The following is a 72089-nucleotide window of genomic DNA, read 5'->3' as shown; positions in this document are numbered from 1 at the left end:
AGTAAGGGTACAGTACTGTTAAACCATAAAAATGCAAATTACTGCTTTAGCTTTGCTATTTGTTTTTGTGAAAAGGAAAGGTCCCTTGCCTTTGATTTGGAGAGATAGATTTTGAAGCCTGACACCTTACTGTACCATTCTACCTCTACTACCAGAGCTGAGACAGAGACATCTGGTTGTGTTAATAAGACCATGACATCATCAGCTTATATTGCTGACTGATAATTAGGGTTTCCAGATTGCAGTTAAAATAGATTATACTTGTTACAATTCCATTGAGTGGAATATCTGCTTTCCTGTAGAAACTGGGAAACACCACATTTTACCTTACTTTTACTGCTTTGGCACCATCTGGTGTCAAAATGAATAAATTCAACCTCTACCTCTGAGAACTTTTCGTCTATGGATGCTTCCACTATGACCCACTCTGGCCATGGTAAGCCACCTAATATGACCTAGTGCTTATCCGCACGGTCTCAAGACTCCCTAGGATGTACTCTAACTCTTCTTTTTGGAGCATGGCTCACCGTTTACTCCATGCTGTTGTGTAGAGGGGGGCAGATTCACAGCTGAACTCGTAGTAGTGTCTCAATACTGGGCAAGCAGAACCACCATGATGTCATCCTCATTCACTGAGAGTGAGACTGAGCTTTGCATTCTAAAAGCTCAGGTATTAGGACTGAGTCAACAAAGATCACTATGTATACAGATGCCTCCAGAACCAATGTCCTCTCATAAAACATTGCCCAAAAATGTTGCTTTTGTTAGGATTACATCATGATGGTCTGAAAATCAATCCCATACAAGCAGTATCCTCTCATGCAAACAGATCAGGTGCATGAACATCTTCAGTGCCCTAGTGCAGGCCTATATGGAGTCCTATACTGGCTTTGGTGAAACTGTGCTACTTTTAATGCATACATGAACTCTGAAAATGTACGTATTAGTGTATGAGCTGTACACGGTATGGTTCAGAAAAATGATTAGGAAACCACTGCTCTATGTTTTCTTGTAGATGCTGAAGACAGCTAATTTTCAGCAACAACAGGTGCTTACATCCACTCTGAGACTACACACTAATAGGATCGCCAGTGCAATTTATCTTATTTAAGAAATTTCCTTTTATACTTGTTACGTGAAAGTCCTCAAACTACCCCATTATGCCTCTTTGCGTAATTATGTACCCATTGTGGTAAATATTTACTGCAAATTCATAGGATCGACAGAGCACAAATTGCTCTGGTTTGATGTGCTTTTTTTTTTACATTTTATGTAGCACAAAATGCGTTCAGAAAAATTGACACATGGACACATTTACACTAAAATATAGAGCTAAATGATAGATTTGAATTTCTCATAAGTAAGTGTAATTTCAAATACTTTTGCTGAAATTTACTGTAGTTACACAAAACCAAATTACCCGGATTTCACACACCCCTAATCGCTTGTACAAATCACTGTGAGTGCATTTATTGGAAATTAATTGAGATGTGATTATTCTTTTACCTAGGTTGGAAAATGAATTAAAACAGTACACACTGCACAGAATACAAGGTAAAGCGCCTTGTGCAATTGTCACGTTTTTCCCACAGGAAGACAGCCCTCGCACTTGTCTTAAATAAACAAAGGCCCAGTCACGTGCTTGACTAATATTGATAACTAAGGGTTCTTGTGCTGGCTTTCAAATGAACACAAAATCCAATAGACACAGCCGACAAATGCAAAACAAACTTCATTCTCAGTTTGAACTCCTCAAGCAAAAAAAACAAGAAACCTACAGATCAAGAAGTTTCTGTAATACCTCAGTTACTTTTTCATGAAGTAGCACATTTTGCCATAAAAACACCATACAGCTAACAGTATGAATACTAACTCCTTAGCAAACGTTTCCCCTACTTAGAGCAGGAATAAGTCCAGATCAGACCTTAATATTACATTTATTAATCCAGTTCTTACTTGATGTCTTGGGGCAAAGATCGGGACCATGTGACACGGGTTTGCATGACCAAGCAGCCATGATATTTATTTCATGTTCTAAGTAGAAAATCTTCATCCAGTAGTCCTTTGCCTGAAGGGAAGAGCAGAGAAACAACTGTGTTAAATGCCCACTGTTAACTTTTAATTTGCTACAATCAAATCTTAAAGAGGCTCAACTATATCTTCATCCATGCATTATGTCTCCATCCATGCATGTCTTTGTCATAGGGCGAGACTGGACTGCTGGGAAGAGGGATTTGAGTATTGGGAAATTACGTAAGGAGTTGAGAGAAATATTTAAAAGTACCTTGAAAGATCAAATTAGAGAAAAGGGTCAACAAATATAGTTAAGAGGCGTAAAGAGGAGAGGAATAATTGACATAAGATAGAAACAAGGAAGGAAGGAAGGAACTGGAAGCAATTTTCTTTATAAGCACTGGAGAAAACACTGTCCCTGAGATTTGGTAGTAGCAAAAAAAGAGTTAATACTGATAAATGATTGCTATAGTTTCTCAAAACATTGGAAAACACTGGAAAAACAATTGAAGCAACAAAAATTAGACCTTGAAAACAGGAAAGCCTATTTCTAGTTACCTTTACCCATTTCGATACCCTTTATGTCCTCTCTCTTTATAATGTGTCCTGCTAATGGTTCAATTGTGAGTGCAAACAGCAAAGCTACAGAGGGCAAACATGTCTTGTTCCTTTCCCTATTGCGAATTGACTGGATATGTATCCATTGCCTTTGACCCTTGCTGTGGGATTTTTCTAATAACTGGATACCCAGCTTCTGAATAGTAAACTGATTCCCACCGGTTCTAGATTAATATCTGAGAATGGCCATTGGACTTGGTTAAAGGCCTTTTGAACACTGAGTAATAACAGCATGGCTTTCCGTTTTGTGCTATTCAAATTATTATTGATAAACATCAGGGTTTTGTGTTTTCTCTGCAATTTCCTACTTGGACAAAATTGGATTGACCTGGTTCAATAAGACCTGGGATGGCTTTCTCAGGTCTGTTGGCTAATATCCCTTTTTAATATTAACTTTTAGGAGCAAATAGTTCTGTATGAGCCGCATAGTTGTGTGTTTTTTGTCAAACTGGCCTTTGGGATTACGGAAATCATTGTATTAGGAAGTCGGGTTAAAAAGGGAGCAAAATTCATCGCAAAAGTTTTAAAACAAGGGCATAAAAACCATCTGAACAAAGGGCCTACTTGGTCTTTAGATTTTCAGTAGCTTGCAGTATCCCATTTGTTTTTCTGGGCTTGTCTAAGCGTTTCACCTTGTCTGGTGTAAGTTTAGTTATGAGGGAGCCCAGAAGATAAAGTGCTATTTCCTTGAATGAAAATTCTTCAGGGGAGTATAATTTCTCATAAAATTGCTGAAAGGATTCAGATTTCTCCTAATCTGTGTTTTAACTTGACCCTCCTTTTTTTGGATGCTTTGTATTCAACATTTCCATATCCACGGTTTTAACCTAAGTTCTGGTCTCTATGAGCTTGCGCAAAATTTTCTAAGATCTCATTTGACTGTGTTTACTAGGCCTTTTTACAGAGCTTCTAAGTGGTTCTTTTTCCTCTCTTTTCCCTATTTAATCATGTAGTAGGCCAAATTAACTTAACTCCGCTAATGTTTTTAGGGCATTCTGTCTTCCTCATCATTTTCCTCCAGGAAATTCACGATTGATGTGTTCACTGCCTATGTAACCTTTGTGTTATGTACTATTGTGCCTCTTGGAGGGGGGGAGGGCAGGATTATTGGAGCATGCTCAGACAGTAAGACAGGTCAAATATCAGTTGCCTTTACCCTGATTGTCATGGAGCTATGATGAGAAAGTGATGTAAGCGCACATAGGTCTTGGGCACAACAGAGTAATACTTATTGTCTGAGGAGCAGGGGAGTAGTGCTCACTCCACCAGTTTACTCTGCGCATGTCAGTTTTGGCCGGCTTTCTTGTGACGGCCTGCCTGACATGTAAACTGTATAACCTCTCCACCCAGTTGTCTTAAACAGGTGGGTGGAGAGCAGGCACAGGCCCCCTGTGCCTGCTAGAGTGTCGAGGCAGTCAGCCCCAGACAATCCTGGCACTGCTCCTCATGCTGCTCATCTGCAGCATGAAAGCAGCATCATGATTTGGAGAAGGGTGTTGGCTGAGGCTCCAGAAAGATTCATGCTGACTACGATCAAGAGAAATAAGGTACGTTTGTTTTTCATTTTATTTTTACCTTTTTCACCCACTGATAGGCACTGTCAGAAACTCACATTGCCTTCAGCCTTAATTCCAGAGCTGTCAGTCATGGCCCGTTATAAAATCTCTTAACGAGCCAGGATTGAGAGCTTTGGAATTTGAGCCTAAAGGCATTGTTGATTTATTACAGTGTCTGCCGCTGGGTTTGGCACTTGGCTCGATGACCCTGCACTGTTGAGAGTCACCACCCACCACTGGTTGCTTGTACATTGTGTTTCTCCCATTGGAATATGATACAGAAAGTGTGACTCCATTTTTAATCTATGTTCTTTTGTAACACAAATTGAAGAATTGGGCTAAAACTCCTTGGTTTTTGCAGCTTCATTGGAGAAAGATCCTGAAAGATGAATGCTGAGTTTCCCCTTATATAAAGTCTTTCTCCAGTCATAATCTCATTCTTTCAGTGGAAAAAAAGTGCACTATTGTGAGTATATCTGTAGGCTATGTGCCCAAATAGTTTGACCTGAAGGTTCTATGTGTTACATCCAGGAGGATGACCTCAGAGTCTAGCCTATCCATATAGAACTGAAGAGGGTCCAGATATTCTGGATGCATATCTCCTCTTCCCTACATAATATACCTGTAATCCAAACATTATTTCTACCAAATCTACTTTCTTGATCTTCCAAGTGTAACTGAAAAGTGATGTTTTCATACCAGAAGGATATCACTTTTTTGCAGGAATTCATGTTATTTCTCTTTGCTAAGGTACACAAAATAGTAATGGGTGGAATGCTTGAATTATTCTTACCTACTGTTAATTACTCTGGCACCATTACAGTCCATTGTTCTTTTGCCCACCATGCCAACTTTTCTAAGATTCAACTTTTCAGAGGTGCCTTAAACAGGACAAAGCTGAAATTAAATCTGATCCTGTGGAACTCCTGTTTGGATAGCTTTACCACAGACCCACCTGAAGCTCTGGAGCACAGTAGAAAAAAGTTTTTCAGATTGTATTCTGCTGTCCACACAACCAGATGAATACCATTATAAGGCCCAGGGACCCCTGTGAGGGCACTTGGAGACTCTCAGGGTGTCAGGCTGAGGCCAACACCAATGCCCTGTCCAGATCCAGTTGCCACTGGTCTGCTGGGATTTTCTAGAAAAAGGTCTCTTACAGCTTGTCTTTTTCTCTGTAGTCACATCAGAGCTGTGCCAACTGACCATTGGAGTCCCCTTCTTTGTTCTGGGGACAATGGGGGAGCAGGTGTAGCATTTCAGAACTCCTCCCAGGTCACAGACAGCAGATCCAGTCCTTTTTTCAATCTTCCCCAGGCCCTGAAAGTGTTCTAAGTATGGTGCTTGGGATTGCAACATTTATGTCTGATGCCAGCTGGTGGGTGGGGGTGGCTGCTGGGCACTCCCTACACAATTGGATAAAAGTTCCTTGGGGAAACCTAACCCCCTTTTTATGCAGTTCCTGATTGCCATACAATAAACAATCTTACAGTGACCATCACCCTCAAAGTCCAAGATGGAGAAACCCTTTTCCCTTTTGTGCAGTGCCTGTATGACCACTAAGATGTGGGGCCAGGGTAATGAGCAATTCCCTCCTTTATGGTCACTCACAACTGATTCTGGGGTAGATTTCCTCCAAATGGGTTTGGTGTCAGACTGATTATGTGGACACAAGCTGGGCGTTCAAAGTGTCACCTAATATTTGCTTACAACATGCTAGGCCACTTTGAAGTTAATTATGTCCCTGGTCTACCCCAACTGGACTTCCTTCCAGGGAATGAAAAAAACTCCCCACTCCCAGGCCATTGTCTCATTCAGGAGAACATATCTCCCACCTCTTTCACACACATAGTTCTGGTGAAGTAGAAGCTTGGCAGTTGCTGGAGAGCTAATGCAAACTACCCTCCAGTAGTTTCAAGCAGGAAAAGGTAACTTTATAAAAGTTACATTTCTAACATATTTAATCATAAATTTGATTTCAACATTAGATTGGATTTTTACTAAATATAAAAATATGTTTTTGGCTGGAGCCTGCAGCAGGTCAAAAGTTATAGGTTAAAGTGTGCAATCTATACTTTGACTTTTCCTATGTGCCAGCCACAGTCAAACCACTGACAATGTAATTTTGGGCCAAGTTACTGGGGGAAACAGGTAACTTCTAAATCACACGTTTCACTCTTAAATATTATGCACCCTACCTTGTGGACAGCAAGGTACACTTAAGGGTGGCTTATTTAATATTCAAATTAGGTTTTCCTACTTGTCAAGAGGATACATTTGATATGTTTGTGCAGCAGGGCTCACAGGGCTCCTGTCAGGCTATGCATTGTAGATTCACAGCACTGTAGTGGATGCCACAATAGGTGCTGCAGTCCACAACTGGAATTGAACTTTCTTTGCCAGGGATATATTTCTGCATTGTATACCATAGTATACAAGTTAAATGAAAGTTAAATGAGACAATCAGGTTTTAAGCCAAATTCAATATTTTTTAGAGGTCATTACACACATATTGACTAATTAGGAAGCAGTGTCCCAGTGTTAGAGTTCAAAATTACTAGCAGGTGAGTTCCAAAAAAAATTCAAACTTGGGGTGACCACCAAAAAGCCATTAATTTTGAATAACTGACTGAAAGGCATTGTGAGAAACAGACTACCTTCATCCTCAACTACTTCCAATTGTAATAAACACAGAAGCAGACTCACTTCAAAGTATCACCATATAAGAGCTATATGCTCCACAAAAAGAAATACAAGAACACAACTCCCTAACACTTTCAGGGAATGTAAGATTAAATAAAACATGTGAAATATTAACAGGAACTAAATCGCTCACAAGGATGACCTTAACGTTTGGTCAGAAATGGATTTGTCTTTTTACTTATAAAGTTAAAGACACATATAGAGGGTCCATTAGCGACCTGTGACAATGCCTGCTTTTAAATACTACTGGGTTTGCGACCTGGAGGGACCCAGCCCCCTTAAAGCCCTGGAGCAAGATGCATCCCAAAGGATAGTGTGATGGGTTGGTCAAACAATAGGTTATTCATTGGCACCCCTAGCCCATATAATTGGAGAGACAGGATCCTACTGGCATCACCAGGTCCACAGCCCACCACCCAAATGGGCCATGGAGACTCATGCTAAAGGGCAGGACTGAAAAGGGCCAAGCAAATAAAATGCAGTTTTTCTTACCACCCAAGCTGCATAGGTTTAAACAAAGATATGAGTGGGCTCATGAAGGTTAAAAATTGTCATTAGCTGCTTGCTTTGCAGGTTTGCACATACCCCTTATGGCCAGAAAAGTGATAGTCACTTTACCCTTATAAGCAGTCTTGTGAGATACATGGCAAGGGTCTGCCTTCAAACTCTTTCCTACAAGGTTTTTGTTGACCAGGTTTGCTCAGCCTCTTTTCTAGATCCAAAAATGACCATAGGTTGAGTGCTACATTAATCAGTCAAAACAGAACAGTCCTTGACCACATTGGTGTGTCCATGCTTCATTGTTTTCCCCATAATTGTCAGAACAGAGTGATATTCGCCTATCAATCAGTCTATGACTTAAAGTTGCAGTACCTCTGGGCAGTGAGACAATTTCTCTCATTAGGTGTTGTATGCAGTAAGGAGTATCTGTATCTAAATATACACAATGATTAGAAAAGGCAGAATTTAGAGCTGTGATGCTTCGGCTCAGACTCTCTTAGAGGTCCAGAAAGGCCAGGACCACTTTCAGCTTTACAGGTTCCTGAGACATTATTCTACCTTAACAACAAATCAACAAAATCAGAAAAGCTAAAACCTAGGGGTTGTATCACATAAAGTAAGCAGTGGAAGTAAAGTAAAGTAAGCACTGGGATCGCTAAAATAAATCCCAGTCTCAGCCACAGCTTTCGGCCGACTGGTGTCTTAAATAGCTGAAGTACTGGGGGACCACCATTTTAAATCCTTGGGCAGTGGCAAATAATTGCTTGTCAGAGGTACTTTCAAGGCATGTGCTGCTTTAGGCTGGAAATGTACCCAAATCTGTTGACCGCTCTAAAGGAAACAACAGTATATAACAGAATAACACACACAAAGTAACATAACAATTCAATTAAGCTTAATAGAGCACATCACTACAAAACAGTCAAAACATAACATTACAACCACAGCATAACACAGCAAATTAATGACAGCACAAAAACACAATACCTTAAAAAATAGAACATATCATCACTACAACTAAATTCTGCACAGCAAGTATACACAAACCTCCTTGTCAGATATTGCCACCTTCATAATGCAATGTTAAAAGTTGTTTGAAGCAAGGACTGCCTTAACTTACCACAAAGGAAATGAAAAAAGCACCAGTCAAAGATATTTTGTGATCTAGCTCAGAGGTCTGTGGGCTAGATGTACTAAACAATAGTCACAAAATACTAGTTGCAACTTGCAAACATTGTTTTTGTGACTGATGTTGTATTTTGTGAACCAACCTATTCGCTAACAGGTCTGTTTGCACAATATTGAATCATAGCAGGTCGCAAATTTCGACTTGTATTCCACTGCCATCACAGGGATGGTAGCCTTCTGCGGTCAGCAGAACATTATGAGGGTCATTATAAGTTTGGCGGGTGGAAAAGGCCGTCCGCCAAACTCCCGCTGTCAGGTTACTGCCAGTGCGGTCCCCTTCCAGTAGGCCCCATTATGAGTTTCACGCTGGGTCAGCTGGCGGAAACAGAGTTTCCGTCCCTGCACTGCCCATGCCAAGTGCATAGGCAGTGCAGGCGCCCCTTTGGGGCCCCCTGCACCCTGTGTCTGCCAGCCTTTACATGGCAGGGCTACCGCCATATTATCCGCCCACCATGTTATCGCCAGTGGAGAAGGGACTTGTAATCCCAAGGCAGTGCTGCAGGCAGTGCTGCCCTGGAGGATTAGGACCACCAGCACTGCCAGCCAAACTAGTGGAGAAGTGGCGTTGTTGATGGTCTGACCATGACGCAACCACCACTGTTGTAATGTGGCTGTCGGACCGCCACATTGGCGGCAGTCCAACTACCACCGCGGCCCTGGAGGCCTTAACACTGCCAGGGTCATCATGAAGCCCTATGTCTATGACTGATTTTCAATAAAGCAATCATTTTTTAAAATCCCGTGCATTCCTTTAAACAGGAGTCATGCACAAAAAGAAATGAAAAATTCAACAAAAATTTTTTAAGAGTAGGTGGTGGTGTATACGACCACTTCCTACTCATATATTTTTTTTTTTTCAACATTCACTAAAGAGAAAGGGTCCCTTGGAGATTCCTACCATGTTGCAAATGGTTTAACTTTACCTTTCAGTAGTTGATAAAAGATTAATATTTGTGACCATAGTTCAATTACAAAATATTAATCCCATTACAATGGCTATTTGGTAGGGACTCCCCAAACATGCCCTTTCTGAATACAATTTTGGTATTCGCAAACCCAAATTGCGATTCTGTAACGTGTTGCCAAATCATAATTTGTGTTTGGTACATACCAAAAGACGATTTTATGGTTGCAAACTGTCGGATTTTGTGAAAAAGCCTAAATTCATCTATCCCTTGATTTTAATTACAGACCTAGTTCAAATGACCCTCTTTGCCACTCTCAGTGGTGGGAATCACTGCTTCATATATAGAAAAAAATCCTTTCAGTCCCTTCGTCAACAGCAGCCTTTCATACTTTCACGATAAAATCAAACATCACAACATTCATGCCCTGAAGATTTAGCAGAGAGGAGGGTGGTGTGAGGTGGAACGCAGTGTGTACTCAGGAGAACTAATGGCTGGATTATCATGGAAAAATGTCGCTCACCCCCCCCCCCCCCCCCCTCCTCCCCCCCCCACTACACCACTCCCCGATATTCCGTGCCCCGCCATGAGGATGTTCCATGAAAGCTGTGCTATTCATAAAAGAAACACAAATCTCTCCAGACTGGCAATGAACGAATTATTTGTTTTTGTATCTTGTCTAACTTGAAAAAGTATTTAATTTTGCCAAAGCAAGATATTTTTAGACTTTACAGTCTTTCCAGCGTTTTCCATCCACCACTCTTTGATCTTAATTTCCGCGGCTTTGCTCATCCTCCTATTTTTGACTTTGTGTATGTTACCCAGGTGTATTTTTAAACCACCATATTTCATTTATTGGAGGCAAACCTTCATTCCTCTTCATGTGGGAGCCGCTCTGTGCAGGAGTTCTGCCCACTGATAAATAAACTACAGCTAAATAATGTTTGCTTTCTTCAAACAGAACCTCAGTGGATTTCAAACTGCAAAACCTTCCTTGTGTTATCTTTTCTAACCGCAAAATGTAGGGAAATTCGTATAAAGATTACTTGAAATGAGAGAGTCTGGGCTGAATGTGTGGCACTTTTGAGGGTCGTTTCTGAGCTGAGTTGCTAAGCTACCCAAAGTCTAACATGCTGCTGTTTCGAATTCCACGTTTTCCCCTTGTCTTTCAGCGTGCCTGACTTTAATTACTAAATTATGTTGGTGACTATTACAATTAAAACGCATCCAGTACATCGCATAACCCCCAAAGCGAATTTATATCAATGCATTTACCTCTAAAAAGAAGTAAGTTAATGAGATACGTTTTAACTCATTACAACTGCAATACATTAAGGGTTGTAATTGTATGAAGGGTGTAAGGGATGGGTAGGGGTTAGCAGCAGTACGTTTTGTTTTATGGGTCTGTTGTGGGTAGTGTAAACGGATAGTAGTGAGTTTGTAGGATGTTTCGTTGTTATTTTTAGGCATGCAGAGTACTAGGGTAGTAAAAATAATTTAAGGATTGTTGCTGGGTACTATTTAAGGGTAGTAAAGGGTTTTTAGGAATCTGTGATGGTTAGTTCATAGGAGTAGTAAGGAGGTTTCAGGATTCATGGATGGGTTGTGTTCAGAGGAAGTAAGGAGTTATATGGTTTAGAAATTTGTGGTGCTTTGTAGTAGGATGGAGATTTTAAGATTCAGGTATGGGTTGTGTTGTAGGTGTAGTAAGGATTAAACACCTGCCTCTCCTCCACTACACTACTTTGTTCATGGGCAGGTGGAAGGGGCAGGCACAATAGACTGAGTATGAGAAAGTTATTAGTGGGATTGTGGGAAATTCTCGTAATTTACTTTTGAGTAATTCAGATAATGTTTTACTCCAAATAACGCTTAATTACATCAAATGTAAAGCAGTCATCTTACCCTTGGTCGAATTTAAATGTCACTCTTGCCTAGTTTTTGGTGACCATGTGATTGTATGGTACAGATTTTATTGATGACCTTTCGGGGAGCTGGAATTCTCTCGAATTTATAAAATATCTCAATTGTAACGAATTGAACTGAAAATTCGTAAGTAAAATCTGTAATCAATGCTGTCTTAGTGTGTCACTTTACCACAGAACACCACAGGCAATAGCCTGTTGGATGCCACTAGCAGTCTCCCTGAGGGGTTGAAATGGAGTATACCATTTGGTGAGCTACTCAGAGCTTGGCATATTTGAAGCTCTGAAGAAGCATTCCAGAAATAACAGGTTTGCAGGGGAGATTTAGAGAGAATGGATCCTGAATAAGGCAGTGGAAAGGGAGATGTTGAGAATGAGGGAAGCTCTATTCTTTGATCAGAACAGAGAGATAAACAAAAGTAAAGAACTTTAGTTCAGATGTGTTACCATATATACTATGAATGAGAGAGATGTTAGAAGAGCCATGTTGCACACTAGGTTGTGCATAGGTCTGATGTAGTCATAGGCAATGACATACCTCGATAGCTGAGAATAACATACAGGAGGAGTGAATCCTTCAGTGACAAGCTAGCTAAAAGTACCACTGAGCGATCATGTGAAGGGAAAGATGGGGGCTGTGCACCTTAAGGAATTGTAAAGAGTATAAACGTAGTATGAATCCCAAGGAATATGAAGTGCAGTACAGTAACAAAAAGTTGAATATAAGAAAATTAATCATGTGCAATTCTAACTACATGTATGTTCTGTTCTGTGATTCAGGAAGAAATATGTGGGCAGCAACATCTAACCAGCTAGGAAGTACATGTGGGCTATATGGATAACAACAAACACTACCCTGTATCAGGTCATTACAATGAGAGTCGTGGAAACAATTTAGGATGTTTTTCTTTCTTTGGCACATACAGGTTGGAACAGAGAGTTAACTCTGAGAAGACTTGAAGCAATATATGAGATTGGTCTCAAAACTAAATAACCAGAAGGATTAAATGTGAAGGAGGAAATCAAAATACATCTGTATAACTGTCACAACCTCCACAATATTATGTGTACATAGCACCAAGTCATACTACGCTCTCAAAGATTGGAAAGCAAGAGTTTGGGCCAAGAGAAACAGTGTAAAAGAAGAGCATTGATGTGTTATGAATCTGTCAAAAACATTGATGTGTTATAACTCAGAAGCACCATAGGTGTTGCAAGAAAAGCACTTCACTCTCACGCAAAGAAAAGCCCAAAGAAAGCCTAATTACGCAGGAAAACCAGAACTTTCCTTAAGGTGCCATTTTGGAACCATGCCTATAAAGGCTATGTCTAGTTGACCACGACTTGCCTGGCATCTGTTCCTGTCCTGCAGCAGCTGCAAGCAAGAGCTCTAACACAAACCTATGAGTAGCCAGAGAATCTACGTTCCGGTTCTTCTTCTGCACCTTCCCCCTCCCCCCCAAACAGTCTGGATCAGTATGTTCGCCACAAAATTTCACCGACCTGAAAAAAACAAAGAAAGAGACAACAAAATCAGATGAATACGATTTTGGGTACTTATCGCACAATTATCAGGAGTGTTTGCAAAGACTTGGAAAATATTTAGGAGGCTTTTAGTAACTTTACAAATGTAAGAGAAAGGGGCATTCTTGCTACAAGTTCAGAGACCCAAGCCAGGAAAGACACTGTGTTAACTCAGATTAAGTAGACAGCACTTGGGCTGGAGTAAGCTGAAGGTTGTCCAAAATGAAACTGCCAAAGATATTGCTGCTTGCAAGTGGGCAAGCTACTTAATTATTGCTTGAGTATAAGGTGAATGTTTAGCTTTATTTCCAAGTATTAATAGTATGTTTAGAGCATTGTAGAACAAACAAGGGTTTAATGTTTCTTGCTTCTTAGTTCAACGAATGGCACGTAAAATCGAAGGAGAAAGCATTGCATTTCTACCAACAATCCTCTGTGAAGTAGACCCTTGTGAATAATCACTCCAGGTTCCGTGATTCTCCAGAGAGACACCAGTATCGCAGTTGTCTTCTCTCTTTCTTATCCCATTCCCCCCATCCTCTTGACACCGATCTGTGAGTAAGTGTACAAACATTCACCTGCTCAATAAAGCGATGAGGGGGATTGGTCACATGTCATTGTAAATCACTCCCACTGGGCCAAGAACTACAAGGTTAGTGGTATCATTTCCTGTGTAATCTAACAAATATGTATAGTGTAGCTACTTTTTCAGGGGGAAAGTTTTTCTTTAACTTCTAGGTGACAAAGACTACAGTTTTGCCAACAAGGAATGTAGAATTCTATGTATAATGAGTATTGATGTCCACAGGGCCAAGATTAAATAAGCATTTGGCAATGATTACATGAAGGATAGCTGTAACTTGCACCCTCTCCATGCAAAGCTAATTACTCTGCATATTACATGAATGATGACATCTTCTATGGCATTATTGATATTATCACTGCAACATTTGCAAAAACATTACTGATGAGAAAACTGTGCATGGCGGGGGCACGTGTTATAGTTACTTTAGAGCACAAGTTATAGTTACTTGAAATAATTCTAACTACAACAACTGAAGTTCTATGGTTTTGTGCATGTAAAATCTGAACCTAACTATAACATCCCTTTAACCTTTGTTTTTTTAGTGAAATTGTAAGTTTTTTTTAAATTCTAGTTACTAACTTTAACATCCCTGTAACCTTTGTTTTTTTCAGTTAATTTCTAGGGTTTTTTCTTGGGCGTAGGGCCTGGCCTGGCTTGTTCTGCTTTCACCCAAGCCTGCTGCTTCTGCCCCTCCCTTGCCATCCATTGTCCAAGTCCAGGCCCCTGTTCCCTCATTACAGCCCAGTGTGGTTGTTGTTCTGACACTGCCATTCCTGCCTGCCGTGAACAGCTAGCTTGCTGCCTCATCCACCTCCTTCCTACCCTCTGTTGTCCAGCTCCATGCACCAGCATGCCCTCCTGCCCTGCATCGTCTGATGTGCTGCCACTGACCCCTCCCTCCTTCCCTTCATGATCCGTTATGCTGCAACTGTATCTCTTGTCTGTCCGGTAAGGCCGGCTTGCTGCCCTTGCCTATTTCCTCTCTGTTTTCCATGCACATAGTCCTGTCCCCTCCTTTTGCTTTCCGTGGTCTGTTGTGCTGCACCCGCTTTCCCCGTGTGGTATACTGTGCTGCTGTAACCCCTGATGCATGTTCTGTAAGGTACGTTTGGTGCCCCTGTCCCCCCGCTGCCCTCTGTTATCCGAGTCCATGTCCCTACTCATTCCTCTTGCTCTCCATGATCCAATGTACCATACTTACCAAGAGTTTGAACTTGGTAAGAGGAAGATTTTGAAAAAACGAACCTGGGGAATTGGTTTTCCCCACTGACTTACAGTGAAAAAGAGGCGATTTTAGGCAGGAGGCAGATAAAATAAAGCCCTTTTGGGCTTAAAAACATCAAGAGTCTCCTGCCTAAATGAGTCTGTTGGCTTGTATGATTGTACTGCCACTGCCTCTCTGTTCTCAGTGGTCTGTTATATTACCACTGCCTCTCTTGCCTGTCCTGCATAATTGAGTTATTGCCCCTCTCCCCATTTCACTTGCCCTCCATGGTCGATTGTACTGCCACTGTCCCTCCTGCCTGCCCAGCGTGGCCAATGTGTTGCCTCCGCACCCTCTTTGTTACCCTAAATTATCTGAGTTCGTGCCCCTGACCTTTGCCTCCCCACAGTATTCTAATGAACAACTTGATTGCTAGCATTCTATATTTTTTACAAAAGTGTGGCATGCCTGACGTCAGCTTAATGTAATCAAAACTGTAATACCTAAAACATTTCCTTTAAAAATTACAAAAATGAGAGCGTCTTATTTCCATAGAAATTACGGTTAGTGCTCTAAAAAACTGAAATGAGAACATATTACAAAACACTTTTAAATTATTTGCTATCTTTATGATTGTTTTATCAAATTGATCACTTAATTATTTGTTACACTTTCAGGAGAGGGTGTGGTGTTATGGCCAGAGCTACAGACTTTGCAAATGGGGAACGAGGTTTGAGATGCAGCGTCAGCTCAACATCCTCTGATTCTGGAGTACTGATGGCCCTGTGGGCCGCTCCTGCTAAGTCCTGGGGTGCCAACCCCTGGAACATAGCTGTTTGCTGTAGCTTGGCTGCAGTGCTGCAGCCAAGCCACAGCAAATACTGCTGTTTGAACCTTGAAAGAAGGTCTTGCTGTCCTCTGTCCCCTGCACGTGTGCAAGGAACAGAGATGAAATGCTTCAGCAAGCATGGAGCTGCTGTCAAAGCAGCTCCTTGCTTGCTGAAGCAATGTCACTGCAGGGGAAGTCTTAAGGCTTGCCCTGCAGTGTCAGTTGGCCCATGAAGGGCATTTGACTAAAAATAAAACAAAATAAATAAATAATTAATTAAGGAGGGACCCTGGGGGAACCCTTAAGGGCTCCTTTGTAGTCCCAAAAAGCCCTTAAAGGGCTAAAAATATATATTTTTTAAAAACAAACCCCATAGCTCAGTGTGAAGGTCGCAGATCTTCACACTGTGCTTTGGGGGTTTGAATCCAGCTGGACTCATTACCATTTGAATAAAAAATATGTATTTAAAAAAAATATATACATTTTTATTTTAATTTGGATAGAAATATCTCATTCTAATTATATCAGACATCAAAGCCTAAAAACTATAACTCTCTCCCTCTCACTTTCTTTCTCCTTCTCTGTCTCTGTTTCAATCAATTCTCCCACTCACACACTCACTCACACTTACGCACCCACTCACAGACCCACTCAGACACTCACGCACCCACTTACAGACCCACTCAGACACTCACGCACCCGCTCACAGACCCAGTCAGACCCTCATGCACTCACTCAGAGACCCAGTCAGACCCTCATGCACACACTCAGACCCACTCAGATAGTTAGGCACCCACGCACACACTGATGCACCCACTAAAACATTGATGTACGCACTCTCACATCCAGACAATCTGACAGCCACTCACACCCCGAGATATGCCCTCTCACACCTAGTTTCACACCCAGAGAGGCCACAGACAACTCCTGCCATGCACGGCCAAAGGGCAATGCACAGCATGGGGTTGTGTGGCTATGCATGTTGGCTGCAGGGTCAGGCTGCAGGCCGGGTCGTGTGGGCAACCACCGCTGCACATGGGTGAAGGTCGTGCATGGTATAAGGTTAGGTTGTTATAGGGGATTGGCCCCTGTGGCCAAATGCTGGCATGCACAGCCGAAGGCCATGCATGGCGGTGGTTTGATTAACATATAGTAATGAAAATTACTATATGTTAAAAAAAACATAGGAATTCACTGAAAAAAACAAAGGTTACAGGGATGTTATAGTTACGATCACATTTTAAACATGCAAATCCTTAGAAATTTGCCAGTTATAGTTAGAATTATCTTAATTAACTATAACTAGTACTCTAAGGTAACTATAACTCGCATCCCCACCATGCACAGTTTTTTCATCAAAAATGTTTCTTCAAATATTACATTGATATTACCAATAATGTAATCAAAGATGTCATAAGTGCCATAATTTGTGGGTAATTACCAGTGCATGGCGAAAGGGCGAGTTACAGTGACCTTAGGGCATGAGTTATGGTTAGATGAGATAACTATAACTATAACTGGTGAATTTCTAAGGTTTTGTTCCTTTAAAATGTGAGCCTAACTATAATGTCCCTGTAACCTTTAGTTTTTTCAATGAATTTCTATGTTTTTTTAAAATTCTATTTCCTAACAATAACGTCCCTGTAACCTTTGTTTTTTTTAGTAAATATATATATATATATATATCTACATATATATATATATATATATATATATATATATATATATATATATATATATATATATATAGATAGTAATAGTAATGCAAACTGTAATCGACTTTCAATAAGTCATAAAAGTATCAAATAAAACACATCTATATATGGAGCACAATAAATAGAATAAAAGAATAAATAGCAGAAATAAAATACGTATCATTAGTTTGTCCATTCACAGATATTTAAATAGCCTAGTTAGGATTGGACCAATACACCCATAGACTTTCCTGCAGTTAATACAGAGCATAAAAAATTTGCCAAAATTCCACACATTTCGATAGAGGATAAAACCTGTAAGCTAACGTACGCACTGCGGCACTGACGCAAGTTAATCAATCTTAAAAGAGGCACTAAAAGACGCTTTCTCTGTTTGTCATAGAATTTACAAAAGAGGACCACATGTATCGTAGCTTGGGATGCCTTTGAGTCACATGGACATACCCTCAAAGTTGTGCTCCAATCATTCATAGTCAGAAAAGTTACTAGGCGATGGAAGGTATCTAACCTTAATCTTGTAAGAACAAAATGATACAGAGGGTTTACCACATTTACCAAGTAAGTCTGCATGCCCTCCGTAGACAAGATTAATTTGTTAGACATAACACTAAACTTTTTTGATTCTACTTCCCATCGATGTTCTTCTAGATGCTTCAGTGTCAAGGCCCTCAATTCCTTCCTGGTTATTTTTTCCAATGATTCTGGGTTTGTATAATATTCTTTACTGCCCATGTTTCCAAAAAAGGCCATAATATATCTCAACCAAGGAACCCTTAACGAGTATGTTGACGCCATACAATCAGATAAAATAGCCTTATTTAGTCCAGTGTGCTCAGCGGTCCAAATTCCGCGTGGCTAATATACAACGATGTGCCGTTTGGTACCATTAAAGTATCTGAGAAAATAGTTTTCCACCGTCTGACTCAGGTTGCAATTAGTATACCCCCAAATACCTGATCCATACATGGCAGCCAGGATACACTTGGCTCTATAGATTTTTACCATATTCAGCGGGGTAATCCCCCGTAGCCTTTTTGAAAAGAATATTCAGAGCCGCCATTGTTTTAATGATCTGATCTTTTTTCGTTTTCACATAGTGTGCCCAGGAACCCTGTTTATCAAACATTATACCCAGGTATGAGAATGTTCGAGCTATATCAACTTTCCCCTCTTGGATAGTAGTATTATAGATCTTGCCCTGTTTCCTACCACAATTCATTATAAAAGTTTTAGAACGGTTAACGGTAAGTCCCAAGTCTGTCATAAAAATTATGCAAGTGGTTAGAAGTTTTTGGAGGGCTAGTGGTGTCCTGGCCATAAATACTGCATCATCAGCATAGAGTAGCGCCGGGACAGCGCGATTACCTATTTGGGGAAGATCTTTACATTTGCTTATCAGTTCACATTCTAAATTATTTATGTATAATGAGAACAAGAGCGGAGCGAGTACACAGCCTTTGTGCACCCCTCTGTGTATGGCAAAAGGCCTAGTACATTCCCCTCTTATCCCATACCTTACTCTTGCGCTACACCCTGTATACAGGTCCCGTATAAACTGGATTATTGTTGATTCTACCCCCATACTACTTAAAATGTCCCATAGCTTCTCATGTGATACGCAGTCAAATGCTGAGGATAAGTCTGCAAAGGCCAAGTACAAATTACCCTCTCTAATCCTTGTGTATTTCCCAATTATAATGCTTAAATTCAGGCCCTGTTCCACCTTACCTATTCCTGTGTGGAAAACCAAACTGTACTGGAGATAAAATAAAATTTTCTTCCGCCCATATTTGAAGTCTATTCAAGATAATTCTCCATGCTAGTTTAGCTGATATATCAATTAGGGAGATTGGCCTATAACAAGCTGGGTTAAGGCGATCGCCACGTTGATGGGGGGCCTTGTGTGCAGAAAGCCCTCAATATCTGCATCATTAAGGGGTCCCATAGTTGCGTATCTGCCTTATATAAATCTATTGGGACACCATCAGGGCCCGCGCTTTCCCCGCGTATATACTCAGTCAGTGGCTATAATACTGTTGCACCCAGCGGGGGTGTCACATGCGATCGGGAGCGGACCAGTAAACATAACATAGCAATCCTCATTAGTTAAGTGAGCAAGCAAACTCAGGGCTACTGCACACCAATTTGTTTATTGTGAAGGAAACACCAGTCCCTGCAGTGCATTTCAGCCTGAATGGCCTTGATCATGGATCAGGCAGGAATGATTTCTTGCTTTAAGGCTAGGGCATATCCTGGGAAAGCCATAGAAGCTGCAAGTTCAAAGACAAGAAACTTATCAAGAGAGAGTTTGTTGGTGAGTAAGAATAAGACTGACATCGAATGATTTGAGACTCATTATAACTTTAAACAACAAGGTAGGTGAAAACAGACTTATGCTCTCTAAGCATTGACATTTAGTCAAGGGAGATCCTGTCTTTGGCAAAGTGGTAACTACATGTTCTATAATAACCTACAGGAAGAGTAAATCAGTGAAAGATCTGCTGGTATGCAGTTACTCTGAAGGAGCGGGCAAGGGGAAATCTTGGTTGATGTAGCAGCATGGGTTTTTCAAATGTGGGAATTCTAAAGCCTGTAAAGACAGTAGCAACACTAAAACATATTCATTACCTACAGGAAGGCAGCTAGAATCTACAAATTCATTACATGTAGTAGTGATTTCTGTGTTTATGTCCTGCAATGTACTTGTGGCCAATGATATGTGAGTAGTACCATTTTTCCAGCAAGGAAAGAAATCATGGAGCATTTGCGAGCATTCAAAAATTTCGATCCTAAGTATCCAGTAGCGCAACATTGGCACCAGGCACGTAACCAGGGTGCTGACACCATATTATTTTTCAGTATAAAGAGGATCCCAGTGACAAGTGGGGACAGAGAGAGAAAGTTGAGGAAGTTGGAGTCAGAATATATTTTTTAACTGAACAGCATGTACCAGGGGAACCTCAATACTGACAAGGAGCTCTTTGTTCACATTGGCTGAGCTGTAAATGTGACATGCCTAATTATGTTTCATACTTAATTATGTTTTCATTGATTCTGAATGATTTCTTTCTGTGCTTAAACTGAACATTATTTTTTGCTCTTTTGATGTTGGGTTGATGTATATTCAATGATTCTCGATGCAACTTGCATGGTTATAGGGTGGAATCTCCCCATTAAAGTGAATAAATACATTCATGTTTGGTCTGCAAGAAATACATATATAATTTAGAGGAATTAGCCATTTTGCTTTCTTTTTTAATTGTTCTTTTTTAAATGTGTTTTTGTTATGCCATTTTCTTTTTCTTGTAATTTTCTGTTTCTTAAGAAGACAATACTCTGTAAATACACTGCTGTGCAGATGTACTGTATGACACAAGTATGTCTTGGCACGGTGACAAATTCATTATAATTCTATAATCTTGAAGATGAAGATTAACAGTGACTGTAATCTATGCGAACTGTACGCTGTATCTCAGTTTGTGATCCGTCACATATGGCCAAAATCATACCTTATGAGTGAATTTGGTTTATCATTAATATCAGTGGGAGTGGCAATTGACACCATGTGAGGTGACTGCATAGAGGATATCTAATCTGATATCAAAGTTAAGGCTCTCGCTAGTCCTATCAGTCAAGTTATGCTTATGTAAGTGGTGACTGTTGGTACAGAATGATACACCCTCATTCGCTCTCAGGGCTGCATATCTCCCCTTAGGCCACTAAGTAATCATCCTTTCGCTGGCTCATATTCAGCTCTTATGCACCAATGCAGGCACTCTTACACCACAGTGCAAGGGTGCCTGTCTTGTGGTCAGTATCGTTTTTCTGTAGGAAGGGATGGCTTTCTCCACAAAACTATAGTATAAGGCAATTTCCTCTTACTATGTGTGTTAGAATGCAGTACATATGCAAGAGGAAAAAACGAGGAGAAATCAAAATATTTCTGCTTGTTGCATCAGCCTCATGGAAGCGCAGGACTGAGGCACAAATTCATTTCTGCAATTGTTTGTAGACATGGATGTACGTCAAAGTGTATGGGTGGATGCACAGGAAAGTTTATTCTTCACCCCTGGAACGTTCCCTCTACACTAAGGAAGGCTCCTTGAGAAAGCCAAAACCATCATCTGGTGGCAGCACTCCTTGCGCAGAATTATAGGTAATTTGTCTGATTTTCCATTTTTGCACAAATTACACCTAGTGTGCAAGGAAATAAATAAGCATATTTGCCCATCCATAGTGTTAACGAACACATTTCTGCAGCAAAAGTCTGATTGAAATCAGAGGAGCTGCTCTGAGTTTCCACAGCAGAACCACTGTCAAAATACAAAATGAAAAATGACTTTGCTTAACCGATGAAGTTGGAATCGCCTCTTATTTTTTTCCCCACGGTGTGATTATTTACTTCTTTTGTAATTTAGGATTATTTTCTTTTCCCATCATGTTTAGCAACACCCGATTCGTTGCCCACGTAATGTATGTTTGTGTCATTCATGCAAAAAAATATTTCGGCACTTAAACTGAAATTACTGGAAAGCACAAACAGGTATTTCGCTGGCTATGAGAAGAAGGCGAGTCGACAGATGCCAGCCCTCGATTCTGGATTTCAAATGTCTCTCAAAGTACGACTTTGGGTAACTCTGTCAACAAGAACCTTGGGGTCGTGTGTGATCACCACATGGCCAGCCTTAGAAGTTCTGGCCTGGCATATTTCCTCTCTGGAATCTTGCCAAAGAACTAAAGAAACATGATAGACAGAAGCTGAAGAAAGCCAGGAAAAAAGGCGGGAAAGATTGCAGTAGACAAAAGCAGCTCGGTGTTGAGGTCGATAGGGGAAAAGGAGCGCTTTGAGATTTGTATTGCAGGGGAGAGGCTCTGCTGTGCGAGGCAAGTGATGACTCGAAGTTCAAACAAGCTTCGCGTCAGCCCTGTGAAACCAGTGAAAGCGTGCCCCTGTAAAAAGTTATTTCCTGTAAGGACACTGTTATACCTAGGTTCAAGTCAGCCCTGATATTGCTGCAGGAAAGTGATAACCCTGAGGTGAGGCTTTCAGAAATGGACCAAAAGTGCTGTTTACACATTTATCGGAAAATGATCCTTAACTTTAATCATAATGATTATAGAATACTATTAAGGGTCCTCTGCAGCAGTGGCGGCCGGCAGCTTTAGAAGGGAGGGGGGCAGGTGGGAAGCACACACACACACACACACATACACACAGACACTCATTCTTTCACACACAGGCACGTACGCACATCCATTAACACTCATAACATTCAAACATGCACGCGCACCAAACATTAATTTTAAAAGTTCACACACACTCATTCTTTCACAGACACACACACGCACGCACGTTCATTAACAACACTCATACCATTCAAACGTGCACGCACGCACCAAACATTCATTTTAAAACATCACACACACTCATTCTTTCACCCACGCATGCACGCACATCCATTAACACTCATAACACTCAAACATGCACCCACGCACCAAGCATTCATTTTAAAACATCACACACACACACACACACACTTACCTTCAGCCTCGAGGTCCAGGAGGGTTGGGACTGCTGCCTTCCCTCATTGGCTGCCAATGAGGAAAGACAGAAGTCCCAGCCTCGTCATAGAGTGGGATGGGGTCAGTGAGACTGCTGACCCCTCCCCACTCTGTGACCAAGTGTCACTGATTGACACTCGCCCTGGGCGCTTCAGAGATTAAACCTGAAGTGCCCAGGGTGAGTGTCAATCAGTGACGCTTTCCTCGTCACCCAGGGGAGGGCCTCGAGGCACCTTTGCTGAACCGAGGAGGTCAGGCCCATAGGAGCTGTGACCTCTTCATCCCAGCAAAGTTCAGCTCAGGCAGCCAGGAGTCTGCGCAAATCGCTCTTGTCTGCTCCTGGCTGTCTGAGCTGAAAATGAAGAGTGTCTGTCAGGCTGACCTTTGTTCAGCCTGACAGACACTCTTCAAGAGGGGCAAAAGGTGGGGGGGGTGGCCCCTCCGCCCTAAAGGACGGGCCACACCTGATCTGCAGGGTCGGAGTGAGACAAAAAATAATCCCCTGGCACCAAAATAAAAGTGGGACTCTTTAGCTAAAAAAGTTGCCCTCATTTGCAAATCAGACCAGTTATAAAACTTGCAAAGACACAGTGTATGGGTTTTTGTAAGGTATGGGAGACTGCTTGCATTTGTGTTTGCTGCATGTAATTTTTGTGGTAATATTAGGGATATCAGCATTTACAAAAAATGGCCTACCCGGTCATTGAACCGGCCCGCAAAGTGCTAACAACTGGCTGATGCACTGATCTTTCAGGCCAGCCAATAGGGCATTGCCTGATTGCCCCATAGGCCACTACGACCCTGGTCTTCTGTCCTGTTGTAGTCTTCATTAGGAACAATTTTACACTCTATAATTATTATTGATTTGACAATGGGCATCAATTCATCAATGTGCTGAGGAAGTGACAGCCCAGAGTGGACCCTGTGTTCAAAGTACTCAGTCAGATCTTTAAATGTTTTTTGGAGCAGTGAGATCCTACCTCTAAGAAATCTTTAACCTTTGAGAGAGCGTAGTTTATATAATCTATAATAACATGAAATGTTTATTAATTAATGTGTGATAATGCCGCATAGAAACTGTAATAGTAATTTTGCTTAAACGTGCATCCAAAATGTGTCCACGGGGAGTGGCCGCCAATGTATACGTAGACTAATAATGATGACTAAAATGTTTATATTATGTTTAATTAAGTTTATACTAATGATTACGTTGTTGAATCTGTACTGAAATCCTCATAGGCCTTAAGTTAGCATGAGCCGAAGCTTAGCTGCTCGGCTCTCATATTAAATGTATTTTTCTATCTTGCAGTGTGCTGACTCACAGAAGGACATGACCCCGTATGTTTTTTTCTTCAAATTAGAAGACGAATGTAACCATGCTAAATCCGTTCCCATAACTTTTCCTTGCTTGCAGAATAAATGTTAAAACAAAATGAAACAGTGTAGTTTGATGTAATGTACAAGGTCATTCAAACCGGTGAAGACACTGGAGCTACTGACCAAAAGATGTGCAAAGAATTACAGAAAGATGAAATCATACCGGACGTGCCACCTCTGAAGACGTCAATTATGGAGACCAATCAAAGACTTGTAAAATAATATGGGGTGAAAAGTTAGGAGACATAGGGGGTTATTCTAACTTTGGAGGAGGTGTTAATCCGTCCCAAAAGTGACGGAAAAGTGACGGATTTACCACCAGCCGTATTACGAGTCCATTATATCCTATGGAACTCGTAATACGGCTGGTGGTATATCCGTCACTTTACCGTCACTTTTGGGACGGATTAACACTCCTCCAAAGTTAGAATAACCCCCATAATGTGTTTTCTGATAGGTTAAAGATAGTGGGGTATAACAAAAGTCCAATAGAATTTTGGGGGAATGTACAACGAAAAAGGGATAAAAACCCATGACACAGGAAGCCATTTAGAATTAGGTAGCGAATGCTATTGATTTTATCTAGAAACTCTGTCACTCTGTTTGGTGACTTGTTGGTTTATTTAAAACCATCCTCGCCCTTAGAATTGTTCATTTTACACTTTACCTCCTTATGAGGGAAGTGCCCTTTTGCCCCGGAGCTGAGTTCTGACTGATGGCGATTTGACTGATGTCCTGAAGACTAAGACTGAACCTGTGTGCTGACCTAAACTTTGGAGGGTAATTATGACAATGCAATTGTAATTTGTCTGTTTGCTTTTCCTTTCTAGGTACCAACTGCTTACTTTTGACAGAGACCTTAGTTACATGTTTTCCATATTGGTGTTCTAAATAGCTTTGCATGAAGCCCAACATGCGAGTGCTAATCAGTGGTTAGGAAAGGGGTTCACCAAACTAACGCAAATAGACAAACGACCAAAACTATGCTTTGTTGAATTGACGCGTTATTGGCATTCTGCTAAATTGATCTATGTTCACGCCGTGTTATATTCTGATGTTTGTGATTCTCGCTTTAATGAAGTCTTATCAAAGTTGCCATATCGTGACTATGCTTTTATGTTTCTTGGTTTTGAGATTAAAGCACCTGCTATTAGATTTGTAAACAATAGGGAATAAAACTCATAAAAGTTTACTAAACTGGTGTGGTTATTCATGACTGAAAGGTCATGGTAGTGTTTTGAATTGATTACTGACTTTGACTAAAGTGAAATGTATTGTTGTGATCAATATTGCTGACATCATAGACGTATTGATTGACATATTGATTAGCTATCTCGTCCTAAGGTGTCTCTCAACCGGGTCAAAAGATTAATTGGCCTAAAACGAGTCCTAATGCGTAATAAATTGTCATAAAGGGACGCGTTAACAGTTCTGGTAACAGAGCGACGGTTTGGCCCTTTGGGGCCCTAGGATGGAGAATTATTGTTTGCATTGTTTTTCTGAGATAATGCAAACTGGAGGTATGATGTGTTTCTAAATTCACCATAACCTTTCCGGGATCTCGGAACCTGCCTAAGTGAGTTGGGGATGTTCTCGGCGTTCTAGTATGTGTGGTATAGGATTTGTGCTTGCTCAGCTTATGCATTTTGCAGGTGATTTGTGAAGAATGTGTCTATTTAGGCCAGGTAAATGTTGTTTTAGTAGGAGTGGGCGTACTCCGCAGTATGAGAGTAGGGAAATCGGCGTACTTCACATGAGTGTGCCGCTTTGTGCTCAAAATTATCCAAGTGGTTGGTTGTTCATGTACAGACCCGTCGTGGTCTAAGACTCCGGAGTATATTGACAAGTGTAGGAGACACCTGGGTTTAGGTTGTAATTTGTGCGGTTTAATTAGGTCAATCGGGCGTGGTTGACAAGTCGAGTTTGAGTCAATTGTGTGTGTGAAACCTTCGATGGAGATTTGGCAAGTTCTAAAGTGCACTAGAGCAAACCATTGACAAGTCGAGAGTAGGATTTGCGGGTCGAATTCTGCTTGCGGATGCGGTAACTGAGAAGGAGAGAGTAGCGGCCGAGGCTTCAAGTGAAATCTCTGTAAAGTTCTGAAGCGAGTGTGTTACCCTTCCTGTAGTAAACCAGCAAATTTGTGTTGTTGTTGTTGTTAAAGGTGGTTACAGTAATTTTTTGCATTAGTTTGGTGTGAATCCAGAGAGGGGCGGATGAGCCGCAAGACTTTGTCAGCTGCAGTGTGTAAGTGTGACATCAGTGGTGCCGCGCTGAGATAGGCCAGTTGTCGAAAGGGGTCGAGCACGGATTGGCTGCCATTCGTGAGAGGCAATAGATTGAGAAAGGTGGGTGAAGATTGTCCTGAGAATTAAAGTCACTTCTTCATTATACACAAACAAAAGAAAAGACATAAAAATGAATGTTGTCAAAGCTTTTAAGAGTGCTCTGAAAGGAGACGTATACATTATGGCGAGTGAAGGGGAGCCTACACCACCTGAGGGTACTCCAGTTTATATACTTATGGAGGAAAAAGGTGTCGCGCCTTGTTTATGGATGAAACAGTGGCGCAAATTGACAGAAAAAGAGGGATGTTTGGTGTTCCCGGAGCATGGGACGTTCAATACGAGAGTTCTAGAGAATTTAAGGTGGATGCGATGTGTGCAAAAGCCACCTCCGAGGCCAGCTCAGTACGAGGCTTTAGCAATTTGGGATTTAATGGCTATTAAACAGAGACAAGAGAAGTTCCAAAGAAGAATGAAAAGGGCAGAAAAGACTCTAGCGGAAGCTGGGCTGGATAATGAGAGCAAAATGTGGAGACGGGGAATAGTTGATGGATTAAAATTGTTCCCAGCAATAACACAGGGAGCTGAGACACAGGGAAAGAAAGCCCCAGGTAAAACAGACAAAGACTCTAGTAAGGCTAAAGAGACTAAGAGATCTTGGGAAGAAGATGATGATTCAGGCAACAAAGAATTTCTAAATCACTTATTGCATGATCGCCCGCCACCTTATGCGGTAAGCAACAATGTCCCGAGCACTAGTGCAGGTCGTGGGAACCAGGCGCAGGAGAAGGGAGTTACTGATACAGCACAGACTAGTGATACAGGTTCGATACAGAATGGTGTCAGTGTACCCACTGTGCCAGACATACAGATACAGTTGCAACCTCCACCGCAGATACAGAGAATCTATCCAGACGTCCCAGTACTAGAGACTACTACAAATCTGATGGTGCCGCCAGACCCGATATATACAAAATCGAGGTTAGTACAGATTGAGCCAACTCCACAATTGCTGCCCCAGCCACAGCCACAACTGATACCGGGATATAACCCAGCAGCAGGACCTCCATTAATACCTGCCCCAGCTTCACTGGATCAGACCTTTTGAGTCGCTGCTCCACGAGGTTTTGGGCCAGGTCAGACCCCAGCTGCCATATCATTGCTGATTACTGTTGGTCCACCGGTGCCACTGTATGCACAAGGTAAGCCTGGTATGTGCGAGCAGGGAGTAATGACCCAAGATGTAATAAGAGGAGGGTCCATAGGAACTCCCCAGTTAATGGCCCCAGGAGAGCAAGCAGTCGAAAGACCGAGGTCTTTGTTAGACCTTAGCCCGGTTGAAGCACCATTGGGAACAATGAGACAGGCAGGGCTAGGGGTGCTAACCCCACAAACGATAAGTACAAATGCTTCACAGTCACCAATTATGCATGCAGGGAATATTTCACTGCAAGTTATTTTGGTACAACAGTTAAATGAGTTGCTAGAGAAGACCTATGCTTCACAGAAAACTACAGTAACTACAGTGGAACAGGAAAAGTTGCAAAGAGATGAGTACCTGAACTTTGTGAGACTGGGTGTGGAAGCTGCTGAATTAGTGGACGGAACAATGGGAGGGAACAGATTAAAGTCATACACAGAAGCAGAATTGAGATATCTGTGCCCTAAAATCACTAATGAAGTAGGTAAGGTACATCAGAAATTAGCAAACCTGGCGGACACATACAATATTGATATTGAGAATACTAAACATTTAAAAATAAGTTACAGGTTAGACTTTGATTCAAAAGACTTCGAGCATATGAGGTGTGCCGGAATGAAAGCGCATCTAAAGGAAATACTGCAAAGTGCTCAGATTTGGGAGCCTTAGAAAAGTGGGAAGGCAGATGGGCCAAGAAAAGAGACAAGGAGAAAGGTGACAGTCCGGGATCGAGTAAAGCAAAAACTTCACCGGATACGGAATCAGTAAAGAGGCTACCAATGAGAGAAACAGCTGGTGGGGTTCTAATTCATGTACCGTGGTCCAGGGGAGACATCCTATCTTTTACGAAAGATTATCCCAGGTTGAGGGAGAAGCCGATAGAGTGGTATCAGCAAACAGATAGGTTTGTGAAGCTTGCGAAGTGTATCTGGGAAGACTTGAATACCTTGTTTGATATCATTGTTCTGCCCGATTTATGGCTTGAGTGCAAGAGAGGTGTAGACTGTCCGACACAGGAGCTGGCAAGGGATAAGGTGACCGGAGCACCCTCTGAGGAGGTGATGAAGTACTATCATAAAGTGATTGAGTTTTTGAAGCAGAAAGTGTTGCCGAAAGTGACTGATTGGCAGAAAATCGACCGGACCTCAAAGGAGGTTAAAGAATTGATCCATGTTTCCGATGAGAGATTGTTGAAGGCATTCAAACATTACAGTGGTACTGAAATTATGGAGCCAAAAGACATGAACCATTTTGTGTTCAGATTTGTTGAAGGGCTGAGGCCAGAGGTTAGCCAGATGATTGAAAATCATTTGATCTGTTGGCAAGCTAAGCCGATTGATGAAGTGTTGCAGTACGCAAAGTAATGTAGTGACGAGATTGAGTTGAAGCAGAGAAAACTGAAAGAAAAGGTGATGGTGATGCAGGTAAGGGCTGCGCAGGCAGGAATGCAGGGAAACGGAATTCAGCAGATGATACAGCAGCAACCGCAAGGGAATGGTGTTTTTCAGGCACAACCAAGAGGTCGAGGTCTTGTACATCGCGGTCCAGACTTGAACACTGTGGTGATTCAAAATGATGCACAAGGAATGAAAAATATGTCTCCATGTCAAGCGTGCGGGGGTGTGGGGCATTGGAAGCGGGAATGCCCAAATGTGGTGCAGGATGGTGTTGTTCAACAAAGTACTAATGTCGGTACATTGCAAAATATGAGAGGTCCAAAATTGAGAAATCAAAACCCGAACTTCCAAAATAACATGGTTCAGATGCAAGGGGTACAGCCCATGCAGCAAATGCAAATGTCGCGTGTTCAACCAGCAAAAATGCAGCAGGTACAACAGCAGGTTTCCATGGTACCTAGACAGCAAATGCAATTACCATTAGCTCCAATGGGACAGCAACAGGTGATGCTTCCTCAGCAGGTCACAGGTCAAGTGATGAGCCAAAATAATACAGTACAGCAATTCCCATTGCGTGGGGAAGATGGAATGAATGAGGAATGGTCGGATGACAGTTCAGACAGTGAAGAGTGCAGGCTTGCAGCGTCCCTAGAAGTAGATCAGAGGGGACCATATGTAGAGGGAAAGGTAATGGGTCACAAGGTTTCATTCTTGGTTGATACCGGAGCTACACGCTCTACAGTCAGAAGTGCAGAGGTTCCAAAATTACCACTTTCAGGGCGTACCATAAGAGTGGTCAGAGTAGCAAACCAGTACTTGACTAATCCAATTACAGATCCGGTGCAAATTGAGAATGGCAACTTTCAGGGACTGCATAAGTTTGTAGTCTGTGATTCAAGTCCTGTGTCCCTACTGGGGAGAGACTTACTGTGCAAACCAAAATGCTTGATTACCTGTTCCAATGATGGAATTGAGGTGCAGACAAACAGTGATGATGAAGGGGATGATGGCCAGTTCATAGAGTCAGAGACAGAAACTGCGAATAAAGATAACCCTTTGAGAACCTTATTCCCGATGCTTACAGTAACTGACTTACCTGCTGAATTACAGGGGATAGTGACAGAGAAAGTGTGGGACTTGACAGGAAAGGAAGTAGGACTGATAAAAAGAAGTGGAACCAGTTAAAGTACAAGAAAAACCAAATGCAGTGTTTCCCCAGGTGCCGCAGTACCATATGGCACAAGATGTTCTTATCCAGGTGTCGCAAATAATCGCAGACTTTGTAAAACAAGGAGTCCTGAAAGAAGTATTGAGCAGCCCATCTAATTCACCGATAATGGGTCTGAAAAAGCATTGTGGGAAGGTTCGAATTGTGCAGGACTTGAGAAAAATAAACAAGATTGTGGTGAAGTGTTGCCCCATAGTGCCAAACCCAGCAGTGATCATGTTTCAGGTTCCGTGTGATGCTGAATGGTTTACTGTTGTAGACTTGTCACAAGCTTTCTTTTCGGTGCCTCTTCATGAGGACAGCCAGTTTTTATTCAGTTTCAAATTCTTGGACAAGGTGTACAGTTGGTGCAGAATTCCTCAAGGGTTTTCTGAGTCACCATCCATCTTCAATCAGATATTGAAAAAGGACTTAGAATCCTTAGTACTGCCTTTCAATTCGACTCTAGTACAGTACATTGACGACTTACTGATTGCGTCCAGGACAAAAGATGACTGTAAGTATAACACAATTGCCTTACTGAATCATTTGGGAAAGAACGGACATAAAGTGTCGCCAAAGAAGCTGCAGTACTGTCAGAAAGAGGTGAAGTACTTAGAACACTTGATTGAGAGAGGGTCCAGGAGAATATCAAAGTAAAGGGTAACAGCTATTCTGCAAATGAACCCCCGACAACAAAGAGAGATGTCAGGATGTTTTTGGGAATGGTAGGCTACTATCGCCAATGGATACCCAACTTCTCAATTATCTCAAAACCATTGATAAAGCTGACAGGTAAAGAGATTAAGGATGAGCCGTATACCATAGCCTTATCCAAGGAAGCGCTTGAGCCATTCATGGAACTGAGAGAGTGCATTTACAGGGCACCAGCTTTGGGTATGCCTGATTACACAAAACCTTTTCTACTGTTTGGTCATGAATGTGATGCTTGTTCTTTGTCTGTCTTGACACAGGTCCATGGAGGTGCAAACCGCCCTGTAGCATATTTGTTAGCTACCTTTGACCCCGTCGCAGCAGCCTTACCGGGTTGTTTGCGCGCAGTTGCAGCAGTTGGTCAAAGCCTCACACAGTGTGAAGGCATAGTTATGGGACATCCCTTGACAGTAATGGTTCCACATTCAGTTGAAATTTTGTTGACTCGAACTAAAACCCAGCACATGACAAATGCCCGACTTACACGATACGAGACCATTATTTTGGGGTCACCTAATGTCTCACTGAAGCGATGTACTGTATTAAACCCGGCAACGCTACTTCCTGTTGAAAGTACCGAGATTAATAATGAAGAGGAAGTGGAGCATGATTGTCTTGAGGTAACAGAACTATGTACCAAGCCCCGACCTGATAATCAAGATACGCAGTTAAAAGAAAATGGCTGCATTATGTTTGTTGATGGATCCTGTTTGAGAGACTCAGTCGGAATGCTGAGAGCTGGTTACGCTGTGTGTACCATAGCTGGTATAATTGAAGCTTCCTGGCTCGAGAGAGTGTATTCCGCACAAGTGGCAGAGCTAATTGCCCTTACTAAGGCAAGCCACGCAACTGTAAATCTGAGGGTCACAATCTATACTGACAGCAGATATGGATTTGGAATTGTACATGATTTTGGTCAATTGTGGTCACAGAGAGGTTTCATGACCTCTTCTGGTTCTCCAGTGAAAAATGGTGCACAAATTAAGGATTTGTTACATGCAATTCAGTTGCCTCTTGAAATTGCCGTGGTGAAATGCAATGCTCATGTTAGGTCAAAAGACTTTGGGCATGATTCTAACTTTGGAGGACGGTGTTAAACCGTCCCAAAAGTGGCGGATATACCACCGACCGTATTACGAGTCCATTATATCCTATGGAACTCGTAATACGGTAGGTGGTATATCCGCCACTTTTGGGACGGTTTAACACCGTCCTCCAAAGTTAGAATCAGGCCCTTTGTGTCCATGGGAAACGGCTACGCAGAACAAGTTGCAAGGTTTTGTGCATTGAACTGTATATCGTTCAAGGATCAGTGGGAACTGTTACCGCAAACTGAAAATGACACATGCTTGAATTTTGCATTAAGGGTGGTTGATACACTAGATGAGCTAAAAACACTGCAGGGTCGTGCTAGCAAAGAGGAAAAACACCCCTGGAAGAGAATGCAATGTGTACAAAGAGCTGATGACTTGTGGGTCTCAGAGGAAGGGAAACTGGTTTTGCCAAACAGTCTTCTGTCACAATTTGCGAGGCTTTATCTTGGACAGGCACATCTTGGAAGGGATGCAATGATCTGGTCATTCAAGATTGACTGGTTTAACCCAAAATTTAGACACGCCGCAGAGGTTACTTGTCACAGATGCATCATCTGTCAACAGATGAATGCTGGAAAAGGGACTGCAGTAACTTTGAGCCACATAGGGAGACCTGGCAGTCCATTTAGGAAGATGCAAATGGATTTCATTGAGATGCCTGTTTGTGGAGGATTGAAATACGTGTTGGTGATTGTGGGTGTTTTCAGCCACTGGATTGAAGCTTACCCCACACGTAGAAACGACAATCTCACAGTTGCAAAACTGCTGCTTAGGGAACTAATACCCAGGTTTGGGTTTCCGGTTTCTATAGAACCAGATAGGGGCAGACACTTCGACAACGAGGTGATTAAGCTCTTGTGTGCTGCGTTAGACATCGAACAGAAGCTGCATTGTAGCTACCGCCCTGAAGCATCAGTACTAGTAGAACAAATGAATGGTACCTTGAAGTCGAGAATGGCAAAGATGTGCGCAGCTACCAATATGAAATGGCCAGATGCATTACCCATAGTGCTGATGTCGATGAGGAACACCCCTGATAAGAAGACAGGACTATCACCCTACGAGATCCTTATGGGCAGAGCTATGAGGTTGCCCGCAGTACCTGCAAATGCTCTTGTGAATGTCACGGATGATATGGTGTTGGACTACTGCAAAGGTTTGGCTGATGTGGTTCGCTCTTTTTCTCACCAGGTGGAAGCCAACACATTGCCACTGATCAGTGATCCAGGTCACACCCTGCAAGCCGGTGACTGCATGGTTGTCAAGAAGCACGTGAGAAAGTTGTGTTTGGAGCAGTGCTGGAAGGGGCCATATCAAGTAATACTGACAACAACCACTGCTGTCAAATGTGCAGGCATTCCAAATTGGATATATGCCAGTCACACAAAGAAGGTAACGTGTCCAACTGATGAGAAACTTGAAGTTTCCGACTCAACAGTTCCAGAGAGGGAAGTCTCAGGGCCTGAAAATAGCCAAGAGGGAACTGAGACTGCAAGAGAGCCCACTGAGAACAGCCTAGTCCCTCAAACAGTAACCGAGTTCGAGAGAGGTGACAGTGTGCCTATCTCAGTAGAGGCAGCAGGAGAACTAAATCACGGAGAGGTTCTCCCAGAAGTAGACAGATACGGGTTAGAGCTTGAACCTGTGACAGACCCAGAAGAAGAAGAAGAAGGGGAAATAGTAGAGAGAGATCAAGCACACCGGCATCCCCCGAGCCAGTTGCAGGTCCATCAAGAGAAAACACCATAGCACAGGAGGAGGGTGATGTTCAGCGTCCTGAAAGGACAAGCAGGAAAAAGACGCATAAGGGAGATAGCTGGCCAGAGAAACAGGCTGCGAAAGAAAGGATCGTACCAGGTGAAACAATAACAGAAGAAACTGATACATCCCGAACAGAGGATCTAAGTGAAGGAGAATTGCAAGGCGAACGCAGATTGAAAAGAAAGAGAACCGCAAATAGAAGGTACGCTGGTCCCGAATGGGCATATGCAACAACATCTGAATGGCAACAAGAATTCTTAGCGTTCTGTGTTGATCGAGAAGTACCAGGCCAATATTATGGTACCTGAAATCAATTGAAGAAAATTTGAAATTGAAAACTGAGAAGCTGAAAAAAATACTTATAAACTACCGGATTCAACACTGCTAACCTGATTTGACTTTGAAAACCCAATTATGACAAGCTGCTAACCTGATTTGACAAAAGGGTCCTGGAGTGAGTGAAATGCTGTAAATACGCACAGAGAGAAAGAGACTTTTGCATCAAGAAAAAAAAAAAAAGAAAAAGAGTTTTATATCGTCCTAAAGTTGATTATTGTTCTGCTATCTGATTCTTTACAGACATGGCTTATAATAGAGGTAGTAACAAAAGGGGTAAGGTGTGTGGTTGGTTAAGTCTTATACTAGGAATTGTGGGTGCAATAATAATTGTAGGAGTGATTGTGGGAATGTGGTGGTTGGATAAGAAAGCAACTAACAATCCTTCAAAACCTGAAACTACAACACTAACACTGTGGTAAAAGTTTGAGCAGGATGCAAGACACTTGCATGAGGGAACTAACTCAAAGGGGGAACTTTCCACTAATGTCTTCTATCGCTTGCTGAATGAGTATGTTGAAACTATGGATGCGAAAAACTGTTATGTGTGCACAAAGATTCCTTCATCAGTACAGGAAGGAGTCACATATCATAGCCTGCCACTAACATACGGGATAAGCTGTAGTTTGCTACTAACGAGATTCTATAATCAAGAGCATGTGCAATACTTTTATTCAAATTTGGATGTAGTGTTTTCTTTTGTGCCTGTGATTGAGTTTCTGAACAAGTTAGCCAAGGAGCATAGTATAAAATTAGTTAGCGGTTTCTTTGAACTGACGCTTACATTTGGGACAGCTTATGCACACCGCAATAATCTGACTTGCTTATTGACACCTGTAGAGAAAAGAATTTTAGATCACACTGTTGATAGACACAAAGCATTGAAAGAAAGATTAGAAAAAGGGCTAGAGAAACGCACATATGCAAATGATTATGCTTACACTGCAATAAAGATGCAAGGCAAACTAGCTATAGATGCATTATATGTAGGAAGGCTTTGTATATATAGGCCGAAATCTGAACATGACACTTTATTTGTGGGAACGACTGAATGCAGGCATGTGTTTTTGTTTTAGAGTAAAGGGACATTCATGTTAAATGGACAGGATCCAGCGATCCCTGGGATCTATTATATTTGTGGACTTAATGCTTACTACCGTCTCCCTAAGGGATGGTATGGAACGTGTTATTTGGGAATAGTTTTCCCAAAGATTTACCAGATTGATGACTTAAAGCAAATACCGAAAACGTCTGAATTACAACCTGCTAGACAAAAACGAGAGACAGCGGCTGCTGTCGTTGGTGACATATTTGGAGCCATAATTCCTTCAGTAGGGGTTATCTTAAACTCCATAAAGATTCGAAAGTTGTCTTCTATTGTGGATAACATGCTGACAAATTTTACAGGGGCTATACTCCTGATGGATACTGAAATTGCTGCGGAAAGAGCCATGACTATTCAAAATCGGCTTGCTTTAGACATTTTTTTAGCAAAGAGCGGCGGAATCTGCAGGATGCTCAACGAGCGTCATTGTTGCTCATATATACCTGACAATAGTAAAAAGATTAGAGGTATACTTACTAACCTAACTAAAGATAGTGCTGATTTGAAGGATTTGAAGGAACATGGAGTGTGGGAGACAGTGGGAAAAGGAATTGCCAGAGTAGGGAGCTGGTTTAGCAATATTTGGAATGGGGTCCTTGCAAAAATATTAGGGGTCTATTAATTGTTCTGGGCTGTTTATTAGGTTTATGGGGAGCATGCAAAATTAATGATAAAATAAAAAGAAATTGGACAAAGAGAAATAAAAAGAACGAGGAAAATGAAAGGGAGAACATGTTTAATGAAATTCGGGAAAGTTCACACAAGGGACAAGATGTTGAAATGCGCATTATGTGTAAAGTGAAAAAGTAAGTGAAAGGTCGAAAGGGAAAGGTTTGTGTGATGACAAACATCATCAGAGGTGGGACTGAGAGAGTGTAGCTTATATAATCTATATTAACATGAAATGTTTATGAATTAATGTGTGATAATGCCGCATAGAAACTGTAATAGTAATTTTGCTGAAACGTGCATACAAAATGTGACCACGGGGAGTGTCCGCCAATATATACGTAGACTAATAATGATGACTAAAATGTTTATATTATGTTTAATTAAGTTTATTCTAATGATTACGTTGTTGAATCTGTACTGAAATCCTCATAGGCCTTAAGTTAGCATGAGCCGAAGCTTAGCTGCTCGGCTCTCATATTAAATGTATTTTTCTATCTTGCAGTGTGCTGACTCAGAGGAGGACATGACCCTGTATGTTTTTTTCTTCAAATTAGAAGACGAATGTAACCATGCTAAATCCGTTCCCATAACTTTTCCTTGCTTGCAGAATAAATATTAAAACAAAATTAAACAGTGTAGATTAATGTAATGTACAAGGTCATTCAAACCGGTGAAGACACTGGAGCTACTGACCAAAAGATGTGCAAAGAATTACAGAAAGATGAAATCATACCGGACGTGCCACCTCTGAAGACGTCAATTATGGAGACCAATCAAAGACTTGTAAAATAATATGGGGTGAAAAGTTAGGAGACATTGGGGGTGATTCTAACTTCGGCGGGCGGCGGAGGCCGCCCGCCGAAGTTCCCCCACCAAAATACCGCTCCGCGGTCGAAAGACCGCTCAGGGTATTTTGGGATTTGCCCTGGGCTGGCGGGCGGCCGCCAAAAGGCCGCCCGCCAGCCCAGGGCAAATCAGCCTTCCCACGAGGACGCCGGCTCAGAATTGAGCTGGCGTAGTGGGAAGGTGCGACGGGTGCAGTGGCACCCGTCGCGTATTTCAGTGTCTGCATAGCAGACACTGAAATACTTTGTGGGGCCCTCTTACGGGGGCCCCGCGGCACCCCCTACCGCCATCCTGTTCCTGGCGGGAGTCCCGCCAGGAACAGGATGGCGGTAGGGGGTGTCAGAATCCCGATGGCGGCGGAGCGCGCTCCGCCGCCATGGAGGATTCTGCAGGGCAGCGGGAAACCGGCGGGAGACCGCCGGTTTCCCGAATCTGGCCGCGGCCGAACCGCCGCGGTCAGAATGCCCTGCGGGGCACCGCCGGTCTGTCGGCGGTGCTCCCGCCGACCCTGGCCCCGGCGGTCTCTGACCGCCGGGGTCAGAATGACCCCCATAATGTGTTTTCTGATAGGTTAAAGATAGTGGGGTATAACAAAAGTCCAATAGAATTTTGGGGGAATGTACAACGAAAAAGGGATAAAAACCCATGACACAGGAAGCCATTTAGAATTAGGTAGCGAATGCTATTGATTTTATCTAGAAACTCTGTCACTCTGTTTGGTGACTTGTTGGTTTATTTAAAACCATCCTCGCTCTTAGAATTGTTCATTTTACACTTTACCTCCTTATGAGGGAAGTGCCCTTTTGCCCCGGAGCTGAGTTCTGACTGATGGCGATTTGACTGATGTCCTTAAGACTAAGACTGAACCTGTGTGCTGCCCTAAACTTTGGAGGGTAATTATGACAATGCAATTGTAATTCGTCTGTTTGCTTTTCCTTTCTAGGTACCAACTGCTTACTTTTGACAGAGACCTTAGTTAGATGTTTTCCAAACTGGTGTTCTAAATTGTTTTGCATGAAGCCCAACATGCAAATGCTAATCAGTGGTTAGGACAGGTGTTCACCAAACTAACGCAAATAGACAAACTACCGAAACTATGCTTTGTTGAATTGACGCGTTATTGACATTCTGCTAAATTGATCTATGTTCACGCCGTGTTATATTCTGATGTTTGTGATTCTCGCTTTAATGAAATCTTATCAAAGTTGCCATATCGTGACTATGCTTTTATGTTTCTTGGTTTTGAGATTAACGCACCTGCTATTAGATTTGTAAACAATAGGGAATAAAACTCATAACATTTTACTAAACTGGTGTGGTTATTCATGACTGAAAGGTCATGGTAGTGTTTTGAATTGATTACTGACTTAGACTAAAGTGAAATGTATTGTTGTGATAAATATTGATGACATCATAGATGTATTGATTGACATATTGATTAGCTATCTCGTTCTAAGGTGTCTCTCAACCGGGTCAAAAGATTCATTGGCCTAAAACGAGTCCTAATGTGTAATAAATTATCATAAAGGGACGCTTTAACACCTTCATAATATAGACAGGTCTTAATTAGGTCTCTCCTGTTTCCTGGGATCGCTCACATTTATTGAGATCATGTGAGAGGATGGTCACTCAGTACTTTAGGTCCCTAAATTTAGAATAATCTTCCTCCATCCACATTGAGGTCAATTCATAGTCACCTTGCCTTCAGGAAAGCAACTAGAACGATTTTATTCTGTGATGCCATTTTAAAATCATATATTAGTGGTACAAACACATTTCTTCTATTATAACACACTTAGGTGGGCTTTTTGAGTTTTCGTAGATACTTACAATCTAGCAAAAAATGCCATATGCCCCATGGCCCAATCTCACTGTTCAGCTGACTAATATATAAGTGGGAGACCCACAGGGTTTCATGATGGAGCATCAAAAACTTACTGATGGAACATTAGGAGCGCACTGAAACTATAGTACTTGTAGAACTGTATTCATGATTTGTTTCTTCCTCTTCCTTGTGGAGACCGTTGGCAGCAAAGTGTACCAAACTAAAGTGCAAGCCAGAGTTAGCGGCCATTGTTCATGGCTACTTCTAATTGCCAAACATACATTTGCCAATAAGCTCCAAATCAGAAATTACTTGTGATCTCTTGAGTTCGTTGTTGGGCATACTGTATAAGCAAGAGGCTGCTTCAATTGTGGGTCTACTACACTTCTACCACATGTTTTTTGAAAATTATTTTGTTTGAAGTCCAGGTGCAGCACAAGGCAACATTAGGTGGTTGTTTAGGATAGAACGAGCAGCGGACATAAACTTCCCAACAAAAAGCAGCAAAATGGAGTGTCAATGTGTCACTTAAACTATGATGGTGAAAAAACTTGGAATGACTCTGGTACTGCTGTACGAAGAATTTATTTGGAAACAAAATGACACCTAATTTAATGCAGAATGAGTGATTTGTTCTATAAAGATTGCTGGAATCGTAAATTACACTTTAAACTGAAAAAGTTGTATTTTGGAATAATCACAAAATCCTGAATCACACGAGACGTTTATTCACACTAAATTCCATTTATTAACTTTCGAAAACTCACTAATACGGATGATTTCAGCTGCTGTAAGCACAGTGTTAGGGTGTTTTGAAATGAGTGGCCACTAAAAATGTATGTAGTGACTCCCCAAGAGCTCATAACTTTGCATTAACTTTAACCTTGCACCATGTTGTGTGTCAGAATATCGTGAACTATATGGTGCTATCAAAATATCGCAGCCTAAATGTCAAAATATTCTGACTGAAATATGTAAAGGTAAACATTAATTTACACTTTTAACCCTGTATCTTCGTACCATAATGATACGTAAATTTACAAGGTACATCTTTGTGGAACTACCCACATCAAATTTATATCTACCTTCATGTACTTCTCATCACAATATTTTGGTGGTAAATATTCTTTCTGTCATATTTTTATAGCAAGATATTTAAAAGTCGGCAGCAGCTCAGAACAGCTCCGTGTATTGAACCGTTTGTAGAAGAAATGTGTGTGTTAGTGGGGGGCAGAGTTGCATATTTATTTCCTTGCACACTACACGTAATGCCTGCAAAAACTGGAGATCATGCAAGTTACACATAGTATGCACAAGAAGTGCTGTAACAAGATTACTGTGGCTTACGCAAACATTATTATTTGTGTGAAATCACAATCGAGGTAAGCACTTACATACCGCGGCCCAGATTTACAAAGATTTTGCATTGGGATTGCCCTGCTTTTTTTAATGCCGACTCAGTGGAAAATCCAGATTGGTATTTACAGACCAAGGCAATTTGCGATTTGCATTGTTTGTAACCACAACTAACGCAATGCACTGTCTTGCATTACTTTGGTCAAGGAGGGGTTACATGGTGGTGCATAGACTTTTTTGTGCATCCACCCATGGATTTTAATGCAAATCCCTAACTACAAATAGTTGTAGAAATTAATTTTTGCCACAGTCCCGCATCTCCCTGAGTTTTGTGCAGGAAGGCATCCTTTCTTGTACAAAATTTATGCTGACCGAAACACAGACGCCTTTGCACTATGACGCAACGATGCTTGCATTGGTGCATGGCTACTGAAAGAGCACCAGTACAGGGAGAGAGCAGACCTTCACCACTGCTTTGTAGATATGGCACAGTTCTCCTCTCTCCAGTTCATGCAATGCAGGGCAGCAACTTTGCTTCCTGCCCTGTTTTGCATCAACTCTTTGAAAATTTAGACCAACATGCTTACAAGTTACCAACATGAGACAGCCTCAGAGTACTTGTGAGACATAGCAATGCAAGATATAAAATGCTTGTAAGTTGTTTGTGCTGTATGATTTCAGAGTGATTGCAAGAAAAATCTAAGCAAGCAATGCAGTCTCATACAAAATGCTCATGAAGTTTTCTGCTGATGTGTTTCCAACCTTGCTCATTTACTAATCATGCCCAACATAACAGCAGAGGCAAACCCACCACAAGGCACTCAGACTCCGTGAGATGCTCACACATCCACTAACAGATGCCCAGACAACAACTCTCAGATAGCCAAACAGATCCCCTCAAATGCCCACACACCATAAGGTACCTACACAAATGATCAGACCCCCCCCACACACACCTTGAGACACCCACACTCCCATCATAATATTTCCACACATGTACACCAAAGGCACCCATACATCCACCACAGATACCCACACAGTTCTTCAGATGTACAGATGTAAAAGGACACTATGAATGAGCCACAGCTAATGGTTTATTTGTCTGCTCCTACAAAGGGCCTTCTTCAGCAAAAGGCTAGTCTTGTGGCATATTCTGTTGCTTCTCACCTCCTGAACAATCTGCCAGCTCTATTCTTGCTCATTCTCTCCTGTTCCTCCATGCAGTTACATTCATGCAGTGTAAAGTAAAGGGAAGTATAATTCTTTATGTTCCCGGTTAGAGTTTCCCAGGATTCTGCACTAAGTGCATGATTGAGTGTCCACATACCCAGACTCCTCTAGCATCTCCATGAGCTCCATGATTCTGTTGTTGTGGTACAATAGTGGTGGGTTTATTGATGATATTTAAGCTTTTTTGGTAACTTTTAAAGTTCTTTCGCACAGATTGAAAAAAGAAGATATATGTTTTCTTGCTGGACTTGTATTATTATTTTCAAACTTTTTGTATTTTCTACAAATTCATGTGGTACTGGCTTTGGTGTATAAGGTGTGGCTCATAGATTGTGGTTGCTAGTCAGTTTGAATGTAGCCGGTTTTAATTGTGGTGTGATATATATATTTTTCCTAAGAGAATTTCTTGACTTTATTTTCTGAATGGTACCTTGTCCTCCTACTGTGTGGGGTCCATCTTGGTTTGTTGCATTGAGAATGCACCATCCAGCAGCAGTTCCTGGAAGGCTGCAGGCAGGAATGCAAAGTCTTGCACCGGGGATGCACCACACAGTGGTTCTAATGCAGAGTTTGGCCAGGAAATGAGTGGTGCAGCGGCTTCGATTAAGAGTTCCAGGGAGGTGGTGCTTTGTGATGTGTCAGTTCTACTGGGACCACAGTTGGGCTGGCAGAACACCGTCAGGCCACTTCCAAGGGTCCAGGACTGAGGTGGCAACACTTGGGATGGCAGGACTCACAGATGGCAGAGTCCTGGTCCTGAGTACAAGATGGAGGAAGCCTGTTTGGTCCCTCAGGCTTCTGATCAGGAAGCCAGCCAACTAGCTATTGGAGTCACTCTTCTGGTCCTGGTTTCAAGATGCAAGTCCAGTTCTTCTCAAACAAGCAGGAGGGCAGGGGGGCAGCACAGCAGGTCAACAAGGTGACATTCCTTCATGAAGCAAGAAGCAAAGCAGCCCTTCTTCAGAGTGTTCCACAGGCCCAGATCTGTACTGAAGAGCTGTGGTCTGAGGTCCAATATTTATACCTGGTGCCCACTTTGAAGTAGGTAACTCTTCAAGAGGTTTTCACCTCCCAGAGGCGTTTGGAATTTCCTTCCTCCTGTCCCCAGCTTGTCTAGGGTCACAAAAGACTGGTGTCAAATCTTGTGCGAGAGTGCTCAGGCAGAGCATTTGTGATGTGCAAATTTAGTAGGTGACAGCTTCTCCCCCTCATTAAGTCAGAGTGACTCATTGTGCCAGCACCTAACTTTCCTTTGTCACACTGTGTAGAAGCAATAGACAATGCAAACTGCCACTTACATCTACTCATGTGATCCAGGAACAGGTGACAGGCACCAAATGAAAAGAGGAGGAAAATGCCAACTTTCTAAAAGTAGTGTTTTCACAATTGTAACTTAAAATCTAACTGTCCCATTCAAGAGGGATTTTAATTACAGTTCTTTAGACACCAAACTCAACATGTCCTCCTACTCCCAATTAAAAGTTATCACTTATTAAATGAACTAAGGTAACTCAATGGTATCTTATGAGAGAGGCGGGCCTTGCAGTATTGAAAAAACACATTTTTTACCATTAGGACATGTAAAACCTAAAAGTACATTTCCAACCTTTAAATTCACTGCACTCTTCCCTCTGGGCTAGCCAGGCCCTGCCCTAGGGGTTACACATATGCTTTTAAAAAGAAAGTTTAGGTCTGGCAAAAAGTTTATGTTGTGAGGTCAAAATGGTAGTTTAAAAATGCACACACAGGCAGCAATGCCGGGGCTGAGGCATGCTTATAAAGGCTACTGAGGCATGCTACTTAAGTGGGTGGCACAATAAGTGCTGCAGGTCCACTAGTAGCATTTATTTTACAGGCTCTGGGTAAACGTAGTACCACATTACTAGGAACTTACAAGTTACTTAAATATGCCAATTGGGTGTGAGCCAATTCTAACATGTTTAGAGGATAGAGCAATAGCATTGTAGCAATGGTTAGCAGTGATAAAGTGTGCAGAGCCCTAAAAGCCAACTAAATCAGGTTCAGAAAAGAGGAGGGGAAGTAATAGACATTGGGGAATAATCCAACAGTTGGGAATTACACAATATCATGCATGTGAAATAAAAAACGTACTTGTGCTAGTTCTGAACCACAAATGTGTTTTCTAACATTACATACTCAAAGTTTGATAATACCCTGGAAAGTAAAGGGTATCTCACAATGACCACTATCGTCTTCAATGTAAGATCCTTTAACAACATTTTAATGAATTCATACCCAACAAGATATTTCACAATTAGTACCTATATTCAGTTTCACTCTAGCTGCTTGGGCACGTTGTCATGCATAATTAACCATAATGAATCCAACTGCATGTTTAGGGTTCCTTAAACTATAGATGATAACTAATAAAAAAATTAATAAATAAAGAAGAAGAAGAAGGAGAAGGAGAAGCGAAGGAGAAAAAGAAGGAAGAGATGAAGAAGGAGAAGAAAAAGGATGAGAAGCAGAAGAATAAAATTCTATCTGTGACTCTTGTAATCAGGGAATGAATGGTCAATAAAGAAGCATTGTTAAAAGGATAAACACAGTACAGTTACTCTTCCAATAGTTGCTACTTTTACTAAATATGGCCACTCTACGTATTACATTGAAACTCTAAACTCAAGAAGTAATGAGTATAACGGAATGATAATTCCCCATTGTTTATTTAATAGCTTCCTGGAGAGAGCATTCCTAGTTGACTTGAAAACCAATAAGCGTATTACTGCAACCAAGAATGTGTTGTAATATTGAGTACTCTTACATTATTTCTTCCTTTCTAGAGGTATATAGTGCCATATGTAAAGAGATCATGAAACTCATGTCACCTCATTTATTTAATGCAAGAACAAAATCATTACTGAATGCCCTCCCCCATTTATTATCTCATCTCTGCCCTTAAGCACATTTCGACAGTAATATGAGACCTTCAGCAATACCACACATTCAGAGTATTTTCTCAACTGTTAATGAAAATGTTTCTTACATTGGTATTTCTAGCACACATCTAGTAGAATGCTGTGGCACCTGTGAGAGAAAACACAATTACACGTTTTTTAATATGTTTCATAGATTTACAAAGAGAATTTTTTTTTCATATGTATAATTAGGCCCTTATTCTAATAAGGCTGGTACAGGTGTAATTTAGGATGGGACGGGGATCGGATAATAATAGGCCAATCATTTCTAACTGCTTCACAATTTGTCAATTTTTTGCCAGGCAATATCTGCCCAGGAGAGAAACAATGTGGTTTTATCTTGTGGTAAAAGTTGAACTTCATGTTCTTATTCATTCTGACCTGTCATGCAAACCCACCTGAAGACAAGGGGGCATATTTAAAAACTATTTTTTTTTACGCTAAGGAGGCACTAAAGTGGCTTTTTCTATGTGTCATATTTACAAAGTGGCTCAATGCTTGCATTGCGCCACTTTGTAACCCCTTGCTCCACATTATGCCTGCACCAGGCATAATGTATGCATGGGGGGCGTTCCCCCATAACGGGGGCTGGATAAATGTTGCAAAGAAATCCAAAAGATTTCTTTGCGCCATTTAAAAAAAAAAAAATTAACGCCTGCACAGAGCAGGCTTTAAAAGGAGGCTCCTATTGTTTTCAATGGGCCCCCTGGTGCTTTGCAGGATTAGCATCAACATTTGTTAAACTAATCCAGCAAAGAGACAAACTAGCGTAAACATTTTTGACGCTAGTTCCCTAACTTCCACCATGGTGTGCCATATGTTAAATACAGCGCACACATGGTATTGTTGGGGGCATTAACGGGCACAAATAAAATAGCGCTGAACTGGGTGCAGAGCAACTTTTCTTAAGTATGCCCCAAGATGTGGAAACAGAATGTCCCATGCTAGTTAATTCCCAGTATTACTAGTCAAGTTTGAATGAGGTCCTAAATACCAGGAAATAAAACCCAAATTCATAAGTATTATTATACATTGAGATGGGCCTTCTGACTTTTCTCAGCAGTGCCCAAATCCCAAGTGTTTTCAGTAACCAACCGGTTGCATCTCGAAACAGAGAACAGTAGGGCAATTTGCCACAGGCCAGCTTGAACCCAAAATCTTGGACTATAAAATGATTCCAGTTCATTGAAAGGAGCAACAAGTATGACAAATTATTACTTCAGTGTCCTGTTCATTACCAGAAGAAATTTAAGCCACTGGTGTAAACGCCATTCCTTAGTCGCAGATCATGATGGATTTAACAATAAAGCCGAATATGAACGAATAAAAATGTGTGCCCTGCTTAGAAATGTGTACTCCACTAAAGCGAGAAAGGTTTGTAAACAATACGTTAATTGACCATGTCCACCTCCTGCAATAAAGTAATTTCTAACCCAATGAAAACAGTTGCCTTTTATTGGGGAGGTAATACCTCACCCAGTGAATAGCAATACTGCAGGATACGGTATTTACTGGTTATTGTAAAAGCTCTCCAGTAGCTCTCCATTCTGAGTTCTGCGTCTCGAAGTGTGGGATAATGCCACAATGTGGCATGTATTCACACTTTCCCTCTGGCAAAACTACAAATATTGCAATATTACCGGGTTCAGATTCTACAGGAAAATTGAGATTTTTTTTCGATTTAGTATTAACCATGATTCAAGCACAAATTCCAGCTACACCTGACATGATATTACCACAACCTACGAAATGAAGGTTTTTTATAGGAAAGGCGTGTACAGACAACCTGTTCTGCTCCACAGAGCATCTTCTGCAGGACTTTGTCCACACTGGACTAAATCATTAGCCCAACTCGAGACCATCAAGACTTGTAACTTGAAATTTTTCCACAAAACATCATTCACATACAATTTGCATTCAGTTAGCCAGCATCGAAAATTAGTGGCTTTCTACCCTGGACAAGAACTGGAGTCAATTTAGAAGAATGTACTGCTTGGCTATGCAGAACACAATCAAATATTCATGGGGTTTCTTGGAGCAAAATCGTAACACAAAAAAATGCTACAGTGTCAGGCTTGGCATATTTGTAAGGTGAAAGTGCCCAATGCAGACACAGATCTCTTCTTTCTTCGCTGCAACTCCTCTTTGTGTGACAGTGCTGCACTTATAAGACGGAAAGCAGTACAGGAATTTTCCCAAAACCCACGAGGGTTAGGGAGAGCCAGTGTGATCTCCACCACCTGTGGCAAGGTAGCCCATGAACACCTCTCCCACGGGATGGGTACCGCACATCACCATTTGTTCACCTTGTTCCAGTGCAAAACGCAACAAAAATGACATTGGTGATGGGGTACTGTGTCCATTTGCAGACAGCCCGAGTAAAAGATCTGTTCATGAATACTGTTAGAAATGCGGTCTTTGGTTGACCGTCAGGTTACCCTCTGTACAAGCACGGACCCTCACTCTAGTCAGGGTTAAAGAGAATCACCCTCAGCTAGCCCCTGCTTACCCCCTTGGTAGCTTGGCAGAACAGTAGGCTTAACTTCAGAGTGCTAGGTGTAAAGTATTTGTACCAACACACACAGTAACTTAATGAAAACACTACAAAATGGCACAACACCAGTTTAGAAAAATAGGAAATATTTATCTAAACATCCGTCCCTGAGACTTCAAACAACAGGAGGCAAGCTCTAAAACAAGCCCTTGGAGATTTATTCACAAGATGGAAGGCACACAAAGTCCAGTATTTGCCCTCTTACTCTGGCAGAGGCAGCAACTGCAGGATAGCTCCACAAAGCACAGTCACAGGCAGGGCAGCACTTCTCCTCAGCTCTTCAGCTCTTCTCCAGGCAGAGGTTCCTCTTGGTTTCCAGAGGTGATCTAAAGTCTGTGGTTTTGGGTCCCCTTCTTATACCCAATTTCTCCTTTGAAGTAGGCCTACTTCAAAGCAAAGTCTCTTTTGAATGTGAAATCCTGCCTTGCCCAGGCCAGGCCCCAGACACTCACCAGGGAGTTGGAGACTGCATTGTGTAAGGGCAGGCACAGCTCTTTCAGGTGCAAGTGACACTCCTCCCCTCCCTCCTAACACAGATGGCTCATCAGGAAATGCAGCCTACACCCCAGCTCCCTTTGTTTCACTGTCTAGTGTGAGGTGCAACCAGCCCAACTGTCAAACTGACCCAGACAGGAAATCCACAGAGTCACAGAAATGGTTTAAGCAAGAAAATGCCCACTTTCTAAAAGTGGCATTTTCAAAACACAATCTTAAAATCAACTTTGCTAAAAGATGTATTTTTACATTGTGAGCTCAGAGACCCCAAACTCCAAATGTCTATCTGCTCCCAAAGGGAATCTACACTTTAATCATATTTAAAGGTAGCCCCCATGTTAACCTATGAGAGGGACAGGCCTTGCAATAGTGAAAAACGAACATAGCAATATTTCACTGTCAGGACAAATAAAACACATTACTACATGTCCTACCTTAACCCTACATGCCCTTGGGGCTACCTTCGGCCTACCTTAGGGGTGCCTTACATGTAAGAAAAGGTAAGGTTTAGGCCTGGTAATTGGGTACACTTGCCAAGTCGAATTTACAGTTAAAACTGCACACACCGCCACTGCAGTGGCAGGTCTGAGACATGATTACGGAGCTACTTTTGTGGGTAGCACAACCAGCGCTGCAGGCCCACTAGTAGCATTTGAGTTACAGGCCCTGGGCACCTCTGGTGCACAGTGCTAGGGACATACTAATAAATCAGATATGCCAATCAGACTGGACTGGACTGTGTGTGCCTTCCATCTTGTGACGATCTCCAAGGGCTTGATTTAGAGCTTGCCTCCTGTTGTTTGAAGTCTCAGGGACAGCAAAGACTTCTCTCTGCCAGCACCTGGGGTCTCTAGAGAGACTCCCACTCTGCCCTGTTGTGCCCATCCAGTTCCTGGGACCCTGAAAGAAGGAACTGTCAGCCTAAGAGGAAGAAATCCACTCACAGAACGCCATGCGGGGAAAAGATTGACGCAATTCCGATCTGCGGCTGAAAAATCGACGAGCCACCGGCTTAGTGGCTGAAATTTGATGCTCGCCTGCAACGTGAATGGAAGAGCTGGTGCAACGACGCATAGCATCACTGACATCGCAGCCAGCGCTGTGTGGTTTTCGGATTATCGTACGGCTGGATTTCCGAAGCAAGCACCGGTGGGTGTGTAAAAACAACGCAAGGCCTGCCCGGACCCGAGAGTGCTGACCGGATTAACGCATTGCTCTCCTGCAGAGAGAGGAAACGACACGCCCCAGCCCGACGAAAGGAGAAATGGCGCAAGGTCTCGCTCTTGAGTGAAATCGACGCATCGCAAGCCCTTTTTGACGCACACTCGCCCGAGCGGGGTTATTTTTGACACGCCCAGGGTACATTTTCACGCTAACAGTGTTAGTGTGTGTTTTAAACTACACAAAAACTCTTTTTGCTTTTTAATTGATAACTTGACTTGTGTATTGTGAACTTTTGTCGTTTTGGTCTTCTTTTGTTTAGATTAATATTTTCTATTTTTCTAAACATGTGTTGTGTCATTTTGTAGTGTTTTCATTAAGTTAGTGTGTGTGTTGGTACAAATACTTTACACCTAGCACTCTGAAGTTAAGCCTACTGCTCATGCCAAGCTACCAGGGGGGTTAGCAGGGGTTAGCTGAGGGTTATTCTCATTTGATTGATAGCACCTGGAAGGTAGCCCTTGAGTCCAAAAATCTATCCATGCTTCTGTCATGTAAGTTGTTGGCAGGCTTGAGCATGGAACACTTTTGAACTGATAGCAATGCCAGAAAAAATCAGCCAAATCACTGCTGAAACATCACCTCAGGGACCGAGAGTCCACGAAAACTGAATAACAACGGAAACGAAGAAAAGCATAATCTAGCCAGACATTTTCAGACTTAATACACAAAGGGAAAGGTACCTCAGCTCAAACATAAACTTACTGCTGAAAAAAACTACTTTTCTTGGAATGCATTAAAACCGTGCCCCTTAATGATCTTCTGGCCAAGAAATATCAAATTAAAGGCCTTATTAGAGATTGAAGGGTGTGATACTCCATTAAAACTTAATGGATATCCCACCTCCACCATCACAAGTGCCATAGACTATAAAACACTTGTAATATGTTAGACAGGGCATGGCATGGTTGTGACAGAGCATCCAATATGCCAGACTCTAAATTAAACCCTAAGTCACCAGCATGTCCTTCTTGTGCAACCACTTAGTATCACTAATTAATTTTTTGCTTCTACTGAGAAACTAATACCAACCGTGACCATCAGTAAAAAAAAAAAAAACATCTCTGGACTTTGAAATCCTGAAACAACTATTTTCAAACTTCTTAAGAAGGTCACTTAGGAATGTATCCTGTTTATAGACTGTTTCCTGCAGGTGCCATGGTGCATGGGAATGGAAAAGCAGAAATGAGGACAAATCATAATCTTCTAGCTGGTGAGGATTGTACCTGGCCTAGAGAATCATACCCACATTTTTCAGTTCATAATGGTGCAGGGCTAGTCTAGTGCTTAATTTGTAAAAAGAATAAGTGTCAGGGCCTTCGGCCGGAGTCCACTTTCACTTGCATCGCCCATTGTCACTGTCAGTGCTGACAATTACAGTATCCACACAGCTACTAACCATCACACTCTTACAAGTGTGCTTTTTTGAGTATTCCTGGCCCCCAAATCTATAAGAATGGCTTTGGTGTTCGGTATTAGTCATTTGTAATTCATGTATATTCAATTAATTAACAACTGTTGTTGTGGTAGTCTCTAAATTAGACAAATAATGTCACCATGTGGCAGGCTGTCATATGTGCTGATGTTGCCAATCAAGTGTTGGTGCAGAGTACTGGAAATCACTGGCTCAAATTAAGCACTGGCTAGTCTACCTCGTGCACACCTATGTTAACCAGGCTGACATTCAATGTTGTCTGACCAGATAGAGAATGACTTTCCAAAGTTGCAGTGCTTGGATTTCTAAATTTCTTTCCTCTGAAACCGTACATGTGTTTCCTTTTTGATCCTTGCTAACTCACAAAAGTCCTGAGGATAAGAGTGATACTGAAAGTGAACGGGCCCCATCCTTTCTCTTGCTATTTCTGCAACAGCCTAAGCCTGTAATTGTGCTCTTTGTAAGTATGTAAACTATATCCTATATATTATTATGCCCTTCAAGTGTTTTGAACTTCACAGTAGAGCACTTACACACACATATGGTTGCCTACACATGAACTAAGCATATTCTACATTCTCTGGTGGTTAAATAACAAATATACTCCTGGTTTGACTAGAGTGTAAGAGTCTGAGTTAGGGGAGTTCACAAAAAATAGTAATTCTTCACCTGTAAAAGTACTCTATAAATGGTTGCAAAGTTACTATTTTTGACATTCACACATAGTCATAGTAGGATGGAGGTTTCTTGGCGTAATACTGGAAGTGCAATCGACCTATTCTCCAATATTTTCCCATTATGTAAACATATATAGTGTAGTCCAACTTGCAAATGCCCATTTGTCTTTTTTTCAAAATGTAGAAGCCTCTTTCCCTACATCTTTCACTTCAAAGGTGGTCTGTTCCCTGCCCCTTGCTGGAACGGGCACCCTGTGCTGGAGTAATTTCTTAAGAATCCCGTCTCATTTGTGCTTATGGGAAAGTTTGGGTAACTATTTTAAAACAGTGTAGCTTATGTTCACACTCACATTTAACATTTAAGATAAGTCCATGGAAATATGAGCAATGTTTTGGGAACCCCTTTTTCTAAATCTTACAGCAACAGATCTAAGAAGTGAACATGAAAGTATGTTCATATCCACCCTCCTATACAAAAAAGAGTCGGATTCTAAGGTCTCTGGTCTAGTGACACATATCCTAAAGTGCACATCTGCTTGATTAACACTCTAGTTCTTTGTTAGACCGCTGGGATCTGCACAAGCAGCTATTATAGCATCAACCAAGGCACCGTGACTGGGTTATGACTGTAACAAGACTTGCCTCAGCTTCTGGATATAATACTCCCGGTAGATTTAGACTGGCTAGTATCTAATCAAAATGATAGATTATGGTAGTATACAGATGTCTGATTTACAATGTAGCATAGCGGGCCCTCTGTTTATGGGTAGCCCAGCTTTGCTGTAGGCCCTCACATTCGGCTCCGGCCTATAACTCAGGGAGAGGGAATTTAAAGACTGGTTTAGCCCTTAGCAGTCATATTAAAACATCAATTCCATTAGCTCTTCACTGTTTCACGATCATTGATTAATTCTAACAAAATGTACCTCTCTATACAAGTATTCTTTTTTCCAAACCATAAATCTTCCGGCACAGTGAAAGCGAAAAACACAATGCTGAGTGAGAAAAATGACCTTGATAGGATGCCAATGTTGACATCAGCTCTGGGCATTTATCTTACATTTTCAGCCAACGCTCTTCAGACGTCCGGGCTCAAAGGGACTTTCCTTGTTTTTCCTTCTGGCCTAGACAGTCTGGTAATGCCACTCTCTGTGTGTCATGCATTTCTGAACATATCCAATTGTGTTCAGTTCCTATGTCCATGCCACGAGGGATCTGAGGAAACTCTGAATCAGACATTTTTCAGATAACATGGTACCTGGCTCAGCTCTCGGTGTCTGGTGAAGTTCAAGTCACTGAACAGCTTCTTATTTTTAATTAGTTCTTAGCAGCACGAATGTCTTTAGAAGAATAGCTCTATTGGTTCACCAAAGCCAAAGCAGAGGTCAACTAACAAACTGCAAGAAATATACATATTGCACTACATGAGACATTCATTAAACGGTTGTTTATTGATTATTATATGAAAATGGCTACAAAACTCAAGGCATGGCACACACATTCGAGTTAATAGTTCCTCTGCCAACGTCATCATTTTTTTCAACTTATTTTCTGCATTCCAGAGTTTCAAACATATTACAAGGTGGCGGTAGCCACTCTGTAGTTATAGTTAGGATTCACAGGTATAGGAATTCTTCAGGAGTTTGCTTGCTAATAACTTTGTCCCCGTTTTACAGATCCCCACAAAACATTCTTGACCTTTAGCTTGTTCTACATTGGCTGAGAATGGAAAGTTTCACAGTGATTGGTCAAGGGGTTTGCAAAGATAAAAGGAGGGTCCCAAAACGTGTTTTCAACCAATGCTTCCTCCAAATGATGATGATCTTTTTTTGTACTACAAGTAAATATTTTTACGTTATAAGGCATTTAAACTTAGTGATGTCTGCTGTTGCTGTATTTTCCCAAAATTTTGACTGTATTTCACAGTATTTCACAAATCTATCATGGTACATAGTGATGACAAGGCGGGATGTGATTGGCTGTTGTTTTCAGTACACTTTGGCTGTGTTCTGTGTTACACCCTTAGATATAGTTAAGAAAAAGGTTTTATATGTTTTCCTTATCTATTATCACTTTATTAAAGTGGTACTAGGTAGGAAAAATTGTTTATACATTTCTATATAATTAAACCAATGTATAGAGTACTGCAGTACTTCCTAGAAAGTACCATGGTGCTTGAGACAAATTAAAAGAAAAATAAATATGTTAAAAAAGTTAAACATACACTGTACTACACTACATTTTGCGAGGATCGTGTATTTTTTACATATTTAATTCTTTACAAAAATGTCTGCAGGGTACCGCAATAATGCTAAAAACAATGGCAGTACTTGCAACAATGTAAAAAAATGTGGTTCTCTATAAAGTGCTGTAAAATGTATGGAGTTATATAAATACATTTATCTACCTATCACCAGTTAAACAAAGTGGTAATAGGTAGGGGACGACAATAAAACCTGCTATTTAACAATATCTAAGGCCCTGATCCAGTGGTCTTCAAACTGTTTAATGCTACAACACCCCCTGTGAAAAAGAATCATTGGGCCCCCCTCAACTTTTTCCACAATTATTTTATTAGACTGGCAATGTTTAAATAGGTCTAGACTTATTTAAAAATTGCAGCTAGGTTCTGTTACCGATTTAAAATTCCAATCAAATACATGTTTACTAAACATATTATTCTGGTCAGGCAGGCTTTTATAACGTGTAAAAGTATCTACAGTGTGATTATTAGACACAGGGGTGAGTGATTTGAAGATTATTTAAAATCCCTTTCCTTTCTCCCAGTCAGAATATAAATGACAAAAGATGGTTTTGATGGCCCATTACAGAGCCTCACTAAAAGAAAATACTGCTATCAGTATAATGCTTTTTTTGGCCAGAGCCAGTGCCCCCATGGGATCCCTTGAGGCCCCCCGAGGGGCCCACCCCCAGTTTGAAGACCCCTTCCCTAACCCATAATGCAGTGAAACAAAGGAATCTGTGCTGAAAATGACATGGCTGCTTTTTACCTCTGGTAAATTCACCCATTAGCCAATCACACACTGCCTTTTTATCCACATGTACTGCAGTATACTACAAATATACTGCAACACATTATACAATTAAGTATTTTAACACTTATACCTTTAACACTACTTATTCTATTTTCATGTACTACTCAAAATTACCATTTACACATTCTAATCTATATTTCTGCAACATTACTTCTACATCGGTTCACTCACTTTCATGTTACGTCTGTTTCAATTACCACACTCCTCTCTACCCCATTCCTCTCTATGCCCCTTCACTCTACACCACTCCACTATTACACTCTATGTTACTCCATTATTTCCATTATTCACAACTCCACTATATGGTAATCCCCTGTATGCCACTCCAGTCTACACCACTCCACTCTATGCCACTCCACTCTAAACCACTCCACTGTATGCTATTACACTCTCTGCCACTCCACTTTATGACACTCCATTCTACGTCACTCCACTGTATGCCCTTCCATTCTATGCTACTCCACTGTACACTATTCCTCCATATGCAACTTCACTCTACGACACTATACTCTAAGCTATTCCACTCCATGCCACTCCACAGTACGCCACTTCAGTGTACACCACTGCACTGTATCCAATTGCATTGTATACCACTCCACTGTACCCCACTCCACTAGACGCCACTCCACTCTGTGATAATCCAATATATGGTATTACACTGTACACCACTCCACGCCACTACACACTACGCTATTCCACTGTATGACACTACACTCTATGGCACTCCACTGTACTTGATTCCTCTTTTCCACTATATGGACTTCACTCTATGTTTCTACACTGTATGCCACTTTACTCAAGGTTATTCCACTCTACAGCACTCCAATGTATGCAACTCCACATTATGCCACGCCACTCTATGCCACTCCAATCTACCCCACTGCACTCCAAGCTATTCCTCTCTATACCACTTCACCATACACCACTCCACTCCATTACACTCTATGTCACTCCACTATACACCACTCCACTCTACGGTAATCCCCTGTACGCCACTCCAGTCTACACCACTCCACTCTATGCCACTCCACTCTAAACCACTCCACTGTATGCTATTACACTCTCTGCCACTCCATTCTACAACACTCCAGTCTACTCCAGTCTACTGTATACCCCTCCACTCTGTGCTACTCCACTGTACACTATTTCTCCATATGCAACTTCACTCTACGACACTACACTCTAAGCTATTCCACTCCATGCCACCGCACTCCACTTATATGCCACTCCACTCTATGATAATCCACTGTTTGCTATTACACTCTCTGCCACTCCACTCTATGATACTCCATTATACGGAAGTCCACTGTGTGCCCTTCCACTCTCTGCTACTCCACTGTACACTATTCCACCATATGCAACTTCACTCTACAACACTACACTCTAATCTATTCCACTCTATGCCACTCCACAGTATGCCACCATATGCGACTTCACCCTATGACACTACACTCTAAACTATTGCACTCCATGCCACTCCACAGTACGCCACTTCCGTGCCCACCACTGCACTGTATCAAATTGCATTGTATGCCACTCCACTGTACCCCACTCCACTGTATGCCACTTCACTCCACTATATGCCACTCCACTCTATGATAATCCAATGTATCTATTGCACTGTACACCACACCACTACACTCTACACTATTCCACTGTATGACACTCCACTCTATGGCACTCCACTGTACTCAATTCCTCTTTTTCACTATATGGCACTTCACTCTATGTTACTACACTGTCTGCCACTACACTCAAGGTTATTCCACTCTACATCACTCTAATGTACGCAGCTCCACATTATGCCACTCTACCCTATGCCACTGCACTCCAAGCCATTTCACTCTATGCCACTCCACTCTACACCACTCCACTCCACTATTACACTCTACCTCCGCGATGACGGGCGCCAAAATACCGCGACCTCATCTACCATCCTTCCGCTATATTACGAGTACTGCTGGACTACCGCCGCAAGAAGGGCAGAAATCCGGCAGTGTTCATGGTGGTGGATGGTGGTAAGGTGGCGCTGCTACCACCAGCACCGCCACACCACTAGAATGCCACCAGCCTTATTATGACAATTCATATAGCCCGGTGGTGTTCTGCTGGTGGGTGCTGCTGGTGATAGCAGCGCCTCTTCCCGTTCCCTGCAGGAAGATCTCCTTGCTCAAGGTAAGTCAGGCTTCCGACAGGGGAGGGGGGTGGAAGGGTGTGGGTGTAGTCTGTGTCTGAGTGTGTGCATGAATGTTTGAGTGAGTGTGTGAATGTGTCTGTGTGTGTTGTGTTGTTTGCGTGGTTGTATGCGTGTGAGTGAATGTATGTAAACATGGTGAAGTGAGTGCGTGCCTGCATCTCAGTGTGATTGTTGTAAGAATGTTTGTGAGCATGTCTGGATGCATGCATGCATGAATGCTTGTATGCCAATGTGTGTATCAATGCGTGTATGCCAGTAAGAGTGATTATGTGTATGCGTGTTGCGGGTCTATGGGTGTGAGCGTGTATTGGTGGTGTGTGTTTGAGGACCAGAGGGGGGGGGGGTGCTGTCTGAGGATAAAAGGGTGTGGGGAGGTGTGTGTGAGGATCAAAGGGGGTGGGGACTGTGTGTTTGAGGATCAGAGGAGGTGGGTGTATGTGTGTGTGTGTGTGTGTGAGGATGGGAGGAGGTGGGGGTTTGGATGGAGGGGGGTGGGGCATGTCAGGTGAGTGTTGGGGTGGGTGGGGGAGCCACCTACCAGTGAAAGGGGAGGAATTCCCTGTCACTGGTAGGGCCTACCACAATGGTTTTCATGGCGTTGCTAATGCCACGAAAACCATGGTGGTAAGCAGGCTCATAATTCTGCCGGAGGTACTATGCCGGCCACCGGGCTGGAGATACACATCTCCGGCCCAGCGGCTCATACCACCATGGAGGTATGAGTGGAGAAGGGGCAGGTTGGCTGCAGCCAATCTGCCAATCTCATAATGTGGCGGTATGTACCGCCAGCCAGTTGGCGGTCATACCGCCACATTAACAGTCACCACCGGGGTCATAATGACCCCCTATGTCACTCCACTATACGCCACTGCACTCTACGTTAATCCCCTATATGCCACACCAGCCAACACCACTCCATTATATGTCACTCCACTCTAAACCACTCCACTGTATGCTATTGTACTCACTGCCACTCCATTCTATGACTATCCAGTCTACGCCAGTCCACTGTATGCCCCTCCACTCTATGCTACTCCACTGTACACTATTCCACCATATGCAACTTCACTCTACGACACTACACCCTGAGCTATTCCACTCCATGTCACGCCACAGTACGCCACTTCAGTGTACACCACTGCACTGTATCAAATTGCATTCTATGCCACTCCGCTGTACCCCACTCCACTGGATGCCACTTCACTATACGCCACTCCACTCTATGACAATCCAATGTATGCTATTACTCTGCACACCAAAACACTCCACGCCACTGCACTCTTTACTATCTCACTCTATGACACTCCACTGTATGGCACGTCACTGTACTTGAGTCCTCTTTTCCACTCTATGCCACTCCACTCTGTGCCACTGCACTCCAAGCCATTCCACTTGATGCCACTCCACTCTGTGCCACTCCTCTCTACGCCACTCCACTGTATGCCATTACACTGTAAGCCACTACAGTGTACTCACTACACCTCACTCTACTCAACAACACTCCATTCTATGGTATTCCACTCTACGCCACTCCACTTTGTGCCACTCAACTCAACACTATTGCACTGTACGTCAGTACACTGTACCTCACTCCATTGTATGCAACTCCTCTGTATGCCACTCCACTCTATGCTATTCCAATCTATGCAAATCCACTATATGCCACTGCACTCTACCCCCCTCCAGTGTATGCTATTCTATTGTATGTCACTGCTCTCTACATCACTCCACTTTACGGCACTCCACTCTGACTATTACACTGTACACCACTACACTGTACCTAGCTTCACTCTGCGAAAGTCCACTCTATGCCACTGCACTCTATGCCAGTCTACTGTACTCCACTCCAATCTATGCCATTCCGCTCTACGCCACTCCACTTTACCGTACTCCACTCTTCGACAATTCAGTCTTCACCACTCCACAGTACACTATTCCACTGTACACTGCTCCACTCTATGCCCTTCCAGTCTAAGCCACTCCACTGTACGCTACTACACTGTAAGACAATTCACTGTATGCTATTCCACTGTAGACAACTCCACTGTACACTACTCCACTCTATGATATTCCACTATATGTCACTGCCCTCTACGCCACTCCACCCTACACCGCTACACTATGTGCAATTCCACTGCACACCACTCCACTCCACTATGTCACCCCATTCTACGCAACTATACTCTACCCTACTCCACTCTATTCCACTCTACTATACGCTATTCCACTGTACATAACTACACTCTACCCCACTCAACTCTATGGAATTCAACTATATGCCACTTTACGCTATCCCACTCCACTGTATGTCACTCTACTGTATACTATTCCATTGTACGCTACTCTACTGTACTCCACTCCATTCTTCGACACTCCTGTGTATGCCACCAATATTGTGCAGTTTGTACCACTCCACTCTACACAACTCCAGTGCACGCCATGCCAATCTACACCTGACCACTCTATGCTACTCCACTGTAAGCTATTTCATTACATGTCACTCATCCTACGACATTACCCTATATGACACTCCACTGTACACTGTGCACTGTATGCCACTGCACTCTACCCCACCCACTCTACGTCACTCAACGATGCCATATTCCACTGTATGCCACTCCACACTACCCTCCTCCAGAGTACTTCACTCCACTCTACAGCATTCTACTGTACGCCACTCCACTCTATGGCACTCCAGTCAAGACCACTCCATTGTACACCACTAAACTGTACGCCACTCTCCCATATGCTATTCCACTGTACATAACTCCACTCTACTTCACTCCACTTTATGTAATTCCACTCTTTGCCACTGTACTATACACCACTGTATGCCACTCCACTGTTTGCTACTTAACTCTATGCCACTACACTGTACCCAGCTCCACCCCAAGCCACTCCACTATACTCCGCTTAACAACACAATACTCCACACAACAAATCTCCACCCTTCCGATATGCCACATCAAACTCCGCTCTGTACTGCAATGTGCTCCTGTACCTGCCAGTGTGTAACACTCTACTTTACTCTATATCACTTTATGACACTCTACTCCAATCTACTCCACTCTGTGACACTCTACGCAACTCCATTTAGGCTGCTCAACCCCGGTTTACTATACTCTACTCAATAAAGCACAACTCCACTGCAGTCCATTATTGTGGTTTATGCCACTCCACTGTACACTACTCTATGACACTCAAATCTACAACAGTGTATCTCGATCCACTCTAACATATTGTACCACGCTCTACTCTACTCTATCCCACTCCACTGTACAAAACTATAATCCATTCTGTGACAGTCTATTCTATTCCATTCCATTCTATGAGGCTTTACCACACACCACACCATGCCAGTCCACTCCAATCTACCACTCACTACTGTGCAAACACTTTACTCCACTGTATGCAAAGCCACTCCTCTGTACTCCACTCCTCACCACTTTACTCTATAACATGCTACTCCACTCTATGTTACATCACTCAACTGGACTCCACTCCACTTTACTCCACCGCACGGCACTTTACCCCACTCTTTGGCACTGTACAAAACTCCACTCTACACCACTCCACTCTATCACACTCTACTCCACTTTATACAACTCCACTCTACAAGACTCTAGTACACTCCATGCCACTAAACAGCAGTGTACTAGAGCCCATACCCCTAGACCCCACTATACAATGCTCTACACCACTTTAAGACACTTTCCAACACTCTGCAACATATTACTCCACTGTACTGTACAGGGTGGCACTCCAGTTTATAATACTTTACTCAACTCTACAGCACGCCAGTCCACCCTAGAGCACTTCATGCCACTGTACTATACAACATGTCACTGCACTATATAACACTTTACTACACTGTATGCTATGCCAATCCACTGTACTCCACTCCACTTCACTCTACTCTTTACCACTCCAGTCTACCCCACTCCACAGTACCCCACACCATTCTATGTCACTCCACTCTACACCAATTGACTGTATGCTATTCCTCTGTACAACACTCCACTGCACCATACTCCACACTACTACACGTTACAAAATTGCACTCTATGACAGTACACTGTATGACTGTACATTTTCCTCCACTTTACTGTACCCTACTCCACTTAATGACACTCCACTCAATTTCTATGTTTTCAATCATTCAAAAAAGAAATCCAATGAAAAAAACCAAAGGTTAAACCTTTGTTACATTTTTTTTGTAAACAGGTTTTTATTGGTAAAGACATACAGACCCTCATTATGTCAATGGCGGTAATGACCGTCTTCCGCCGCAGCGACGGCCGCCAAAACACCATCGCCGCGGCTAACTACCATCCGCCATATTATGACCGTAGCCGGCTACAGTCATGGCGGCAGATGGTGGTAAGGTGGCGCTGCTGCCTGCAGCAGCGCCACGCCAGTAGACCACCGCAGACCGTATTATGATCCATGACACGGCCTGACGGTGTTCTGCTGGCAGACGCTGCTGATGGCACCAGCGCCACATCTCGTCTCCTGCCGGAGGACCCCATGCAAGCAGGTAAGTCGGGTGCTCCGACAGGTTAGGAGGTGGGGGGCTTTGTGTGAGTGTGTTGGGGTGTGGGTGTATGTTTGTGTATGCGTGCATGCGGGTGTGTGGCGTGTGGAATGAGTGTGTGCAAGAATGGGTGTGAGTGTGCATGTACGTTGTGTTGTTTGAATGCATGTGTGCTTGTATGTATGTCAGTGTGTGTCGATGTGTGTGTGAATGTCTGTATGCATGCGTGGGTGAATGTGGGTATGAGTGTGTGTATGCATGTTTATGTTGGTGCGTGAATGTGCATGTATGTCGGGTGGGTCGGGAGCCAAACAGCCAAAGTCATAATTTGGGGAGAGGTACGACCAGCCTGTTGGCAGTACATTTCTCCAAAATACCAACGTCCTCCAGGGTTGTAATAAGGGCCACAATGAAATCAATATTGCAAGGACGAAAAAATGGAACAAAAATACAATACAAGCCATCAATAGCAAAAGGTTTGTTGTTAAGCAGGCCTGGGCATAGAAATCTGCTCTGCTGGCGGAGTTTGCAGAATTCGGGCACTTCATGCTACGCGGAATAGCTTTGAGTTCCTGAATTCCGCAATCCGTCATGCTCAAGACTTTGCATTCAATCATGTAGATTCCGGCCACATGCATGAGACTTTCCATTTACTTGTGCTGCTTCTGGCCACGATAGCGGCCAAAACAATTCCGCTCACAAGCACGAATGCACCTGGACTAGACTTTCTTCTCCAGATACATCTAAATCAAATCAAAAAGTGTTTTTTGAGTGGATTTTCTTCTCCAGTAGACCCTTCAAGTTGTTGTTTTTAGATTGAGAAGCCTTTTCTTCAAACAGAAAGGAAGTGACTTAGAGACTCAAACTTATCAGGCTCCTCCCAGTGATTTGTCCATCTCCTGGTCACATTACACTTGGATTGTGAGGTGGAAGGCTCACTCTCTTTGTCTCCTGGATTTAAGGACACTGCTATAGTGAAATCACACAAGTAAGTTCCAAAACTATTGAATAAGGGTGCCGTTTGTTTGATTGGGCATACACCAATATTTATCTGTACTTTAATTTGATTTTAAAAATGTATAGTGGTGGGTGGCCTGCAGCTTAAATATGGGCCTAATTATTTATTTTGCATGTCATTGATTTTTCATTTTTCTAAAGGAAAATTGCTGCAAAGCTCAGTACCTGCCCTTTTCTACATGTTTGTAACATTTGCAATGTTTTGTTTTACTGTGTGGCTTAGGTTTTCAAAGGGCCATCTAGCCAGTAGTTATCAGTGCATGAAATAAATATTTCAGTGGTGTATGTTTTTAACTTAATTTAGGGCAAGGATGACATTGGAATGCATTAATAATGTTGGCTATGTTTTGCATTTCACTTTTTGTGCAAAAAGTGTATATGTTGTGTGGTAATATTTGATGGCATATGAGGATGTATGTACTGTTGTTGTGATATTTTTATAGCTCAGCTATTTTTTGTGTTTTGCATTACTGAAGCCTAAACCTCTCCTTTTTCTACATATATGCCACCCCTAAGGTAGGACCTAGGTAACCCATAGGGCAGGGTGCTGTGTACGCAAAAGACAGGAGATCTACCTGTTTAGTTTACATGTCCTGGTACTGTAAAACTCCTAAATTCGTTTTTACACGGCTGTGAGGCCTGCTCCTTTCATAGGCTAACATTATGGCTACCCTCATATACTGTTTGAGTGATAGCTGCTGATCTGAAAGGAGTAGGGAGGTCATATTTAGTATAGCCAGAATGATAATACAAAATCCTGCATGCTGACTGGTGAAGTTGGATTTAATATTAATATTTTAGAAATGCCACTTTTAGAAAGTGAGCATTTCTCTGCACTTAAATCCTTCTGTGCCTTACAGTCCACATCTGGCTAGGTTCAGTTGACTACTCCCTTGTGCATTCACTCAGACAAACCCCAAACACAGGATGTTCTGCCTCAGTTGCATACATCTGCTTTTTGAATGGGTCTTCCTGGGCTTGGATGGTCTAGGGCCTGACACTTACATGTCAAAGGACAGTAACCAGCCCTCACACAAAGGACTGCCACACACCCTACTGGGACCCTGGCAGACAGGATTGAACAGAAAGAGGACCTTGTGCACTTCTAAGCCACTCTTTGAAGTCTCTCCCACTTCAAAGGCACATATGGTTATTTAAATAGGGCCTCTGCCCCTACCAACTCAGACACTTCCTGGAGAAGAGAACCTGAACCAGAACCTGCAGCCTGCCAAGAAGAACTGCCTGGCTGCCCAAAGGACTCACCTGACTGCTTTCTGTGAAGGACTGCTGCCTTGCAGTTGCCCTGCTGCCTTGTTGCTCTCTGTCGGTGATGAGAATTACTCTCCAAGGGCTTGGATAGAGCTTACCCCCTATTCCCTGAAGTCTCAGGACCACAAAGACGTCATTCCTGCAAGAAGAAGTCCCTGTGCGGTGGAAATCGACACACAGCCGGCAGAAAATGACGCACAGCCTGTGTCACGGTGAAAAGTTCACAGCACGCTGAACCATAACGACGCAGCCTGGCTTCACAATGAGAAGATCAATGCAGCGCCAGCGTAGTGACCAGAAATTTGACACACGGCCCACTGGATCGACGCCCTGCCGAGCCCAAACGACGCAGCCCGACTTCCAGAGAGGAATTGACGCAGCGCCCTGCTGTGCGATAGAAATTGCCAAGCAACACCCACCGGATCGACGCAGCCCCTGTGACTTCGTCCTGTCACCACGGGAATTCAACACATCGTCCCCAGGGCATCCGAAAACCCTGCAAACCGAAGAGCATCCAAGAACGAGTGCTATAAATTGGCGCAAAGCCTTCCCTGCGTGAAAAAATAAATGATGCATCGCCGTGTGCGGCCCAAGAAATCTAAGCACCCCTTCCTGTTTTCCATACATCTCCTCCTCTTAGGTTCTTTGCAGAGATTTTGAATGCAAACCAGGTTCTTTGTGCTTGCAAGAGACATTTCTTGCTTTTAAGAGACTAAAGACACTTTGGGCCTCATTACGACCCTGGCGGCAGGCGGTACACCGGCGGTAACATCGACAACAGACTGGCTTTGTACCAGGAGTTTATTATGACCGTGGCGCCTTAGCCATGGCCATACCGCCAGACCCTGCAACTGACCCCCAGGCTTCTGCCAGGCGGGCCTAATCCCCAGGGCAGCGTTGCAAGCACCGCTGCTCTGGGGATTATGAGTCCCCAACTGCCAGCCTGTCCATGTCAGTAAACACCACCATGGAAAGGTTGGCAGTAAGGGGGACTCGGGTGCCCCTGGGGGCCCCTGCACTGCCTATGCACTTGGCATGGGCAGTGCAGGGGCCCCCAGGCACGGCCCCATCACGCATCGGGCAGTGAAATGTGCGCCTCACATCAACATTGCCCCCGGCTCTATTATGAGCTAGCTGCAATGTTGATGTGACTTTTCCGCTGGCCCAGCGGAAAAGTCATAATAGGGAGCCACAAATACCGCCAGCACTGGCGTTATAGTGGCGCCCGCAGCTTTGGCGGTCTTTTTGTAAGACCACCGAAGTTGTAATGAGGGCCTTTATATCCTTTTTACAGTGATATTCCAAAATATACTTATTGCATTTTAAATGTTTTGACCTGCATTTATCCAGATAAATATTATATATTTTTCTAAACACTGTGTGGTGTATTTTTGTGGTGTTGTAGTGTGTTATTGCATGATTTATTGCACAAATACTTTACACATTGCCTTCTAAGACAGCATGACATCTCAGTGCCAAGCTACCAGAGGGTGGGCACAGGATAATTTGGATTGTGTGTGACTTACCCTGACTAGAGTGAGGGTCCTTGCTTCAACAGGGGGTATCCTGACAGCCAACCAAAGACCCCATTTCTAACATTGGTGGCAGTGGTGGGATAGGACTTGTATTTTTGCAGTGACATACAATAGCTAAGTGGTCACTACCTACCCACAGTTGAAGGTCAACTTGATTTTTTATCTTTTTCTGCAATTTCATTTTCTACCTGCCATTTGTTAACTAAAATCCTCATTCAACATGTCTGTGGCTGGGTCTTAAGCTGGAAATGAAGATTTTGACCTAGCCATGCTGGAGATATAGGTGGTCATTACAACCCTGGCGGTCGGTGTTAAAGCGGCTGTAAGACCGCCAACAGGCCGGCGGTCAAAAATTGGAATTACGACCGTGGCGGAAACCGCCAACAAAGACAGCCACTTTAACACTCCGACCGCCACGGCGGTACAGACAAACAGCTTGGTGGTCACTGCCAACAGACAGGCGGAAGACAAAGTACCACCCACAGTATCACAACCTACCAATACGCCACCTTTTCCGGGGCGGATTCACCACGGATAAAAAAACGGCGGAAACAGGAATTTCGAAGGGAAAACGCTCACCTCTACACACTCCACGAGGAACGACGACACCATGGACCCGGAACTCCAAATCCTACCTGCGATAGTCTTCCTGCTCCTGTACCAGGAGCACCAACGCCGGCAGTGAAGACCACGGTGAGTACTGCACCTACGACACAGGGGAGGGAGGAGGCAAAAAACAGGGACACACACACGCAACACCCCCACCCCCACCCTCACCCACTACAACACACACACTAATACATATCTATACATTATAGTAACACCCCCCAACCCCCCCGGAAGAATGCAAAGACAAAAGGAAATTAGTGTAACCATTGTAATATATTAAAATGCAGTACGCAAAAATATACATATATCCACTATTAACAAAATATACACCAAGAATAGTAGTCCAGGTATTGCACCATTTATAGTCCGTGGACCACTGGGCCCAAAATTCATGGGCGAGGCCCACACACGATACCAGATCAAAACAGAGAGAACACTGCAGGGGCATCAGATAGAAATACAACAGGCACCTCAGGGGGAAGGGAAGGGGGGGCACCTCAGCCGGATGAGTGCACCACGCCAGATCCACGAGGGGGCTCCATGCCCAATGATGTATCCTGGGGAGTGCAAAGCCACAGTATCTCAAGTCCATACAGTGGGTAGTTTGCCCACTGTTCAATCCTGGGGAGTGCAAAGCCACAGTCTCTCAAGTCTCTACAGTGGGTGGTTTGCCCACTGTTCAATTCTGGGGAGTGCAAAGCCACAGTCTCCCAAGTCTCTACAGTGGGTTGCCCACTGTTCAATACTGGGAGTGCAAAGACACAGTCTCTCAAGTCTCTACAGTGGGTGGGTTGCCCACTGTTCAATCCTGGGGAGTGCAAAGCCACAGTCTCTCAAGTGGAAAACAGTCTCCACTGGTTGTGGAGGGGGACTGGTGCCCAGAGTGCTTCCTCCTGTGAAGGACAGAGGTAGTGGATGCATGTCTCCACTGGTTCTGGAGGGGGACTGGTGCCCAGAGTGCATCACGCACCCCGTGACGGTCCCAGTTGTGTCAGTGCCCCTGCCGCTCATGGGCTAGCGGTGCTTGAGTTGGCAGTGCCCTGTTCAGTGGTGCTTGAGTTGGCGGTGCCCTGTTCAGCGGTGCTTGAGTTGGCGGTGCCCTGTTCATCGGTGCTTGAGTTGGCGGTGACCTGTTCAGCGGTGCTTGAGTTGGCGGTGCCCTGTTCAGCGGTGCTTGAGTTGGCAGTGCCCTGTTCAGTGGTGCTTGAGTTGGCGGTGCCCTGTTCAGCTGTGCTTGAGTTGGCGGTGCCCTGTTCAGCTGTGCTGGAGTTGGCAGTGCCCTGTTCAGCGGTGCTTGAGTTGGCGGTGCCCTGTTCAGCGGTGCCTGAGTTGGCGGTGCCCTGTTCAGCGGCGCTTGAGTTGGCGGTGCCCTGTTCAGCGGTGCCTGAGTTTGCAGTTCTTCATTGCCCAGCTGGGCTGGGGCTGGCGGTCCTTCATTGGGCAGCTGGGCTGTGGCTGGTGGGGCCCTCCTGGGCAGCTGGGCTGTGGCTGGCGGGGCCCTCCTGGGAAGCAAGGATGGGGCTGGCGGTGGCCTCCTGTGCAGCGAGGATGGGGCATGAGGTGGCCTCCTTTGCAGTGAGGATGGGGCTGGCGGTGGCCTCCTGTGCAGTGAAGATGGGGCTGGCGGTGGCCTCCTGTGCAGCGAGGATGGGGCTGGCGGTGGCCTCCTATGCAGCGAGGATGGGGCTGGCGGTGGCCTCCTGGGCAGTGAGGATGGGGCTGGCGGGGCCCTCCTGGGTAGTGGTGATGATGGCGGTCTTCTCCGCCGTGCTGCTCCTCCCAGACTTGCCGGGTTTCTTGTGGCCCTTCCCCACCTTGGGAGGAGTCACAGCTGAGTCCACACTCCCACCGGGACCCCTGGGAGCGGCTTGGGTGGCTGGAGTCTTCCCCCTCTCCTGCCGGGCACTGGCCAACTTCTGGTGCTTCACAGGGGAGGGACTGGCTGTGCTGTGGCTCCGTGCCACACTGGCTGTCCTGGTGGCCGGTGCACTCCACATACCTGTGACTATAGGCACCACTGGTCCCGGAGATGTTGTGGCTGAGGTGCAAGTTCGGGACCTATGAGTTGGACGGGGGGGGAATAGGTCAAGGCTGGACAGGAAAAGTTGTTTGGACACAGTGGGACGGGTAGCTGGAGGGGGTTTGGGAGTGGAGGAAGAGGTGGTGGTTGTAGGAGGTGTACGTTTGGTGGCTTTGGGTGCAGGTGCATGCGCTGGAGGCTGTCGTGAGGTGGATGGCTGTTGGGTGTGTATCTTCGGAGGGGGCGTCACAGACACACTGGGAGAGGACACAGGGGACGTGTGTATGGTAGTGAGGGTGGTGACTGCACGTGAGCGGGGTTTGCTGGTGGTTGTGCTGGTGCGGGACGTAGTGGCTGTAGAGGTAGTGCATGCAGGTGTGAGTGTAGACGAGACTGGGAGGGTGGAGGGAGACGACGAGGAGGGGGACACAGTGGAGGCAGTGGATGTTGGTGTGTCTGTACGTGTGTGATGCTTGCGTGAGTGCCTGTGGGATGTGTGGTGCTTATGTTTGCCTGAGCTTCCCTTGTGTGGTGAGGTGTGTGCAGGCTGGTCTGATGGTGTGCTTGGGATAGGCAGAGGTACAGGGGATTGGGTCTGGGTGGAGGAAGTTGGAGGGGGGAGGCTAGACACAGGGACAATGGCTGCCATCAGTGCTGAGGCCAGAGTTTGAAAGGCTCGGTGAAGGGCCGCCTGACCAGAATGAATGCCCTCCAGGAATGCATTTGTTTGTTGCAACTGCCTTTCTACATCCTGGATGGCATTCAAAATGGTAGACTGCCCAACAGTGAGGGACCTGAGGAGGTCAATGACCTTCTCCCTGAGGGCAGCAGGGGTGACTGGCGCAGGGGCTGAGGTGCCTGGGGCGAAAGTGATGCCCACCCTCCTGGGTGAGCGGGCACGGGGTGAAGGCTGAGGGGCTGCTGGGAGGGCGGTGCTGGTAGGGGGGGTGGCGGCTGTACCTGTAGATGCGGGGGGCACAGATGTTGCCACCACCACAAGGGAGCTCCCATCGGAGGACGAGTTTGTGTCGCTGGTTTCAGCTCCTGTCCCCGCCGTGGTGCTCCCCTCGCCCTCCGTCCCACTGGTGTATTCTGAGTCCGTAGTGTGGCCCTCCATGGCCATGTGGGATGTAGCTCCCTTGTGCTCCGGTGCCACAGCTCCTCCGCCTGATGATGCTAATGCACACAAGAACAGGGAGACCACAAAAAAGGGGGGGGGACAGAAGAAAGACATGTTGAGTGCATGGATTACCGCTACCGTTGGCAGACAAGACAGACACAGAAGCCCCCTGCACTACGGCGCGCTCTTGGGCTCTACAGTGCAATTCATGGGAAATGGCCTACAAGGCTATGGACGACATCTGCACACATAGATGACACAGGTGCATGAATAGCTGTACTTGGCACTCTACAGAGGTGGGGTGGGGGGCCACAGCGCCATGCCTTAAGGAGGGGCCTACCCTACGGAACTCGCCCTGGCCTAGGGAAACCCACAGCCCTCCTCCCCCACCCAGACACATCCACTGCGCGCAAATTCAGCTGAATGTGAGTGTACTCACCCCCATGTGTCTGCTGTGATGCCCTCAAGTGCCCATCCAACTCCGGGTAGGCCACTGCCAGGATCCTGAACATCAGGGGGGTCATGGTTCGACAGGCACCCTTCCCATGTTGGGAGGCCATCCCCAGCTGAGCCTCCGCCGTCTTCTTGCTCCAGCAGCAAATGTCCTCCCATCTTTTCCGGCAGTGGGTGCTCCGTCTGTGGTGGACCCCCAGGGTCCGGACATCCTTGGCGATGACACACCAAATATCCTTCTTCTGGTGGGCGCTGACCTACATGAAATGTACAGGGGAAGAAGAGAACTCATTACCAACTGCGCCGTCAAAGTGAGTGGCCCCCATCCCTACCCTTGCCATGTGGCATATGCACCCACCGTCTTTCATGCACGCAGAACTCTGCTCCCTTCCTTCTTACAACCAGCCCTCTCCACACAGGCATAGCTCATACAACATGCTCCCTGTGTACTTACCTGTTGGTCTGGAGGACCGTAGAGTAGCGTGTACTGGGGGAGGACCCCATCAACGAGCTTCTCCAACTCCTCCGATGTGAAGGCAGGGGCCCTTTCCCCAGATGCACAAGCCATTGTCTCTTCCAGATCGAGGTCACAGCAACACTTGCAGTGTAGGTCCTCTCCTGTCGAAGATCAGGTATCGAGTGATTATACAGATAGAAAATGGCGGTCACGTCCGCGGCGGTGCTTAACATCACCGCCGGCGTACATCGTCATTGGCTCCTGGGACCCATATGGTCCAATGTTAACCAATGCAGCATTGCGCCGTGGTGCTCGACCGCCTACCGCGACAGTGTACAACGCCAGCGCAGTTAGCTCACATCCCATTGTCCTACTTTAGAGGTCAGGCAGCCACCATTTCAGGGGCCCACATGGCCTAATTTCCAACTGCGTCACACATACCTAGGCCTAGTTTCAACACACATACAGGCCACATTTTGTGTATGATTGGTGTTCTGTGTAGTCTGTGGGTACATATCTCTGAGTTGTTTGACTCTGTGCTCGCTGTTGTCCTTCATAGGCACCGTCCGCTGGGACATGTGAGGAGATGGCGGAATCCTCCGGTGTACCCACCGCTGGTGGACCTGTCAACAATGGAGGAAAGAAATTTGATTATCACCTACAGGTTTGACCGTGCCACAATCCAGGAACTGTGTACACAGTTGGAGCCTGACCTGATGTCAGCAATCCGCCATCCCACAGGATTCCCCCCTCAAATGCAGGTGCTGTCAGTGCTCCATTTCCTTGCAAGTGGGTCATTTCAAACAACAGTGGCCATAGCATCAGGGATGTCCCTGCCTATGTTTTCCAACGTGTTGTTCAGAGTGTTGTCTGCCCTGCTGAAATACATGCGGAGCTACATCGTTTTCCCTCAGGTGGAGGATTTGCCTACAGTGAAAGGTGACTTCTATGCCCTGGGACAGATCCCCAACATCATAGGTGCCATTGATGGGACCCATGTGGCTTTGGTCCCCCCCCACAGGAGTGAACAGGTGTACAGGAACCAGAAGAGTTATCATTCCATGAATGTACAGATGGTATGTTTGGCAGACCAGTACATCTCCGATGTGAATGCTATGTTCCCTGGCTCAGTGCATGACGCCTACATCCTGCGGAATAGCAGCATCCCTTATGTGATGGGTCAACTCCAGAGGCACCGTGTGTGGCTATTAGGTGACTCTGGTTACCCCAACCTGTCATGGCTACTGACCCCAGTGAGGAATCCCAGGACAAGGGCAGAGGAACGCTACAAATAGGCCCATGGGCGAACTAGGAGGGTGATCGAGCGGACCTTCGGCCTCCTGAAGGCCAGGTTCAGGTGTCTGCATATGATAATTGGATCATCGTGGCCTGCTGTATGCTTCACAACTTGGCTTTGCGACCACAGGTGCCTTTTCTGCAGGAGGATGGTCCAGATGGCGGTGTTGTGGCAGCTGTGGAGCCTGTGGACAGTGATGAGGAGGAAGCAGAGGAAGAAAACATGCAGAACAGGGACTCAGTGATCAAGCAATATTTCCAGTGAAACACAGGTGAGAATACATTCCTGCCTACTACATGTATTTTTACACTTCTACCTCTATCCTGTCTGTCGTTTACACCCAGTGTATGGTCACTGAGTTGTCACTTTCCCTTACGGTTTCACAGGTGTGGGTCCCAACGTGTCTCATCTGCTTAGATTCCTCATGGACTAGAGCTGTGTGACATAGGTATGTTGACATTACTATTTCAAGAACATTTTGTCACTGTAATTGCAAATACACTATTTCGAAATCACAGACAGACTCCAGATCTTTTGGTGCTTCAGGTGTGTTTATTTAAATTCAAAATATTGGAGGGGGAAGTTAAATGGTGAGGGGGGATGGCGGAGGAGTGTCCATGGCAGAGTCCAGTCTATTAGTCTCACAGGTGCATTGCCCATATGGGCATAGGAAGTGTAGCTGGGGCAGTTTAATTATGGACAGGGTGACAAAGTGGGACAGTGGGATGACAATCAGGGTGGTCTCATTTCTTGGCGTGGGTCTTGCCATCGTGCTCTGTCTTGTTCCTGGATCTCAGGGACCGTTTGCGGGGTGGTTCTCCATTTGCAGGGGGTGGGGTGCTGGTGTGGTGGTCCTGTGGCGTTGCCTCCTGTCCACTAGCGCCGGCGGAGGTTGTGAGCAGTTCATCGTCCATGCTAGTGTCAGGGGCCCCTTGTAGTGCCACAGTGTCCCTCCTGGTGTTGAGTACTTCCTTCAGCACCCCTACGATGGTGCCCAGGGTGGAGCTGATGGTTCTGAGTTCCTCCCTGAACCCCAAATACTGCATGCGCTGGGTCTCCTGAAACTTTGCCAGTACCGTTGCCATCGTCTCCTGGGAGTGGTGGTAGGCTCCCATGATGGAGGAGAGGGCCTCGTGGAGGGTGGGTTCCCTTGGCCTGTCCGCCCCCTGTCGCACAGCAGCCCTCCCAGTTCCCCTGTGTTCCTGGGCCTCCGTCCCCTGGACAGTGTGCCCACTGCCACTGCCCCCAGGTCCCTGTTGTTGTTTGGGTGGTGGGTTATCCTGGGTTCCCTGTAGTGGTGGACACACAGCTGATTGACGTGTCCTGGGGACGGAGGTATGGGCCCGCTGGGTGGGTGCTGTGCTGGTGTTTCCTGAGGGGGGAAGGTCTGTGGTGGGCTGTGCCTGTGTGAGGGGAACCGACTGTCCCGAGCCCTCCAATGGTCCGGGCTGGTCATCTAGATCCAGGTGGACAGAGGTGCTGTCATAACTGTGGGCCTCCTCTGTGGGTGGAGTGGACATGTCTGGACCCTCCTGTCTGGTGACGTTGGGTAGTGGTCCTGCAGGGGTGGAAAGGCATGATTATTGCATCCGTGTGTGTCATGGTGTGCAATGGGTGGGTGACCGTGTATCCCAGTGCTGGCATTCCTGTGTGTGAGCTTGTGTGATGATGGTTTAGGGGGGTGTATGGGTATGTGCAGTGGGCATGCTTTAGTGATGGGTGTCCATGCGTTATTGTTGCATGCAGGGCTTGGTGTTGGGATGTGTGGTTTGTGAGATTGGTACATTTGTGAGGAATTGGAGTGATAGAGGTGAGGGCGAGGGTGGGTGTATGTGATGGCATGCAGGTAGGGTGGGGGATGTAATAGTTAAGATTTGACTTACCAGAGTCCATTCCTCCACTGACTCCTGCGAGGCCCTCAGGATGCAGAATCGCCAAGATTTGCTCCTCACATGTTGTTAGTTGTGGG

This window comes from Pleurodeles waltl, chromosome 6, assembly GCF_031143425.1.
Source record: "Pleurodeles waltl isolate 20211129_DDA chromosome 6, aPleWal1.hap1.20221129, whole genome shotgun sequence".
Lineage (NCBI taxonomy): Eukaryota > Metazoa > Chordata > Amphibia > Caudata > Salamandridae > Pleurodeles > Pleurodeles waltl.
Note: the sequence above shows the minus strand (reverse complement) of the source record.